The following is a 72,089-nucleotide window of genomic DNA, read 5'->3' as shown; positions in this document are numbered from 1 at the left end:
GCTTTTGCCCTGCTTCATTTTGTATTACAAGGCCAAACTTATCTGTTACTCCAGGTATATCTTGACTTTCTACTTTTGCATTCCTATTACCTATGATGAAAAGAACATCTTTTTTGATGTTAGTTCTAGAGATTCTTGTAGATCTTCAAGAATTGTTCAACTTCAGCTTGTTTGACATTACTGGTTTGGGCATAGACTTGGATTACTGTGATGTTGAATGGGTTGCCTTGGAAATGAACCAAGGTCATTCTATAGTTTTTGAGACTGCACCCAAGTACTGCATTTCAGAGCCTTTCATTGACAACGAGGGCTCCTCCACTTCTAAGGTGTTCTCCCCCACAACATTGGATATAATGGTCTTCTGAATTAAATTATTTCATTCTCATCCATTTTGGTCCACTGATTCCTGAGATGTTGATGTTCACTCATCATATTCTGCTTGGCCATATCCCATTTTCCTTGATTCATGAACTTGACATTCCAGGTTCCTGTGCTATATCGTTCTTTACAGCATCAGACTTTATTTTCAACACAAGATACATCCACAGCTGAGTATCATTTCCATTTCGGTTCTCTTTCCCAAGTAGCATATTGAACACCTACCGAACTTGAGGATTCATCTTCTGGTGCTATATATTTTTGCGTTTTCATGTTGCTCGTGCAGTTCTTGAGGCAAGGATACTGAAATGATTTGCCAGTCTTCTCCAGTAGAGTGTGTTCTGGCAGAACACTTCACCATGGCCCGTCCATCTTGGGTGGTCCTCATGGCATAGCTCATAGTTTCACTGAGTTACAAAAGGCTGTGATACATGCGATCATTTTCTTTAGCTTTCTGTGGTTGTGGTTTTCATTCTGGAGGCTGTGGGATTGTAGTTCTTGCTTCTTCTTTCTGCCCTCTGATGGATGAGCATAAGCGGCTTATAGCAGCAGCTGGCGGATTCTGGGAAAACCTGATCTTGCCCTAGTGGGCAGGGCTTTGATGGGTGGGTCTGTGTTCTTCTCTGTTAGCTGTTTGGACTGAAGAGACCAAGGGGCCCTCCAAAAGATCTCATGCCAATATGTACCTTCCAGGACTGCTCCTGCCAGCACCCTTGTCCCCACTGCAGGCCGCTGCCAACCCTCATATCCACAGGGCACCCACAAACTCACAGGCAGGCCTGGCTCAGTCTCCTGTGGGTCACATATCCTTTTCCCTGGGTCCTCGTGCACACACACAAGGTTTTGTTTGTGCCCTCCAAGTGTCTCTGTTTCATCATCTTGTAAAAGCTCTGTAATCAAATCCCGCTATCCTTCAAAGTCAGATCTCTGGGGATCCCCAGGCCCATTGCCAGATCCCTGGGTTGGGAAGTCTGATGTGGGGCCTAGAACATTCATGACAGTATGAGAGAGTCTTGGGTATTATTGTTCTCCGTTTTGTGAATTTTCCACCCCAACAAGTATGGGATTTGATTTTAACCTAATGGCACCTATTCTGCCATTTTGTTGAAGCTTTTCCTTCTTACTTGAATGTCTACCAATGCACCTTGGTAAGCAGATTCTTTACTACTAGTGCCACCTGGGAAACCCTAAATATATCAATAAATTATATATAAAAAAGAAGATATTGCTATAAAGTATAAATTAAATATGTGAGCAATTATATATTACATAAATAGATGTTTTTAACCAAAATAGACTTCAGTTTATCACAGTATCTTTTACTGATAGGACAGTATTCTCAAGCAGAGTAAACATTCAAAAGTATTTTGATAGAGAAATGAATCTATTCAGATAATTCAATTTAATCATACAATTTACTGTAAATTTACAATTTACTGTCAGAACCAAGTTCTATCATCTTGCCTGTGCTTTTCAAAACACTGGCTTAGAAAATTTGTTTTTATTAAGATATATTTTAAATTCCATAACTTTGTTAACAGTTTCCTCTTTCTTCAGGTCTGATTAAATTTCAGTTAGTTAATCTATCATGGAAGATGGAAAACCTCTCTTAGTTCAGTTCAGTTCAGTTCAGTCACTCAGTCGTGTCGGACTCTTTGTGACCCCAGAATTGCAGCACTCCAGGCCTCCCTGTCCATCACCAACTCCTGGAGTTCACTCAGACTTATGTCCATCGAGTCAGTGATGCCATCCAGCCATCTCATCCACGGTCGTCCCCTTCTCCTCCTGCCCCCAATCCCTCCCAGCATGAGTCTTTTCCAATGAGTCAACTCTTCGCATGAGGTGGCCAATGTACTGGAGTTTCAGCTTTAGCATCATTCCTTCCAAAGAAATCCCAGGGTTGATCTCCTTCAGAATGGACTGGTTGGATCTCCTTGCAGCCCAAGGGACTCTCAAAAGTCTTCTCCAACACCACAGTTCAAAAGCATCAATTCTTTGGCACTCAGCCTTCTTCACAGTCCAACTCTCACATCCACACATGACCACAGGAAAAACCATAGCCTTGACTAGAGGGACCTTAGTCGGCAAAGTAATGTCTCCGCTTTTGAATATGCTATCTAGGTTGGTCATAACTTTTCTTCCAAGGAGTAAGCGTCTTTTAATTTCATGGTTGCAGTCACCATCTGCAGTGATTTTGGAGCCCCCAAAATAAAGTCTGACTCTGGTTCCACTGCTTCCCCATCTATTTCCCATGAAGTGATGGGACCAGATGCCATGACCTTCATTTTCTGAATATTGAGGTTTAAGCCAACTTTTTCACTCTCCACTTTCACTTTCATCAAGAGCGAAACTTAGTTAAGTATCAACATGCTATTCTAAAAAGTTGAATTTTATTTTTAAACTTTTTTTTTTCCTATGGGGTTTCATAGCTACCTTCTTCGTAAGCTACTGTGAATATGAAATTATTAATTTCATTTCTAGATGAGGAAGAAAATCATTCTGAAAATAGAAAACATTATTGCTATAATTATGCAGTAAGTCAAAACTAAATTACTACTAAAATTGTTTTAATAGCATAATTTTAGTTTTTATTATTCCTAATTAAAAAGAGGAAAATATAGTGAAATAAAATAATTTCCTGTCTCCAAATTTTCACATTTTATATCGTTCTTGCTAATATTTGTGTATATATCCATCATAATTCAGTAGCTGAAAAAGATGAAGGAACATTCCCTTTCACACCAACAGAAACTGACTTCTGAATTAAAGCTACTTCATGTAGCTAGTCTCCCCACAATAGGAATTGATGATCTATTATTTCACAGGGTTTGGGACTTTTGACAAGAATATCTGGTAATTAAGAGAATTAAATTGTATGGATGAACAAGATTAGATTCTGTACAAAACCAAAAAGAAATGAGAAATTCCTTGTACTATGGAACAAACGTTTTAACAAAGCTTTAGAAAAAAAAAAAAAAAAAAGAATGGACACTAATCAAACGAAGTATTATTCAAGCACTATATACAATGTAACCAAGAACAGGTGTAAAGAGATGATATATTGGAGTAATAGTGAATAATAAAATCCTTCAATGCCAACTCCCATTTCATCAGATTACTAGTTCTTTGATTGGATTATATATGAGAAAAGTACACTGGTAAAGTACTAAATATATTCCAATTATTGAATTTATCATCAATATATCACCAAAAATGACCAACTGCCAATATTTTGAGTCACCTAGAAAGGGGCTGAATCAGAATGAAACTTTTTAGAAACATAAATCTAGCTAACAAAAGCTGCATTATTAAAAATCAAATATAATCACAGTAGTTGAGCACTTTTTATGGGACTGGTTCTGTCAAATGTTTTATTTTCAGTTTTTAAATTTAAATTCCCAGAAACCCTCAGGTAGGGTATCCTTCTCGTTTCCATGTTATAGGTAAGACAACTAACAAAAAAATTAATTGCTCAATCTCACATAATCAGTATGTGGAAGAGCCAGGATTGATATTTCCATAACCATCTGTCTATTATCATCTATATCTATCTACCATTTCATCCATCCATCTAATTAGCTATCTATCTAAGTCCTCTGAATTTAAACTCCTTTGCTGTATGTCCTACCTGGTCAACATGTAGTCATAACTTGAATCAATTTCTCTTCAGTTGTTGTTCAGTTGCTAAGCTGTGTCTGACTCTTTGCGACCCCCTGGACTGCAGCACACCAGGCTTCCATTTCCTTCACTATCTCCCAGAGCTTGCTCAAACTCATGTCCATTGAGTCAGTGATGCCATCCAACCTTCTCATCCTCTGTCACCCACTTCTGCTCCTGCCCTCAATCTTCCCCAGCATGAGGGTCTTTCCTGACGAGTTGGCTCTTCACATCAGGTGGCCAAAGTATTGGAGCTTCAGCTTCAGCAGTAGTCTTTCCAGTGAATATTCAGGAATGGTTTCCTTTAGGATTCACTGGTTTGATCTTGCAGTCTGAGAGAATCTCAAGAATTTCAGGAGTCTTCTCTAGCATCATAATTCAAAAGCATCAATTCTTCAGTGCTCAGCTTCCTTTATGGTCCAACTCTCACATCTGTACACGAGTACTGGAAAATCCATAGGTTTGACCATACAGCATTTGTTGGCAAAGTTATGTCTTTGCTTTTTGATACTCTGTCTAGGTTTGCCATAGCATTCCTTCCAAGGAGCAATTGTCTTTTAATTTCGTGGCTGCTGTCACCATCTAGAATAAAATAAATAGAGATACTTAGCCCTGAAAGTTGTTGTAGTACCAAGTGAAAAAACATTTGAAATCTGTAGAAATGGCAAAATCTAATACTATTACAGATATCTTTACTATTAATAAATAAAAAGTTCAGGCACTGGGCCTAATAAAGAGTAAAATATGGTCCAAATCTCATGATATGCACAGTACAGTTTGACTATTTCATATATAGTTGAAAATACAGGATGCATCAACATTTCATAAAGAGTTCAGAAGACAGAGAAATTTTATTTGATGGAGAATGGGCAGGAAGGTAAAAATAAAGCTCAAATATGTTAGCCAATTAATATGGGATATTTTAGGAAAATAGCCCAGGACTAAACAGAAGTATTCACGAGAAATATATAACTCAATTTATCTAAGTTTTGTGCAATATATACATATATGTATATGTCTATACATATATACAAATTTCTAATCCACCAAACACTGATCAACATGTTTTTATTTTTATCAATAAAATAAGGAAAAAATAATAGTAGTTTTAATGTGCATGGTATTTACTGTGATTTTTCGCATACTTTATAGGATCAAACCTGTGTAATTAATTTTATGTGATGATATTTGCCTATATTGGTAGTTCCCAAGTATTTCTTCTTCATTAATTAGACAAGTTTTTCATGTTAAGATATTAGTCCTCTGTGATATGAGTTGTGGATCTTTTTTCAGATTAATATTTATCCTTTGATTGCACTAGTATTGATTTTGTTATGGAATTTAAAAATACATACTGGTTTTATTTATTTATTTATTTATTTTTCTTTTATGAATTCTGAGTTTTGTGCCCTGGTGAAAAGAAGCCTTTTCTACCTGACATATTTTTCCTTTTTAAATATTCTTCCATGGTATCATCTAGGATTTTTGTGGGTTTTATTTTTATGTTTAAATAGTTAACTTATGTGGAATTCTCCCTGGAATAATAGTGTGAGACAGGATTCTAATTTCTGTATTTTCCATGGATCTACACAATTGTTGAAATATCATTTATTACAAAACTGAAACTCCAACTTTATCGTTCATTAAATTTCTATATGTATTTGGATGTATTTATATATTTTTCTCTTCTTCTTAAATAATCTGTTAATTTATGCACTGGCATTACAGAATTTTGAAAAGCATAATTTTATAATATGTGCTTAGAATTTCACTATTTTTCATTTTCAAGAATTTTACGAATAATCTTGCTTACTTATTTCTCCACATCAACTTTAGACTCAGGTTTTGAATTTCAAATTATCTTAATTTTATTTTGGATTTCTTTAAAATTGTTGATTAACTTAGGGGAAATTTTCAGCTTTATTGTATTGAGCCTCTTGCTTTTAAAATAGCAAATAGTGTAACCAAGATCTCTTCTCTTGACATTTTCTCCCTCAACAGCCCCGTCCAAACCGGGACATGAGTGAGTGAGTGAGTGAGTGAGTGAGTGAGTGAGTGAAGTCGCTCAGTCGTGTCTGACCCTTTGCGACCCCATGGACTGTAGCAGGCTCCTCTGTCCATGGGATTTTCCAAGCAAGAATACCTGAGTGGATTGCCATTTCCTTCTCCAGGAGATCTTCCCGACCCAGGGATTGAACCCAGGTCTCCCACATTGCAGGCAGACGCTTTACCCTCTGAGGCATTGACATTCTAGCCCGATGGCGGAGGCCCTGAAGTTTAGCCAAACTGTGCCATTCTCATACAGGTGACCTGTATGAAAAGTCACCTAAGTGAAACTGGCAGTCTGCTGGCGGTTCAGCATGGGATAGAGCACAACCCGCAGCAGAGGCTGGATTCCCCCAGGTCCCTGAGCAGGATGGACAGGAGGGATGGAGGCTGGGGTCCACAGCCCATGAGAACTGAGAGGAGCTAAGGTAGCTGAAGAAAACATCATCACCCCCCGGAAACCTTGCCTACACCCAGAGGGAAAGACCGAACTGAAAACCCGGCAACGCCCCTGAGTCCGGCAAGGAAGCAGTATGCAGCCGACCCTTAGGTGCAACACTGAGTTTTCCTTACAGTTTTCTCACAATGTGAGTTAAATGTACAGCCCATCATTCAAGCCCAATTGGGTTATTAATTTTCTATCTTTCCTTGTAGAATAAGGGGTTTCAGGAATGCGGAAATTTTTCTACTTTAATTACCTTTTATATCTCTAGCATTTAGGACACCTCTTAGCAGCTTTAAGGCACTCCAAAAATCTTTTAAAAAGAAAGCTCCACAAATATGTATTGGATAAATCAGAGCCATGAATAAATGGAGTGATATTCTGCCAAAGACATTACCTCTGATCACTACATTCCACTAGTGTATTAGTGAGATGGGTCATCAGGAAATAGGAAAGCCCCAAAGGTCGGAAGCCCGAGAAGAGGAATGTATCAAAGGTAAAGACAAACGCAATTATCATTCTGCTTGAATTGCCTTATGTTTATATGTTCTAGGTGAAGCCAAAATGATTACTTAAGAGATTTTTGAAATCTCAGTTTGTCTGTATGGCCTTGACTACGTTATTTGCCTGATTTTATTTGGAGTTTTATGATCATTCGAGACCTTGATCTTTCACTTTTCTTCCAAAAAGGAAATGGGGATAAGCATTGACTTTGCTTGTTATCCCTGAAAAAAAAATACATAACTCAGATGAAACTTTGCTTTCAGTGGCTAATGCAGTTTCTTATTCATGTGTTCATTATGAGTGAACTTGACCATTGCAATAGTTTCCATAATCGCTTCCCTACCGTTAGAACAATTTTTGATGATATCACCCTCATGCTTCACTTGCTTAATTAGACCCCAGTGCATCAATGAGTCATTTTAACTTTCTCCTGTGAAGGCTCTTCAAGCCAAGGGCTAACCCCTGTCTCTAAGTTTTATGTTGTTCTTCTTAGCCAGGGCAGTAAGATATTTTAGTGCAGTTGCTTTCTAGGCAATTCAAATAAGTTTTTATTAATAACAAAATAAATCTTCACTCTTTTCTTTGATGCTATTTGAGTACAAAGACATTTGGTATTTTTGAAATACCTACTATGTGTGAGATTGCTATGGATTGATGTCACATTTCATTTAAAATGAAGATAATATCTTCCTTATAGTAACTGAGTAGTAGCTCACTGTAAAAATTTGGAGAATATAAAAGTTTACAAAACAGAAAATAAAATTAACTGATCTTTCCTACCAGCCTAGAAATAACCGTTCTTAATAGTATATATAAGATTTAACAGGATTTTCCTATAGATATACGGAATATATGCATATGATTGTGCTGATCATATAGTTATCTACTTATTCAGCTTTGGACATTTCCTTATTTTATTAAAATATTTCAATTTTTAAAAACACTTTGTATAATGACTCTAAGTTTTTTTCCTAAATTTTTTATTTCATATTGGAGATTAACAGTGTTGTCTCAGTTCCCAGTATATAGCAGTTATTGAGTTATACATATACATGCAGCTATTGTTTTTCAAATTCTATTGTAAAGTGTTTATTCCATTTCCAATGAGCAATTGAAATCACAGTTAATGGAATTAAAAGCAAGAGCTGAAACAAGGAACAAATAACTTCAGGAATACAAACTAACATGGGTAATCTCATGATTGGGTACCCTTATTTTTATGATCGGTTTAATTTAGAAACTGATTTTAAAAAGTATGATTTCTGATGCTTAAGAGAATTATGTAACAGCTTCTATAATAAAGAGAATTGTGAACAAAGTTTTCTAATTTAAAGCACTGACTTATTAATCAACTTACATTCAATCTTCTCACATCTAACTTGTAACATCAGAGTATCATTATGTATTATTAAATATATATCTCCAACTCACACACATTAGAATTAAAATTTTGCCATATAAATATAATTTGTATTTTCAGTCATATATAATACATGAGGCCTGTAGAAGGCAATATACTTTCTGCCTTCTCCTGAAATGATATAAAGTTGCATTAAAGTGAATAAACCAGTTTCAGGTTCACAGTGCACACTAGATTAACGAGTTTTCAGCTAATTACTACTGCTAGCTTAAGAGGGAGAGGCAATGGTATCAGAGTGGGCATGTGAGGTGAGTTGGATTATGTGGTAGTAAAGAAACAAATTAGAAATATGTAGGTTCAAGAATGGTCTTGACCAGTATCAAGGCAATTATACCTTGAAGCTCAGTTTTGTAAAGTTATTGGAGAGGAAGAAGTGTAGAGCCAGAAATATACGTTTTATTAATATATCCAAGATTCTCAAAATTCTTGTGTCAATTCTTGCTCTGTTTGCTAAACTGCACTATTGGGAAACAAGATTTGTAAAAAATTAATATAATAACAGTCACCAAACAGAGATCTCTCCTCAGCAGGAGGATACACCCTCCTGTCCTGTCCACAGTGTCCTTAATATTCTGTCCTTAATATCCTGTCCTTAATGTTCCACCCCGTGGAAGAAAAGGATCAGGAGGAAGAATTAAGAGACTGTGATGGAGACATTGCCTTCATACCACCTGAGGGTTTTCATTTCAGATTAGCTTTTTTTTTTTTTCTTTTTAAATTAAGATTGAATTCATTGAAAACTAAGTTAAGGCATTATTTGAAATCAGCATAAAAAGTTGAAGAACTAAACGATGATAGATTAAAATGAGAAAGTTAGCAAAGGTGAAGTGGCAAAGCTATTCCATCAGAGAAGAACAACTCAAAATTTATTGGTAAAGGCACAGGGACCTCGAAGGAGAGGGAGCACTTGGTTTATGAGTTTATTTTCCGGACACTGTTTTGATGGTGGTAGTAAAACTTTCTTTGAGATAAATTGCTACAGCAGAAGGTTAACATCACGTAGGACTGAGTAGAAGTGTGTTCTTAGAGCAACTTCAGAATGTGACCATCATCTGTGTAATTGCAACCACTTCAAACAAGCCACTATTTTCTAGAGTCTATTCTGAAGTAACTGGAAATTCTAAATTGCCTAAGAATAAATTAAGAGCACAGAGCTCTCATCTGGATAACTACTCCAAAACACAAGTTTCATCTCTGTAAGAATCCTTTAAAGAAAAGTCTCTCTTCATCACTTTTTCTTAATTTTTATAAGATGCGTTAAAAACCACATAATTCTCAGTAATAGTCTAGCTGGTAAAAAAAGAACCCAGAATGAAGACATTACTTTTAAACTATTCTCCCTGATGGCTTATTAATAAGTATAAAATGACTGAAAATGTGAAAGAGTTCAATAAATGCTTCCCTTTAAATTAGCACATGCAGGGAAACACTTAAAGGGTTATTTGGCAGCATTTGGTAAATTTGACCCTGACAGTTGAGGATGTTTATTATTATTGTTTGTTTGCTTATATGGTTTTTGCTATATTTATTATTTAACTGAGTAAAAACAGAATTAAGAGAAAGCATCATGCAAAACAGAAGATGTTTGTTATGACAGATTTAATTAGCTGACACAAGTATTATTTGAGCACTTTTAACAACATGACCTTCAATGGCTTCTCAGGGGACACAACACAACAAGAGAAAGAGCTTCCTTTTCAAATGACAGCTGCTGGTAATTCTCTGTATTTACACATTTTGTTCCTTCTAAAAAGCACAATATGCCCTTAGTTTTTGATGCTCCTCTAAGGCTAATGGGTCTGAACTCATATTTTGTGAAAATCCAGCTCTTGCATAGTAGGCCAAGTTTAGTGCCAAGTCAGGGGAATAAGGATTATTTTACAGCCAGGATTTTGAAAGGACACAGAACAGGAGGAGAGTGAAAAGTATTGAATTAAAAGATTAGTATTGATCCTAGATTATCACCAAAGTCACCTAGATATTCTCATGGTGCCTATGATTCCTCCAGATGCTCAATCTTAACCTGACTGCAGATTTATTCTTTCTTACACACATTTTTGATTAGGCTGCAACCTTAAGGAATATGTTCAATGGCCTCTTAAATGTGAAGTGTCAATGTTACCCCCTAAACCCTCTGCCCAACACTTATCTTGCTGCACTTCTATACTCCTCAATTATGTAAAGTTTCCACTGGAACCAGGCTATTCCATTTTGCCCTAGCGTGAATTAAAACTTCACTGCCTCACACCCTCACCCATAAGACCACTCTCAGACACACGTGTTGCACGCCTAACTGCTTCTCTGGAAACCTCCTTTTCATTGATATAATTCCCAAATATTCTAAGAAAAAAAAGGTTAAACTCTCAACTCCAGTGATCAAAGCAAAGAAATAGAGGAAAACAGTAGAATGGGAAAGACTAGAGATCTCTTCAACAAAATTATAGACACCAAGGGAACATTTGATGCAAGTCAGTCAATCAGTTTAGTCACTCAGTTGTGTCTGACTCTTTGCAACCCCATGGACTACACACCAGGCCTCCCTATACATCACCAACTCCCGGAGTTTACACAAACTCACGTCTATTTAGTCGGTGATGCCATCCAGCCATCTCATCCTCTGCCATCCCCTTCTCCTCCTATCTTCAAACTTTTCCTAGCATCAGGGTCTTTTCAAATGAATCAGCCCTTCGCATCAGGTGGCCAAAGTATTGGAGCTTCAGCTTCAACATCAGTCCTTCCAAAAAATATTCAGGACTGATTTATTTTAGGATGGACTGGTTGGATCTCCTTGCAGTCCAAAGGACTCTCAAGAGTCTTCTCCAACACTACTTCAAAGATGAGCACAATAAAGAACATAAATGGTATGGACCTAACAGAAACAGAAGATATTAAGATGTGGCAAGAATACACAAAAGACCTATACAAAAAAAGGTCTTCATGACCCTGATAACTGCAATGATGTGATCACTCACCTAGAGCCAACACCCTGGAATGTGAAGTCAAATGGGCCTTAGGAAGCATCTCTACAAACAAAGCTAGTGGAGGTGATGGAATTCCAGTTGAGCTATTTCAAATCCTAAAAGATGATGCTGTGAAAGTGCTGCACTCAAAATGCCAGCAAATTTGGAAAACTCAGCAGTGACTGCAGGAATGGAAAAGGTCAGTTTTCATTTCAATCCCAAAGAAGAGCAATGCCAAAGAATGTTCAAACTACCACACAATTTCATTAATCTCACACACTAGAAAGTTCAATTCAGTTCAGTCGCTCAGTCGTGTCCGACTCTTTGCAACCCCATGAATCGCAGCACACCAGGCCTCCCTGTTCATCACCAAATCCCGGAGTTCACCCAAACTGATATCCATCAGTTGGTGATGCCATCCAGCCATCTCATCCTCTGTTGTCCCCTTCTCCTCCTACCCCCAATCCCTCCCAGCATCAGAGTCTTTTCCAATGAGTCAACTCTTCGCATGAGGTGGCCAAAGTATTGGAGTTTCAGCTTTAGCATCAGTCCTTCCAATGAACACCCAGGGCTGATCTCATTCAGAATGAACTGGTTGGATCTCCTTGCAGTCCAAGGGACTCTCAAGAGTCTTCTCCAACACCACAGTTCAAAAGCATCAATTCTTCAGTGCTCAGCTTTCTTCACAGTCCAACTCTCACATCCATAGTGCTCAAAATTCTCCAAGCCAGACTTCAACAGTATGTGAGCCATGAACTTCCAGATGTTCAAGCTGGATTTAGAAAAAGCAGAGGAACCATAGATCACATTGCCAGCATCCGTTGGATCATAGAAAAAGCAAGAGAGTTCCAGAAAAAAAAAAAAAATCTACTTCTGTTTTACTGATTATGCCTAAGCCCTTGATTGTGTGGATCAAAACAAAAAGTAGAAAATTCTTAAAGATATGGGAATACCAGACAACACTACCTGCCTCCTAAGAAATCTGTATGCAGGTTAAGAAGCAATGGTTAGAATAGGACATGGAACAACAGACTGGTTTCAAATAGGAAAAAGAGCACATCAAGGCTGTATATTGTCACCCTGCTTATTTAACTTATATAAAGAGTACATCATCGAAATGCTAGGCTGGATGAAACACAACCTGGAATCAAGATTGCAGGGAGAAGTATCAATAACCTCAGATACACAGGTGATATCACCTTTATGGCAGAAAGTGAAGAAGAACTAGAGAGTCTCTTGATGAAAGTGAAAGAGGAGAGTGAAAAAACTGGCTTAAAACTCAACATTCAAAACCTAAGATCATGACATCTGGCCTTATCATTTCATAGCAAATAGATGGGGAAACAATGGAAACAGTGACAGAATTTATTTTCTTGGGCTCCAAAATCACTGCAGATGGTGACTGCAGCCATGAAATTAAGAGATGCTTGCTCCTTGGAAGAAGAGCTAGGACAAACCTAGACAGCATATTAAAAAAGCACAGACATCTTTGCTGACAAAGGTCAGTCTAGTCAAAGCTATGGTTTTTCCAGTAGTTATGTATGTATGGATGTAACAGTTGGATCATAAAGAAATCTGAGCACTGAATAATTGATACTTTTGAACTGTAGTGTTGCAGAAGACTCTTGAGTCCCTTGAACTGCAAGGAGATCCAACTAGTTAATTCTAAAGATCAGTCCTGAATATTCCTTGGAAGGTCTGACACTGAAGCTGAAACTCCAAGAGTTTGCCCACTTGATGTGAAGAACTGACTCCTTGGAAAAGACCATGATCCTGAGAAAGATTGAGGGAAGGAGGAGAAGGGGACGACAGAGAATGAGATGGTTGGATGGCATCACTAACATGATGGACTTGAGTTTGAGCAATCTCCAGGAGTTGGTGATGGACAGGGAAGCCTGGCCGTGCTGCAGTCCATGGGGTCACAAATAGCTGGACACGATTGAGTGACTGAACTGAACTGATTAGTTAGTAGTGTGCTCATGATTTTCTCATAGCCGATTTCTTTGAGCTCAAAGTGAGGACATGCAGCTCATGATGGTCCCTCAGTTTGGACTAAAAAAAAAAAAAAAAACAACAACTCCCTAGTTACTCAATAATTAGCCAGTTGTGTTCAGTTTAGTTCAGTTGCTCAGCTGTGAGCAACCCCATGAATCACAGCATGCCACGCCTCCCTGTCCATCACCAACTCCCGGAGTTCACTCAGAGTCATGTCCATCGAGTCAGTGATGCCATCCAGCCATCTCATCCTCGGTCGTCCCTTTCTCCTTCTGCCCCCAATCCCTCCCAGCATCAGAGTCTTTTCCAATGAGTCAACACTTCGCATGAGGTGGCCAAAGTACTGGAGTTTCAGCTTTAGCATCATTCCTTCCAATGAAATCCCAGGGCTGATCTCCTTCAGAATGGACTGGTTGGATCTCCTTGCAGTCCAAGGGACTCTCAAGAGTCTTCTCCAACACCACAGGTCAAAAGCATCAATTCTTCGGCGCTCAGCCTTCTTCACAGTCCAACTCTCACATCCATTCGTGACCACTGGAAAAACCATAGCCTTGACTAGACGGATCTTTGTGGGCAAAGTAATGTCTCTGCTTTTGAATAAACTATGTAGGTTGGTCATAACTTTTCTTCTAAGGAGTAATTGTTTAATTTCATGGCTGCAATCACCATCTGCAGTGATTGGGGAGCCCCAAAAAATAAAGTCTGACACTGTTTCCACTCTTTTCCCATCTATTTCCCATGAAGTGATGGGACCAGATGCCATGATCTTCATTTTCTGAATGTTGAGCTTTAAACCAACTTTTTCACTCTCCTCTTTCACTTTCATCAAGAGGCTTTTTAGTTCCTCTTCACTTTCTGCCATAAGGGTGGTGTCATCTGCATATCTGAGGTTGTTGATATTTCTCCCAGCAATCTTGATTTCAGCTTGTGTTTCTTCCAGTTCAACGTTTCTCATGATGTATTCTGCATATAAGTTAAATAAGCAGGATGACAATATACAGCCTTGACGCACTCCTTTTCCTATTTGGAACCAGTCTGTTGTTCCATGTCCAGGTCTCACTGTTGCTTCCTGACCTGCATTCACTCTTGCCATCTCTTGTTTGACCACTTCCAATTTGCCTTGATTCATGGACCTGACATTCCAGGTTCCTATGCAATATTGCTCTTTACAGCATCGGACTTTGTTTCTATCACCAGTCACATCCACACCTGGGTATTGTTTTTGCTTTGGCTCCATCCCTTCTTTCTTTCTGAAGTTATTTCTCCACTAATCCTCAGTGGCATATTGGACACCTACTGACGTGGGGAGTTCCTCATTCAGTATTCTATTATTTTGCCCTTTCATACTGTTCATGGGGTTCTCAAGGCAAGAATACTGAAGTGGTTTGCCATGCCCTTCTCCAGTGGACCACATTCTGTCAGACCTCTCCACCATGACCCGCCCATCTTGGGTTGCCCCGCGGGCATGTCTTGGTTTCATTGAGTTAGACAACGCTGTGGTCCTAGTGTGATTAGATTGACTAGTTTTCTGTGAGTATGGCTTCAGTGTGTCTGCCCTCTGATGCCCTCTTGCAGCACTTGCAATCTTACTTCAGTTTCTCTTACCTTGGGCGTGGGGTATCTCTTCACAGCTGCTCCATCAAAGTGCAGCTGCTGCTCCTTACCTTGGAGGAAGGGTATCTCCTCACTGCTGCCCTTCCTGACCTTCAACATGGGATAGCTCCTCTAGGCCCTCCTGTGTCAGCTCAGCCACTGCTCCTTGGACGTGGATTGATCTTTCCAGCCACCGCCCCAGCCTCAGACATGGGGTGGCTCCTCCCAGCCCCTGACCCTGGCCTCCTATGCAGGGTGGCTCCTCCAGACCGTTGCCCCAGACCTCGGACGCAGGATGGCTCCTCTTGGCCTTTCCTGCACCATCGCAGCCTGGCACTCTTGGCCGCTGCCCCTGACCTCGGAAGTGGGGCAGCTCCTCTCAGCTGCGCTGAGTGCGAAGGCCGTCACAGCTGCTTGTGCTGAGTGCGCTGGACAGCCCCGTCGACATTCTAGGAATCAGAGAACTAAAATGGACTGGAGTGGGTGAATTTAACTCTGATGACCATTATATCTACTACTGTGGGCAGGAATCCCTCAGAAGAAATGGAGTAGCCACCATGGTCAGCAAAAGAGTCTGAAATGCAGTACTTGGATGCAATCTCAAAAACGACAGAATGATCTCTGTTCGTTTCCAAGGCAAACCATTCAATATCACTGTAATCCAAGTCTATGCCCCAACCAGTAATGCCAGTTGTGTTAGGGCTTCCCAAGTCGTGCTAGTAGTAAAGAACTCGTCTACCAATACAGGAGATGCAGGAGAATCAGATTTGACCCCCGGGTAGGGAACATCCCTTGAAGGAAGAAATGGCAACCCACTCCAGTATTCTTGCCTGGAGAATTCCATGGACAGAGGACCCTGGTGGGCTCCAGTCCATGGGGTTGCAAAGAGTTGGACATGACTGAGAATTCATGCAAATAAAAATTTACTGATATATTTACCAGCAATCAGAAGAGTTACAGAATTTTGAACATGGATAATGCTGCTGCTGCTGCTGCTGCTGCTGAGTCGCTTCAATCTGTGCGACCCCATAGGCAGCAACCCACCAGTCTCCCCCGACCCTGGGATTCTCCAGGCAAGAACACTAGAGTGGGTTGCCATTTCCTTCTCCAATGCATGAAAGTGTGACCTTTAGCAGTCCCATGGACTGCAGCCTACCAGGCTCCTCCGTCCATGGGAGTTTCCAGGCAAAAGTACTGGAGTGGGTTGCCATTTCCTTCTCCGTGAATAATGCTAATTATCTGCAAATAACAAAGATCACCACAAAGTTAATGAAGAAACTTCACAAGGTACATGGGTCCCCACTTGCCTGTGGTGTTCTTGCCTTCTTTCCAGTCCACCTTGTGTCTTGTGTCTGCAGGACAGTAGCAGACAACACTTTGTATGATGAACTTCTTTTCTGATCCTCCAGAATCTTTACTGTTTCCCAGGTTAGATACACTTGGCTGATATGTTTTCACTTAGGAATTCTTTTGGAGGTTTAAACTTTAGTAAATAATTTAGAAAGAATAAATACACTCTATGGGTTGAACATTGTAGAATCAAATAAACAATTAACATATGTAAGAAAATAACTATTATTTACTGAGTATTGATATATGTTAATACTTTTCAGTGGTTTTTGTGGATGTATCCTATTTGTTTTCAATTTTTAATAATGAACAATTGAAACTCAGGATGGTTAAACAACCTCCTCAGTGTCACATAGTCAGAATAACAGTGGTCAGATCTATGCTCAGTATGCTGCTTTTAAAACACATAAAACAGCAAAAAAAAAAAATTAAAAAATAAAATAAGATTCTATTTCTCTTTACTAAATAGCTGGGAGAGATAAAGCTGAGTTGTATGATAAATGTGTTTTTAATTATTTCAGGAACTTTTGATCAATTTTACAGGCTGTTTCAGAATTTTACATTCTTACCAGCAGTTTGTAAATATTCTAGCACCACAACATTTTACCAGACCTTGGTAAGTTTAACAATTTAAAATTGTAACCATTCTAATTGATATATATTGATATCTAACAGAGGATTTTTCTTGAATTCTCTTAGTGACAAATTATATTAAGCATCTTTTCTTGCTTGTATGACTATTCTGTGTAATGTCTGCCCAAAAATTTTGCTCATTTTTATTGGGCTGTCATATGTCTACACAAAAAAATGTGCATAAATGTTCATAATCATTTTATTTACAATAGCCAAAAATGGTAAATAACCCATATGTCCAACAATAGGTGAATGGTAAATAATAAATGTATCAATGCAATGATTACTAGACAATAACTAGAAACTACTGCTATATGCAGCAAACTGAATGAATCTAGAAATCACTGTGCAGAATGAAAGAAACCATGTCAAAATGAAAATTCTGTATGCTTATATATAGTATATACACACATACATGTATACATACATATATACATATCTATATAAATATACATAGAAATAAATGTGTGTATATATATAACATAATATATACAATAGATAGCCAAGTAAAGACACAGATACATAAATATTTGTGGCTTCATTTAAGTGATGATGTCATAGAGATATACATTTGTCAGATTCTTTAAATTGTACTCTTTAAATGGGAACAGAAATTATACCTCATGATGACAGCAGAGAAGGCAATGGTACCCCACTCCAGTACTCTTGCCTGGAAAATCCCATGGATGGAGGAGCCTGGCAGGCTGCAGTACCTGGGGTCGCTAAGAGTTGGACACCACTGAAGCGACTTAGTAGCAGCAGCAGCAGTGACAGTGAATGACGGTTGAAAGGTAGAGACATGGATACAGGTATATACATCCCAAGGAAGAGATCAAAGAAAATATCATCCCAGTATTATGCTCCTCACTAAGCTAATGAGAATAAAGGAAATGTAGTTATACGGAAATATCTCTAACATGGTTTTGATCTTATCTGTTGCTGCTTCTTGCTGTATCTTCTTTTTTAATATAATTTTATTGACGTATTATTATTTACAATATTTTGTTAATTTCAGGTGTATACAGCAAAAAGTGATTCAGTCATACACATTTATATGTATATGTATTTTCGTTCTTTTCCATCATAGGTTGTTGTACAAGATATTGAATATAGTTGCCTATATTATGTATCTTATTTCCACGTCATTTACTGATTTTGCAATAACCTCCATTTTAAAACCTCTGAAAGCTCTCAGTTTGTTCATAATTGCTTATACTGATGTCCTGGGTGTTCTTTGGAAGGACTGATGCTAAAACTGAAACTCCAATACTTTGGCCACTTCATGCGAAGAGTTGACTCATTGGAGAAGACCCTGATGCTGGAAGGGATTGGAAGCAGGAGCAGAAGGGGAAGACAGATAATGAGATGGCTTGATGGCATCACCAACTTGATGGACATGAGTTTGGGTGAATTCTGGGAGTTGGTGATGGACAGGGAGGCCTGGCATGCTGCAATTCATGGGGTCACAAAGAGTAGGACACGACTGAGCTACTGAACTGAACTGGAAGAATGCTTTTGGAGTCAACGTTGTTTCTAAAGTCATAAACTATTCTTCCCTTATTGTTCATATATACCACAAAATACCCCATTTTATGAATTTACCTTCTGCTATGAGCTTCTCTGGTGATTCAGATAGTAAAGAATCTTCCTGCAATACAGGAAGATATTGGTTCGATCCCTGGGTCTGGAATATCCTGGAGAAGAAATGCCAACCCATTCCAGTATTTTTGCCTGGAGAATCCATGAACAGAGGAGTCTGGCAGGCTACGGTCCACAGGGTTGCCAAGAGTTGGACATGAATGAGCGACTAGCGCTTTCTCCATTTTCACACTCTGCTAATGTGTACCCTTGCAGAACAATCATTACCCTTGTGAAATTATTGGAAATGAATTACCTTTTTGACATTTACACTTCCAGAATTAGCAGTTATGTATACACAATGACTTCAACAGGAAAAGGATGATTTCTAGGTACAGAATTGTCAAAAAAACTCTCCCATCATACAATCAATCTTGATAATCTGACACAGGGATCAAAAGGGTAAAACAACAGCTTATCAGCAGCTCCTAACATACATATATATATACATATTTTCACACACAAAATAAATGAACTCAGTAAATATTCACTGGCCTTCCCTCCTAACTCAATTGGTAAAGAATCTTCCTGCAACACAAGAGACCCGGGTTCAATTCCTGGACCATGAAGATCCTCTGGAGAAGGAACTGGCAAACCACCCCAGTATTCTTACCTGGAGAATCTCATGTACAGAGGAACCTGGCAGGCTGCAGTCCATGGAGTCATAAGAGTTGGACACAACTTAGCAACTAAACCACAAAATTTATTGAATGTTTGAATGAATTTCAGGTTAAGTCTGAAAAATAGTTCTCTTTAAAATTGTTTAACTTCCTTAAGAATCATAAATAAACTGCAGTACATTATGGAGACTAGTATTAACACTCTAGCACACAATACTTCACTCTCTAAACAGCTCTCTCAATTCTGTAAAGTTTTGACACCTGATGGGGAAATATAAACAAGAAGAAATTTAGCTATGAATTGAGTGGGAAATCTAGTGTAACCATGACATTTTGAAAGTGAGTACTTTACCTACTTTCTTCCTTCAAATTTAGGCTGGGTGATGTCCATGTAGGTATGGGTCAGTAAATCACTTGAAAGACTGCCTCTAATAAACTTGGTGCAAAGTAAATGTAGAGGTTTGTTCAAATTAAACCCAGTTTTTTTTAATTTTCTTATCCTAACTCTTCTCTGATACTATTTCTTCAAGTATCCTTATGCTTGTTTTCAAATTAGAAAAAAAAAAAATGCACCTATCTATACTCCCTCTGAACAGAGCTGGAGCATCCTCTTCAGAAATTTGTTTCCCTCATCAACTCACTCAAGATCGTCTCTCCCTAACTCAGCTGCCTCCCTTTTAATTGGCAACATGGGCTAGTTTTGCTTCAGATACTCATCAGGGAATGTTATGTATATGAATATCCACTGAGGAAAAGCATTTTTGGATAACTGTCTGATAGACATTCATCTGGCTGTTTTGAAATCTAATCCTGGATAAACCTAGGCTAAGCAAAAGTTCTACGTGCTCTGGCTTATATTACAGAAATCAGCAAAAAACCCTGGTTTTACTGATTTACTTTTTGACAGAATAAACCAGACATTTGTGAGCACAACCGTGATACTATATATATATATATATAGTTATATATGTTTTTTGAAATATTTACCAATTCTCAAGAATATTGAAAATATTCTTGTTTTACTTATTTTACTTTCAAAGCAAAAGTGATTTCTACAATTTTTAAATTAAATACAATGCAAAATTGTCAGTGGTTTGATTTAGGTGAAATTTTAAAAATTATATAAGTAGAATGGGTTTCATACATATTTAGGGTTTGTACAAATCTATACTATGTCTGTGTCCATGACAATAATATGTACACTTTGTGAAGAATTTATTTATAATATGACTTTTTAAGACTTTTCATAATCATTTTCAAAATTTCATGTTATAATTACTAAATTTGAAATGAATTACTCCAATTTGTGAATGATTCTTCTCTCTAGGACACATTATTTTTAATAGATAAAACTCTCTAAAAGTGTTGCGATACCTGGTAAGGTCAAGTCAAATTATTCCAAACAGGGAATGTTCTCAATTCTTTTAATTTTTAATATTTAAATGTGTAAATATTTCAGACCAAAGATTTTTCAAGAGAGTAACTCTTTGCTTCTATTTAGAATATCTTTCTTTTATAAGTATTGTATAAGAAAATGTAAGAAACGAATTGCCAGTCTAGGCTTGATACAGGATACAGGATGCTTGGGGCTGGTGCACTGGAATAACTCAGAGGCATGGTATGGGGAGGAGAAGGGAAGGGGGTTCAGGAGTGGGAACGTATGTACACCCGTGGCAGATTCATGTTGATGTATGGCAAAACAGATACAGTATTGTAAAGTAAAAAAAAAAAAAATTAAAAATAAATTTAAAAAAAGAAAATGTTCATAATTGTCTTAGCTTAATACCTTTGTTTCCCTAAATTTAAATAATACAAAAAACATAGACTTCAATTTCATTCCATTTTAGCAATGAATATAAATGCATCCAATTAAAAATAAGCTCCATGAAAAGATTTCTTCTACAAGTCAAGATATTGCAGGTGACACTCTAAACTTCAGAGTTGACTTTTACACTCCAATTGCAGTAGCAAAATTTAAAGAGTTTTCCTCCTTTATTTTATAGACATAAATTTCAGTGTCTTTCACTTTCAAACATATTTCAATATGTGAAATTTACTAAAGTTTCAAAAATAAATATTTTAGTGTCCCATTTATTGACTATTTTGATTAAATTTTATTTTTAACGAAATGAAACTAAAATATAGAATATTATACATTTTCACAACCTCAATTTTTATTTGACTAGTAGATTAGCACATTTCTTTTCAGATAATTGTCAGTCAGTCAGTCAGTTCAGTTGCTCAGTCTTTCCAACTCTTTGCGACCCCATGAATCACAGCACGCCAGGCCTCCCTGTCCATCACCATCTCCCGGAGTTCATTCAGACTCACGTCCATCGAGTCAGTGACGCCATCCAGCCATCTCATCCACGGTCGTCCCCTTCTCCTCCTGTCCCCAATCCCTCCCAGCATCAGAGTCTTTTCCAGTGAGTCAACACTTCACATGAGGTGGCCAAAGTACTGGAGTTTCAGCTTTAGCATCATTCCTTCCAAAGAAATCCCAGGGCTGATCTCCTTCGGAATGGACTGGTTGGATCTCCTTGCAGTTCAAGGGACTCTCAAGAGTCTTCTCCAACACCACAGTTCAAAAGCATCAATTCTTTGGCTCTCAGCCTTCTTCACAGTCCAACTCTCACATCCATACATGACCACAGGAAAAACCATAGCCTTGATTAGATGGACTTTAGTCGGCAAAGTAACGTTTCTGCTTTTGAATATGCTATCTAGGTTGGTCATAACGTTTCTTCCAAGGAGTAAGCGTCTTTTAATTTCATGGCTGCAGTCACCATCTGCAGCGATTTTGGAGCCCCCCAAAAATAAAGTCTGACACTGTTTCCACTGTTTCCCCATTTATTTCCCATGAAGTGATGGGACCGGATGCTATGATCTTCATTTTCTGAATGTTGAGCTTTAAGCCAACTTTTTCACTCTCCTCTTTTGCTTTCATTAAGAGGCTTTTTAGTTCCTCTTCACCTTCTGCCATAAGGGTGGTGTCATCTGCATATCTGAGGTTATTGATATTTCTCCCAGCAATCTTGATTCCAGCTTGTGTTTCTTCCAGTCCAGCATTTCCATGATGTATTCTGCATATAAGTTAAGTAAGCAGGGTGACAGTATACAGCCTTGATGTATTCCTTTTCCTTTTTGGAACCAGTCTGTTGGTCCATGTCCAGTTCTAACTGTTGCTTCCTGACCTGCATACAGATTTCTCAAGAGGCAGGTCAGGTGGTCTGGTATTCCCATCTCTTTCAGAATTTTCCACAGTTTGTGGTGATCCACACAGTCAAAGGCTTTGGCATAGTCAATAAAGCAGAAATAGATGTTTTTATGGCACTCTCTTGCTTTTTCCATGATCCAGTGGATGTTGGCAATTTGATCTCTGATTCCTCTGCCTTTTCTAAAACCAGCTTGAACATCAGGATGTTCACAGTTCACAAATTGTTGAAGCCTGGCTTGGAGAATTTTGATCATTACTTTACTAGCGTGTGAGATGAGTGCAGTTGTGCCATAGTTTCAACATTCTTTGGCATTGCCTTTCTTTGGGATTGAAATGAAAACTGACCTTTTCCAGTCCTGTGGCCACTGCTGAGTTTTCCAAGTTTGCTGGCATATTGAGTGCAGCACTTTCACAGCATCATCTTTCAGGATTTGAAATAGCTCACCTGGAATTCCATCACCTCCACTAGCTTTGTTTGTAGTGAGGCTTTCTAAGGCTCACTTGATTTCACATTCCAGGATGCCTGGCTCTATATGAGTGATCACACCATCGTGACTGACTGGGTCATGAAGATCTTTTTTGTACAGTTCTTCTGTGTATTCTTGCCACCTCTTCTTAATATCTTCTGTTTCTGTTAGGTCCATACCATTTCTTTCCTGTATCGGCCCCATCTTTGCATGAAATATTCCCTTGGTATCTCTAATTTTCTTGAAGAGATCTCTAGTCTTTCCCACTCTGTTGTTTTCCTCTATTTCTTTGCATTGAGCTCTGAAGAAGGCTTTCTTATCTCTCCTTGCTATTCTTTAGAACTCTGCATTTAGATGCTTATATCTTTCCTTTTCTCCTTTGTAGATAATTGTACCAAAGGTGATTCAAAGTACATTTATGCTTCAAAACTCTCTTAAATTATTAGGACAGTTTTATACCCTTCTGCTTCATTCTACCTAAATCGGTATTTGTATTTTTTATCTCAAAATGCATATATTTTCACTGATAAACTTTTAAAATTAATTATATTAATTCAAAAGTTTCACCTTTTAAGCAGAAGAAACATCAAAAAGTTGATCCCTTGAATTGCAAGAGACAAAAATGAATCATTACTGAAATTAATTTATTTTGCTCTTTGAGGTTCGGATGACACATATAAAACTGTCCATCATTTAATTGTCCATGAAAGTTTTCATGTTCTAATGTAGCTAACACATGAACAGCTATCGGTTCACTTTTTCTATGTACAGAAGAAAATTTGAGACAAAAGTAAAACATAAGTGAGTTTGTAAGTTCAGTTTCTGCATAGATATTGTTTGTGAAAAAAAAATACTTTCATTAAAAAAATAAGTGGAAATAATATAGAAAAAAACATTGCATCCAAATGTAAAGTTATCCTTCAGAATATGCTAATGCATCACTTAAGTGCATATATTAAACCATCATCAGTGATCAGTCTTTAAAGTAATGACAAACTATTGAAGCAGATATTGACTCTGATGCAGTAGGTCTGTGTCTCCTGGTTTTCGTGTTCAGGGACAAACAAATATTTTGTTCAAGTTATACATTAATCTTCAAATTTCTTTTGTGAATGAGATAATAGGGTGGAAATTATGATTTTAATATACATGCTTTCTTTCTGTGATCTAGTTTTTGCCAAAAGGATATCAGTTTAGTTCAGTTCAATTCAGTTCAGTACTCAGTGTGTCCGACTCTTTGCAATCCCATAAACTGCAGAACGCCAGGCCTCCCTGTCCATCACCAACTCCCGGAGTTCACTCAGACTCGCGTCCATCGAGTCAGTGATGCCATCCAGCCATCTCATCCTCTGTCGTCCCCATCTCTTCCTGCCCCCAATCCCTCCCAGTATCAGTCTTTTCAAATACGTCAACTCTTGGCATGAAGTGGCCAAAGTATTGGAGTTTCAGCTTTAGCATTAGTCCTTCCAGTGAACACCCAGGACTGATCTCCTTTAGATGGACTGGTTGGACCTCTTGTAGTCCAAGGGACTCGCAAAAGTCTTTTTCAACACCAAAGTTCAAAAGCATCAATTCTTCGGGCCTCAGCTTTCTTCACAGTCCAACTCTCACATCCTTACGTGACCACTGGAAAACCCATAGCCTTGACTAGATGGACCTTTGTTGGCAAAGTAATATCTCTGCTTTTTAAAATGCTGTCTAGGTTGGTCATAACTTTCTTTCCAAGGACTAAGCGCCTTTCAATTTCATGGCTGCAGTCATCATCTGCAGTGATTTTGGAGCCCCAAAAAATAAAGTCTGACACTGTTTCCATTCTTTTCCCATCTACTTGCCAGGAAGTGTTGGGACCAGATGCCATGATCTTCGTTTTCTGAATGTTGAGCTTTAAGACAACTTGTTCACTCTCCTCTTTCACTTTCATCAAGAGGCTATTTGTTCCTCTTCACTTTCTGCCATAAGGGTGGTGTCATCTGCATATCTAAGGTTCTTGATATTTCTCCTGGCAATCTTGATTCCAGCTTGTGCTTCTTCCACTCCAGCGTTTCTCATGATGTACTCTGCATATAAGTTAAATAAGCAGGGTGACAATATACAGCCTTGATGTACTCTTTTTCCTATTTGGAACCAGTCTGTTGGTCCATGTCCAGTTCTAACTGTTGCTTCCTGACCTGCATATAGGTTTCTCAAGAGGCAGGTCGTGTGGTCTGGTATTCCCTTCTCTTTCAGAATTTTCCACAGTTTATTTTGATCCACACTGTCAAAGGCTTTGGCATAGTCAATAAAGCAGAAACAGATGTTTTTTTGGAACTCTCTTGCTTTTTCAATCATCCAGCAGATGTTGGCAATTTGATCTCTGTTTCCTCTGCCTTTTCTAAAACCAGCTTGAACATCAGGATGTTCACAGTTCACATATTGCTGAAGCCTGGCTTGGAGAATTTTGATCATTACTTTACTAGTGTGTGAGATGAGTGCAATTGTGCCATAGTTTGAGCATTCTTTGGCATTGCCTTTCTTTGGGATTGAAATGAAAACTGACCTTTTCCAGTCCTGTGGCCACTGCTGAGTTTTCCAAGTTTGCTGGCATATTGAGTGCAGCACTTTCACAGCATCATCTTTCAGGATTTGAATTAGCTCAAATGGAATTCCATCACCTCCACTAGCTTTGTTCATAGTGATGCTATCTAAGGTCCACTTGATTTCACATCCAGGATGTCTGTCTCTAGGTGAGTGATCACACCATCGTGATTATTTTAGTTGTGAAGCTCTTTTTTGTACAGTTCTTTGTGTATTTTTGCCACCTCTTCTTAATATCTTATGCTTCTGTTAAGTCTGTACTATTTCTGTCCTTTATTGAGCCCATATTTGCATGAAATCTTCCCTTCATATCTCTAATTTTCTTGAAGAGATCTCTAGTCTTTCCCACTCTGTTGTTTTCCTCTATTTCTTTGCATTGATTGCTGAAGAAGGCTTTCTTATCTCTCCTTGCTATTCTATGGAACTCTGCTTTCAGATGCTTCTATCTTTCCTTTTCTCCTTTGATTTTCACTTCTCTTCTTTTCTCAGCTATTTGTAAGGCCTCCTCAGACAGTCATTTTGCTTTTTAGCATTTCTTTTCCATGGGGATGATCTTGATCCTTGTCTCCTCTACAATGTCATGAACCTCCACCCATAATCTTCAGGCACTCTATCTATCAGATCTAGTTCCTTAAATCTATTTCTCACTTCCACTGTATAATCATAAGGGATTTGATTTAGGTCATAACTGAATGGTCTAGTGATTTTCCCTACTTTCTTCAGTTTAAGTCTGAATTTGGCAATAAGGAGTTCATGATCTGAGCCACAGTCAGCTCCTGGTCTTGTTTTTGTTGACTGTATAGAGCTTCTCTATCTTTGGCTGCAAAGAATATAATCGATCTGATTTCAGTGTTGTCCATCTGGTGATGTCCATGTGTAGAGTCTTCTCTTTTATTGTTGGAAGAGAGTGTTTGCTGTTACTAGGGCATCCTCTTGGCAAAACTCTATTAGCATTTGCCCTGCTTCATTCTGTACTCCAAGGCCAAATTTGCCTGCTACTCTAGGTGTTTCTTGACGTCTTACTTTTGCATTCCAGTCCCCTATAATGAAAAGGACATCTTTTTGGGGTGTCAGTTCTAAAAGGTCTTGTAGGTCTTCATAGAACCATTCAACTTCAGTTTCTTCAGCATTACTGATTGGGGCATAGGCGTGGATTACCATGAAACAGAATGATTTGCCTTGGAAACAAACAGAGATTATTCTGTCATTTTTGAGATTGCATCCAAGTATTGCATTTCAAACTCTTTTGTGACCATGATGGCTACTCCATTTCTTCTAAGGGATTCCTGGCCACAGTAGTAGATATAATGGTCATCTGAGTTAAATTCACCCATTCCAGTCCATTTTAGTTTGCTGATTCCTAGAATGTCAATGTTCACTCTTGCTATCTCCTGTTTGACCACTTCCAGTTTGCCTTGATTCATAGACCTGGCATTCCAGGTTCATGGGGTCACAAAGAGTCGGACACGACTGAGTGACTGAACTGACTGACTGACTGATGGCTTGCCCCTGGTGAATAGATTACAGAAGGGCTGATGAGATTTTCTCCTTTCAGAGGTCCAACCAGTCCATTCTGAAGGAGATCAGTCCTGGGATTTCTTTGGAAGGAATGATGTTAAAGCTGAAGCTCCAGTACTTTGGCCACCTCATGCGAAGAGTTGACTCATTGGAAAAGACTCTGATCCTGGGAGGGATTGGGGGCAGGAGGAGAAGGGGACGACAGAGGATGAGATGGCTGAATGACATCACTGACTCGATGGACGTGAGTTTGAGTGAACTTCGGATGTTGATGATGGACATGGAGCCCTGGCGTGCTGTAATTCATGGGATTGCAAAGAGTCAGACACGACTGAGTGACTGAACTGAAGTGAACCCATGAAGAAAACAGATCTGTGCATTTTTCCTAGCAGCTAGCCACTATTATGTCAAGCTTCATGCCATGCTGGTGCAGACTAGTGGGAATACTTTATTCAGTTTCTCAAATTTCATCTGTATGGTGGATATTTGTTTATATCCTCAGCATTTATATCCTTGTTCTGAAAATATCTATGATTCCACTCTCAGTAAATGTGGTCTGAGACAAGATTAAAGCCCCAGAAAATATACTGTTCTGTTTTTCATGATAGGTTAGATAGATGATAGACAGATGAGAGATATAGATTAGACAGATAGGCTTCCTTCAATCAGTTTGCAATGGATTTTTTGTCACTTTTAAAATTTTAATGATAGGATGACTATTATAGAATAATAAATTGTGATAGAATAATTAATATTTGCCAGAAGGTCCTTATAGAATGTGACTCTGCCTTTGGGAGAAGTGCTTAATTACAGTGTAAAAAATAATAAACTTCATTATAAACTCATAATGCTTTATCTCAAATTAAGCACACTTGACTTGTATTTTGTCTTCATACACATTAATTCATTCCCCCATTAGGTAAATAGAAAGAGACAAAGTATTTTCATAATATACATCCAAACATTGGTATTCAAACACTTAAAGAATGTTTATCAGTAATTCAGTGTTGCCTTATAAACTAAGAGCTGACTACCAAAAAAGCAATTTGATCTATGTTATGAATGAACATCAAGATGTTAAGGTGGAAAAATAATCTGCTATTTATTTGTTGATTTATTTTTAATTTTACATGTCAGAGACCAAATAGTTCTCCCCCACACCCATACTTCCTTTCTTGGTAAATACTTGAGAATTTGACAGTCATATTTTTCTGAATGAACAGATAACATTTGCAGCTGGATTCGTGTGCATGCAAAAAGCAGCTGAGCAGCTGCAGGTCAAGTAGATTTTGCACAGAAAAATATTTTACAATGTGAGCTACAGCACATCCAGCATTTCTGTTATGAAATTGCCTTGATTTCTCACACCCCCTAAGGACTGTTAAATAATATTTTCCTACCTTGACATAAGCAGAATAAACCATCTGGTTGAGATGATGGATTGTGACTGAAGAAGCAACTACAGCTTTTGCTTCTACCGTAGACCTAGCAGAACTTAGAGGTTATAATTGTATAAATATTTTGTAAACATAATTTGGTTTATAAGATGCATTGATTGAACTGATTAAAAGATCCAGGAGGCATCTTATGCAAAGCTCAGGTGGAGAGATCCAGCAATATTGACTATGGAAGAGAAGATCAGAAATGAAAAAATGAAGGAAAGTTGTGGAATCTGAGAGAATAGTTCCAGAGAAAGAACTCCCTGTCTGTAGAGGTATAGTGGTGTTGAACATCTTCCTCCTGCTGTCAGTGTGCCTTCTACATGTCTGTTGATGATGCAGCCATTTTCTGTCTTACAATGCAAGCTCTAGAGCTTGGCAAGGAGCCATATAGACATAGACACGATATATACCTTTTGATAAAAAGAAGAGAAATGGAAGAAAATGGGAACAAAGAAGACTACATAAATAAAAAGAAAAAAATCATTTATTAGTGAGATCAAGGGAATGATAAATATACTATTGTTGTTTTTTTTTTCCATTTTATAACCTAACATTCAAATGATCCTGAAGTGTTGCATTCTTTATTTTGTATAAACAACTGACATCTTCAAAAATACTGTATCATCTGCCTAAGAACTATCTGGACTCAAAATGAATAACTACAGAGATTATTAACCCTGACAGAAATTGTCCCCTGTGTTGACCTTGAGAGTATTAGGGTGGCTTTATATATTGGAATATGTCTTCAACTGTTTCCTCAGTTTTGATAATTCAATATAATTTGGGCTCCTTTAATAAGCTTACCATTTAATATTTAGTTGCCAAAATAGTTGATCTGTACTCTAGACTTTTGTTAGGACGATTAACACTAAAATCATTACTGCCCCCAAATCTAAAGTTCATTTTAGAGAAAATAATATTTAGGCAAGATTGCCTGAAGGTGATATGATCTACCTAGTTCTCTAGATTCCATAATCCTACGACTTTATTCAGCTTATCAGATAGCTGTATATCCAAATTCTATTATATTGGTGCTCCATAAGACTAGTTTGATTAAACTGTGATTTGGTGTAATTTCATTAGCCCTATATTGAGTACATATAAGAAATAGTCCTGTGCAATTTAAATCTGGGTTTAACAGAAGATATGACTGAGACGTTTGTTCCATCGGTTTACAGTGTCCTCTGCGGAAGGAACTTGGGAAAACATGTTTGCTTTTATCTTACAGACATTATGAATGTAAGACTTATCCTATTTTTTTTCTTCTAATTTTCCAGAAGTTAGAAGTTAGAGTCAAATCTCCAAACTTTTTATGTTCTATCCTCATTTCTAGGTCTGTTTATACCTCTCTCCAGGTGACCTCTTTGCAACAAGTTTTACTTTTATTTTGCTGGCTGTTTGGTGCTTTATGAGCCTTCTTAATTGTCTCTGAAGTAATAAATTACAAATATAAATAACATTAATATAAATTCATTTAACACCAAATATAGTTATATCCTAAATTTTAAAACAAGCATTTAAAACTGAACTTCAAATATATATATTTAAGGTGTGACTATGTGTGTGTGTGTGTGTGTGTGTGTGTGTGTACGTGTGTTTGGGGAGAGATTGTAGTATAGAGAAAAAAATTAAATTGGGAATATAATACCCAAATTACTGAAGGCTTTGCAATGAATCATTAACAATATTATACTTACCATATATTGATTGAGTGCTTAGTTTTCCTGGCATGCTGCAATTCATCGGGTTGCAAAGAGTCAGACACGACTGAACAACTGAACTGAACTGAGGCTAGCTATACTTCAATCATTTCGCAATTGAGAAAACTGAAGCTAAAAAATAAACTTGACTGGGGTTATACAAAGATTATGTGTTAGAGCTGAAACTTAGACCCAGGTCTTTCTGACTCCAAATATAGTATCTATTTAAAAAGCTCACGTTAAGCCTTTCAACATATCGTGCAAGTTATGTGTTCTTTAATTAAAGCAGAAGCTGAAGAATAGCAGCTAATACCTTAGAGACACGGGTCAGCTTTTCTTTTTCCCTATGGAAATCTCACCAGCATAAAATTATTGCCAAATGGCTGAGCAAATCTTAAACGCATCAGTAGTAATATATTTATAGAAAGAGATTATTCTATTATACTCTGAAATGGTTGTACCACATCTTACATTCATTTGGAGAAATATAATTTAATAAGGAATCTGATACACCAAAGTGCCCACAGAAAATGGTAAACAAGTATTTCATGTGAAATACATTGCAAGAATAGTCTCTATAAAAAATAGCACATCATTAATTATCACAACTGTGTTTTTTAAAATATAAATTTATTTATTCATTTTAATTAGAGGTTAATTACTTTACAATATTGTATTGGTTTTGCCATACAGCAACATGAATCTGCCACAAGTATACACATGTTCCCCATCCTGAACCCCCCTCCTTCCTCCCTCCCCATACCATCCCTCTGGGTCGTCTCAGTGCACCAACTGTGTTGTTTAATGAGCATTCACGATGCTTAGTAGCAGACATTATTTTGGTCCTTAATCTGTGAATCAGCTGAATGGTTCTATTGCTCTGAACCGCTTGTTGAGGTGGACCTATGTGTCTGTGTTCAGTGGCAGGTTGACTCAGTAACTACGTTTATCTTGACTGGCATTCATCACATATCTTGTGCCTCCACTAGATCGCTGGGTTGAAAAGCCTGTTCTATACTTGTAATCTTCTAAGAGGTCAGAGAAACCTATTTTGGTAAAGGCACACAGACAAGAGACAAAATGAGAGGAGGCAAAGTTACTCAAGACCTAAGCTTAGACCTTGCACAATGCCATTTTTGCTACATTCTCTGGACTAATGCAAATCACAAGGACAGCTTAAATACAAAGAGCAGGATAGGAGGCACAACTTCTTGATGAAAGGTACGGTGAAGTCACATAGTAATGGACATATATAGATGGAGACATGGGGACTGGACCATTTTGCAAACGTTCTACCACAAATACTAAGTGACATGAGAGTGCAGCTCTTCTGTTACGTTTCTCACAACTATTAAACCTCTAATTTGATTTAAAAAACCCTATAATTTGATATTTTTCACTTCTACTTTTATTAGTACTTCCCTTTTTAAAATGTCTAGTCCCTTAGCATTCATGTGCTTCTCTAACTTGCTTGAACCTCATATTCAGCACGACCAACTCTGATGTCTCCAGAAAATTAGTCATTTTCTTTGAAACTCAAATGTTCTCCCAATACCAATATTAAATAATAGGCAATTTTCAACATTAGGTCTCCTGCTCCCACTCAAACAATACTTCCTAGAATAAAATCTTGAATTTGATTAAATGGATACACTGTCACTGATATATCAACTGCTGTATTCTGTTTGATGTTATTCAGTCACTAAGTCATAGCCAACTCTTTGCATCCCCATAGACTAGCACGCCAGGCTTCTCTGTCCTCTACTACCTTCTGGGGTTTGCTCAGACACATGTCCATTGAGCCTGTGATGCTATCCAACCATCTCAGCCTCTACCACCCCCTTCTCCTTTAATCATCTCCTGACAACACCATCACTTATTCCCAAAGCAACTCTTTCAAGATTTTTCTATAATTAAAAATGCACCATATACTCTAAGTTCAAACATAGGCCAAATGTTATAATGTATAGTGAAGATTAATATCATGAACTATGAACCCTATGGTCTCAGTTTATACCTGTCCCAAATCCTCTGATCTATTTGAAATGTTTCCCCTCCCCCATTATTTCTCTCTAAGTATATTTTCCTTTGCCTTTGTTGCTGATTTCAAATAATCATTTACATTCTATGGAAGTAAACTTAGCACTGACACATTTTTTAATTCTCTACTATGCACCTTCCTCTTCCCCTCTAAACTGAGAACTGAACCTTCAGCAGAAACGTTCTGTAAGTTTCTGATGAATTAGGAAGGACAATTACTCATCCTCTGCATTTTTTTATCCTTGACCTTTTCTGCAACTATCAATTTTCTACTACTCTGTGAAACCTACACCTTCTTTCATTGTGTACTTTTATTATCTCAATTTTCTTTTAACTATACTTCCTTTGTTTCTGCTCGTGCTTTTTACTAGTTCTTCTTTACTTCTCACTAAATAAATAACAATAAATTTAATCATGTTTGTTGGGCACCTCCTCTCTTCCAGACACTGAATTGCATGTTTAATAGTATATGCATCTATTCTAACCATACACAAACCTTGTGAAAGAGTTGTGATTAATATCCCCAAATTGAAGATTAAAGAAATATACCCTTGAAACTCAGGTGAATTAACTTGGCTAACTTTGCACAGGCATTACATGATAGAGTTTGGATTTAAAGTGTCTACATTCAGAGACATTGAATTAATTACTACTATATTTGGCCAATAAATATTTGTCTCTCAATATTTCCCTCTTTATTTTGATGTTAATATCACTATTTCTCTGGTTTTTCTACTATCATTTGTATTTAAATGCACATTTCAATCACTCCACTTCTAACCCTTCACCTATTCTTTAGTTTCCTAAGGTAAACTTTATTTACCTGTTCTGCAGTCCTGTATCCACTTGTCCCTTTGTCATATGGTGTGAAGTCGCTCAGTCGTGTCCGACTCTTTGCAACCCCATGGACTGTAGTCTACCAGGCTCCTCCCTCCATGGGATTCTCCAGGCAAGAGTACTGGAGTGGGTTGCCATTTCCTTCTCCAGGGGATCTTCCTGACCCAGGGATTGAACCCAGGTCTCCTGTATTCCAGGCAGATGCTTTAACCTCTGAGCCACCAGGGAAGCCCATATATATCTTTGTCATATATCTCTTATCAAAAAATTAAGAATACGAGAGGTGAGCTAAAATGTACCAAATATTGCACACCTTGCCATCATTCTCCTAAATAATGTTGCCATTTATTTATTGTTTGTGTCAATATGACATGGCAGCAGATGGTAAAGAATCTGCCTTCCAATGCAAGAGATGCAGGAGACGTGGGTTTGACACCTGATTTGAGAAGATCCCCTGGAGGAGAAAATGACAACCCACTCCAGTTGTCTTGCCTGGAATATCCCATTGACTGAGGAGCCTGGCAGACTACTGTCCATGGAGTTGCAAAGAATTGGATGTGACTGAATGATTGAGCATACATGAACACAGAGTAACTCTCCTGGTCATCCAGTGGTTGAAAGTCCTCTTGCCAATGCAGGGGACAGGGATTCAATCCCTGGTCAGGGAAGATCCCACACGCTGCAGAGCAATTAAGCCCACGTGCCACAACTACTGAGCATGTGTTTCACAAGAGACACCACCACAGTGAGAAGTCTGTACACCTCAAGGAAGAGTTGCCCCTGCTCACCACAATTAGAGAAAGTCTGCATGCAGCAGCAAAGACTCAGCGCAGTCAAGGAAAAAAAAAAAAAGACATGGTGAGAAGCATTTTTCATACAACATCTTATTTAATCTCCTAAAACTTTTGAAAATAGAATAATAGCACTGGACTTACATTAGCATGGCAAAAGTAAATAACAAGTAAAAATATTTTTATTGATGTTGTATTTTATTGTATCGATGAATACAATATTCATTTTGCCTGATTTGCTTCACTAGTGTAAATTTCCTGATTTGACCCTGAAGCATTTGAATTTGCAACCCTGAATTAACTAGCAAGAACTCTCATTTGATCTTTTTTTCCACTGCATTTCTTCAGTCTGAATTCATCTCTTTCAAGCACCCTTGTCTTTTGATGTTTTAGTGCAACTTGAAAAAATCTAACAAAAATAAGAATTTATTGATTTGTTTCTAAAATTCGATAGTAGGGTAGGGGCACATTTTTGTTTTCATTCTTTGGCTCTGGGTCTTTATGATTTTCAAGTCTCTGCCTTTCTTGTGTTTCAGCTTCAGTACTACACTGGCTTCACAAATAGCCACAAGCATCAATCAACCACAAGTGCATTCTTCATCATTCATATCCAGGGAGAAGGAGGATACTCCCTCCCCTTACAATCAAACTGCATCCTGAATTATACCTGAGTGGAACCACCCTAATGCCCTTGGGGATGTCATTTACTGATTGACTTGGGTCTGGGTTCCTGAAACAATTATCATAGTAAGAGAGTTAAATTTACTCTGACTCCTAGACAAATCAGGCCCACCCATGAAAATCAGAGCAGACAATTTAAATCCTCTTAATCTTTGCACAATGCATGAGGGTTTAATGCATGATGCAATATATGATGCTATTTTCTTTACCTTCCTGTATAAAAGACACTTCAGCTTTTATATATTTGAAACCTTAGATTACCTAGCACAGAGTATTAAATACGGTAAGTGTTCATCATATATTTGTGGGCAAACATTGAACAGCTTGACAGTCTGTGAAGCAAGAAATTTAAAACTCATGGATTGAATGAGCACTACCATAGTAAGCACAATTTAGGGTATAGACTCTTTGTATATGTGTGTATCTCTCATAGCTTATAAACTAATCCTATGTTTATTCTTTTAAAAAAGTACACATATCTCTATTGCATATAGAGGTGTATATTTGACTTGCTAAAGGAGGTTACATTTTCCCTAGGAATTCAAAAAACTGTAAATAAAATTCATAGTTTTATCTAAGTTATTTTTTTTCCTGTGGGACCATCCATAATTCTATTAATAAAATATTAAAATTTCCTATATAATTAAAGAAAGTTGATATTATTTAAATAGCAGATTTAAATTTTTTCATATGTGGTATTTTTAGATGTGTGAGACATAGTGCAAAATGTATTTTCCAACTATAATATTTATTTTTTTGATAGCAGAGTGTCGGCAATAAAGTTACTAAGTTGAGTTGAATAATTTAGCAGTTGACTCTCTGTATTTTGACATTCAAACTAAAACTTTGAATATCGTCTCTATTACCCATATCAGAAATTTGCGAAGAAATTTATAGAAGCAAAAATATTATTAGCTAGAGATATGCATTCATTTTATACATTACAGTACAATAAAGTCTTTTTAGAAATATGTTCTAAAGGATTAGATATTTGAGCACAACATATGAGAAAATAATTTATCAGGATGTACATGGATATTTCATTCTAAAGGATTATGTTCTGTATAATTCTTCAGCTAAAAGGGATATTTAAGCTTCACCATCCAACAACACCCTTGACAAAGCATGCAGTGATATGAAACTCCTTTTTGTGAAGTGGCAGTCTGTGTAATTTAACGGCAGGCTCAAACATCATGTAGCTCTTCCTTGAATTTCTGAAGTGGTGTGTGTCACAGCTCCTCACAGCCTACTCGCAAGCATGCTAACCAGGTTGTATTACTGGTATTTCTTTGGCAAAGGCAGATCTCAGAAGAGTTGAAGTTGAGTTTTCTCTGTGCTCTGAGTTTTAAAAACACTGCCTAATCATTTGCTAAATAAAATTCCAAAGTTCTATTCCAAAATGCAACATGTAAACCCCTAAAATTACCTCAGCTTATAGAAAAAGTTGACAGAACAGGAATCCCTCTTGAGTTAGGCCTTCTTACCAGCTGAACAAAGAGAAATTTTGCAGAAAGCAGTTGGAGAAAAACGTTCCAGATAGAGAATTATAATTCAAATAAGATAAGCTATTTACTTTGCTTAAGTTAGATATTATTATTTAAAAAGAATGTGCTGAAGTAAATCAGAAAAAGACAAATATCATATGCTATCACTAATATGTGGAATCTAAAGAGATGGTACAAATGAACCTATTAACAAAACAGAAATAGAGTCACAGATGTAAAAAAAAAATGTGCTTTTTAGTCTTCCTGGAAACTTCAAAATTTTTTTAGGATTGAGGGGTGTTTGGTATGTGTTGAAACTATTTTTATAATAGCACCAAGATATTTGCTATTTTCTCTGTGTAGATATTGCACTAATGGTGTAAAACCAACGAGGGGTAAAATTGCTGGTACCTTTGCATGAATCAAGGCAATGATATCAAAGTGCACTAGCAGTTGTAGTTTCTTCACTGCCACATATTCACAGTAAAACAATGAAGTAAAAAAGTCATTCATATTACTATATCTCAAATTAAATGTGTGACTAATTAATATTCCACTGACAAAATGAGGGATATCTCTAGAGCATTTCTGCTGCATACTCAGGTCCTGTGATTATCTGAAGATAAAGCACTCATGAGAATGTTTAAAATGAGAGCTGAACTAGCCAGTATTTATTTATTATTTTTTAAATAAAACACCAATTGTACTTACATGAACAACAGATGAAAAAACTATGTGGTTATCCTTAGGATATCAACAAATATTTTCTCAAAAATGAATAATGTAAGTCTGTCATTTTAATGGACAGTTTCTGTTTCAATGATGAATTTGAGATTAGAAGCACAAATTAGAATTTTGGAAACCTTATATGAATCATGCCATAAGATTTTGTTCTTTTAAAATAAACTTATAAATTAACCTTTAATATGGTTCCATTTTTATGAAATATCCTGAATATGCAAACCTATAGAGATAGAAAGATTAGTGGTTGCCAGTGGCTGTGGGGAGAGGGAATGGTGAGGGAAGCTAATGAGTCCAGAGTTTCATTAGGAAGTGATGAAAATGTTCTGGAATTAGACACTGTTGCTGGCAATGGCAACCCACTCCAGTACTCTTGCCTGGAAAATCCCATGGACAGAGGAGCCTGGTAGGCTGCAGTCCGTGGGGTCGCAAATAGTTGGACACGACTGAGTGATTTCACTTTCACCTTTCACTTTCACACATTGGAGAAGGAAATGGCAATCCACTCCAGTGTTCTTGCCTGGAGATTCCCAGGGATGGAGGACCCTGGTGGGCTTCCATCTATGGAGTCGCAGAGTCGGACACGACTGAGGTGACTTAGCAGCAGCATCTGGTTGCACAATCTTGTGAAGATATTAAATATAATTGAACTATAATCTTAAAGAGTGAATTTTATAGTATGTCAGTTACATCTCATTAAAATATTAGCATTTAAAATTTCCCCAGTTTGATTTTCTAATGCAGTAAACATTGATATAATCCCTACGACTAAAGGCCTTTGAATTAATAACCTGAGAGTATGAAGTTAATCTGAGGCTGAAAAGTGTGAGAACCACTGGTGTAGCCTAATCAGAGATCAGGAATTTTAACAATCAACTTCCCAGGTGGCACTAGTGGTAAAGAACCTGCCTACCGATGGAGGAGACATAAAAGACAGGGATCCCATCCCTGGGTCAGGAAGATCCCCTGGAAGAAGGCAAGGCAACCTTCTCCAGTATTCTTGCCTGGAGAATCCCATGGACACAGAAGCCTGGCAAGCTATGGCCCATTGGGTTGCAAAGAGTTGGACACTGCTGAAGCCACTTAACACGCATGCACCCAATAATAGTAATTATGAGGAACTAATGGAATTATCTGAAAATTGACAATTATCTCTCTCTCACTCATGACCGAACAATTTGTTTTACATTCACATTTGCATTGGCAATCTGCTGTAATATCTTTGCAACTGAGTGATCAACAGTCATTGCATTCTTGAAATCTGATTGCAGAAGGAATCAGACTGATTGGTATATTCATTACACTTGATCCTAAGGTTAAATCCTTTCACACAAGGCTACCTCATATATCATTCTTGCAACAGGTATCCTTTTCTGGATCATTATACAGTGATCATATGGTACAAAGAACAAATAGGTATCCTTTCCTTATACAGTGGCTATTCATGCACCAAATTAAACTAATAGGAGAAATCAACTGGGGCAGGTACAGAACAGACACAGCCTTTCCCCCCAGGCACAATGGTGAGGAAGATTTGAGGAGTTTTATCTAGTTCCATAAACCTGGAGTGCAGGGACAAAAGCAAAGTGATGTTAATGTGGTAGACAGATCAAGAGAGAGATTTTTCTCTGCCCTCCAATCTAAAAAATTTGTAATTTATTCTTTAGAGACTGAGCTGTCACTTATCAAACTTTCAGTTCAGTTCAGTTCAGTTCAGTAGCTCAGTCGTATCCGACTCCTTGCGACCCCATGAACTGCAGCACACCAGGCTTCTCTGTTTATCACCATCTCCCAGAGCTTGCTCAAGCTCATGTCTATCGAGTCGGTGATGCCACACAACTATCTCATTCTCCATTGTCCACTTCTCCTGACTTCAATCTTTCCCACCATCAGGGTCTTTTCCAAAGAGTCAGTTCTTTGCATCAGGTGACCAAAGTATTGGAGTTTCAGCTTCAGCATCAGTCCTTCCAATGAACACCCAGGACTGATTTCCTTTAGGATGGACTGGTTGGATCTCCTTGCAATCGAAGGGACTCTCAAGAGTCTTCTCCAACACCACATTTCAAAAGCATCAGTTGTTCGGCACTCAGCTTCCTTTATAGTCCAACTCTCACATCCATACACAACTACTGGAAATTTAACCAACACATTTTGTAAGAATATTTCCTAGTAAAAATCTAGTGATTATAACAAACACTTCTTACTTTCTCATTGCCTTTGTAGCCTCTGATAAGTAACTGTCCATGTTAAACTTGTCATTGATGAATAAATGTATTAATTGGAGATGAATTTGTGATTAAACAGCAAAAATAAAAAAGATTTGGCAAATGTGATTAAGCTAAAGGACTTTAGATGGGACTATTATTGTGGATTACCAAAGTGGGTCCCATCAGAGCAACCTTCGTGGTTGTGGTCAAAGTAGGGATGTGATAGTGAAGAGAGACACAAGGATGCTGAACTTGAGGACAGAGGAAGTGGGAGGAGGCTGGACGTGTAAGTGGCCTCTAGAACCCAGAGAAGGCAAGGAAATGCCTTCCCTTCTGAAGCTTCCAGAAAAGAATGCAGCCCTGACAATAATTTGATTTTCTCCCACCAAAACCATTGTTAGATTTCTAGCCTACAGAAATGTAAGGTAATAAATTTATGTTGCTTTTATAAGACACCAAGTTTGTGTCTTACCAGATTTGTTATGGCGACAACAGAAAACTAGTACTAGCCTTCATATAAACAGAGAGGTGGATGCAGGACCTGGAAAATTGGACCTGGGGATAGAGTCGGAACAAAACCACACATGAGAATTGCTTCATCATCATTACAGAATTACAGTAGTGTGGAAGAATGATATTTTTACATTATGTTCTAAAGTTTATTTTAATTGCAAAATGGATTTTGCAAAGAGTAATGATTTCAGATATATTTCTTTCTTCAGTAATCTGCACTCTGTTTTCACAACTAAATCAGTGTAACTATAATCAACAGGTTAATGACAAGCATAATTTATATGCTGAAATGAAGAAATGGTTTACTCAACAAGCATTCTAACAAGCATTCACTGAACAAGCAATTTCTTTTGACAAACATTCATATTCTCAAGATTACAAGTCAATAGTCCTCAGAGTTATTAAACCTGAACTTCCAGAATTACTGTAATTTTTTGGGTATCAAGGACAAAATATAAAGTTATATTTAGCTTTCACTTTATGGTAGCAATTATGTAAATATTTGTTAGTATTTTTCTTTAACATCTGTTAACCCAAGGGTTAACACTGTTTCAAATTTTTTAAAGCTAAATTTCCATCTGAAATTTCTTTCATAGTCTGTTTTATTTAACTTGTGTCCTTTGGCTTCAGCAGTAATTTATTTTAATGATTATATACATATATACACGTACATTTGTACCTGTGTGTGGATCACAATAAACTGTGGAAAATTCTGAGAGAGATGCGAACACCAGATCACCTAACCTGCCTCTTGAGAAATCTGTATGCCGGTCTGGAAGCAACAGTTAGAACTGGACATGGAACAACAGACTGGTTCCAAATAGGAAAAGGAGTACATCAAGGCTGTATATTGTCACCCTGCTTATTTAACTTCTATGCAGAGTACATCATGAGAAATGCTGGACTGGAAGAAACACAAGCTGGAATCAAGATTGCCGAGAGAAATATCAATAACCTCAGATATGCAGATGACACCACCCTTAGGGCAGAAAGTGAAAAGGAACTAAAAAGCCTCTTGATGAAAGTGAAAGAGGAGAGTGAAAAAGTTGGCTTAAAGCTCAACATTCAGAAAACGATGATCATGGCATCCAGTCCCATCACTTCATGGGAAATCGATGGGGAAACAGTGGAAACAGTGTCAGACTTTATTTTGGGGGCTCCAAAATCACTACAGATGGTGACTGCAGCCATGAAATTAAAAGACGCTTACTCCTTGAAAGAAAAGTTATGACCAACCTAGACAGCATATTCAAAAGCATAGATATTACTTTGTCGACTAAGGTCCGTCTAGTCAAGGCTATGGTTTTTCCAGTAGTCATGTATGGATGTGAGAGTTGGACTGTGAAGAAGGCTGAGCACCGAAAAATTGATGTTTTTGAACTGTGGTGTTGGAGAAGATTCTTGAGAGTCCCTTGGACTTCAAGGAGATCCATCCAGTCCATTCTGAAGGAGATCAGCTCTGGGATTTCTTTGGAAGGAATGATGCTAAAGCTGAAACTCCAGTACTTTGGCCACCTTATGCGAAGAGTTGACTCATTGGAAAAGACTCTGATGCTGGGAGGGATTGGGGACAGGAGGAGAAGGGGACGACAGAGGATGAGATGGCTAGATGGCATCACTGACTCGATGGATGTGAGTCTGAGTGAACTCCAGAAGTTGGTGATGGACAGGGAGACCTGACGTGCTGTGATTCATGGGGTTGCAAAGAGTCAGACACAGCTGAGCGACTGAACTGAACTTAACTGAACTGGTACATACATATATACACATGATAAAAGTTGTCATTAAACCTGGAGGAAATTAGTTTCAAGAATATTTTTAACCTTATGAGGCTTCCCAGGTGGTTCTAGTGGTAAAGAAACTGGCTGCCAATGCAGGGGATGCAAGAGACGTGGGTTCCATCCCTGAGTCAGGGAATGGCAACACAACCCAGTATTCTTGCCTGGAAAATCCCATGGAGAAGCTTGGTGGACTACAGTCTATGGGGCTGCAGAGAGTTGGAAACAACTGAGCAACTGAGCACAAGTGACACAACCAATAATACTAATAGGAAAATTAATAAACTATATATTAGCCACGCATATATCTCTTTGGAGAGAAAACATAACAATCCATATTTAAAAGAAGAAAATTCAAAGAAAAAATAATGCAATAGGACATGCAGAGATAATATAACAAAATATATAACAAAGAAAATATCAATAAATTATTAAAAGCAGAATTTATTTAAAAAATTTTCAGATACATGTGTTTCAACAGTAGGCATACATGAGAAAAATTTATTCACTGAAAGACTGACTTTCAAATTAGCACCAAATTAACACCCAAACATGTATGTAAAAGAGACATATATGAAGATGTTTCCCCTATTTCACAGATGTTCTTGAACTGATTTATGTATGAAAATGAAAATTCTTTAATTATCTTTAATAAATATTTAAGCAAAGTGAGAAATTGTTATTTCTTATCAAAACACAGCAGCATTTAAAAAATATATAAGCACATGGTACATTACAATCTATTTATGTTTGATGTGTAATAATAAAAATGTGAGCTCTTCCTCTGGATTTGAGCTTTCTGATAAGATAGGACAAAAGAGAATGGGTGATGAACAGTTCATGCTCACAAGGAAGCGTCATTTGGAGGCACCGTGAATTCTAAAGGCCATATGTCTGCACTGTCCCAAGATTCTTAATATAGTTGATGGCTATGGGAAGCATTAAATTTGGACCTTGTCACACACTCAATGGAATTTATAAAAAATAGATTATGAGATTTTAAATTATCATAAAAATGGAGGTTGTGACTTAAGGAAGTAATAAAGTAGTTTATTACCCATTGCCACCTTCTCAAGATATAAGTTCCCTAAGCTGCAAAAATGAAAGCTAAAATTACATAATGAGCTAAAATCCAGGATTGTGTTATGAGCTAATAGCATAATAACCGATAGCAGAATTATTTAAAAAATAACTTGAGGGCTATAGTTTCTCACTTCTCCTATCCAAGATGAGGAGAAACTGTGGACCTGCCTCTGTTGAGACATTTTCCAGGAAACTTCATTATAGGCTACATGGTAGGCTGTTCAGTGACTCCACAAAGATGTCCATTGCTGATCCCTTCAACCTGCATTTCCTTATGTGGCAAACAGAACTTTGTAGATCTGACAGAGTAATTTTGAGATGAGAAGATTATTCAGGATGGTAAAGAACCCACCCACAAGTGCAGAAGCTGCAAGAGACGTGGGTTCAATTCCTGGGTCAGAAATATCCCCTGGAGAAGACAATGGCAATCCACTCCAGTATATTCTTGCTTGGAAAATCCCATGGACAGAGGAGTCTCATGGGCTTCAATCTGTGGGGTAGCGAAGAGTCAGACACGACTGAGTGGCTGAACAACAACAACAAAAACAATCGACCCAGTGTAAACACAGGAGTTCTTATAAGAAAGATTCACAAAAAGTAAAAAATGTGAAGAGAGACATTAGAGGGAGATTGAGGAAACGATGTGAGAAAAGGGTCCAACTAGTGCAGGTGACTGTAGAACCCTACAAAGGTGGGCAACGATTTATCCCCCAAGAAACACCAAAAAGAACCAGCCCTGTCAAAGCATTGACTTCGAACCAATGAGACTGATTTTAGACTTCTGACCTTCAAACTGTAGGAAAATAAACTTGCTTTGGTTAAGTCTGTAAGTTTGTAGTCGTTTATTACAATGGCAGTTAGAAACAAATGCAATTACTTAAACAGGACTAAAGAGAGCTAAGTGACAGCCACAGAGATTCGGACATTCTCTCAAGAGCAATCTCAAGTTCATTTAATGCTTTATCAGTCTCCAAGAATGGTGGTGCTGGAGAAGACTCTTGAGAGTCCCTTGGACAATAAGGAGATCTAATTAGTCATTCGAAAAGGAAATCAATACTGAATGTTCATTGAAAGGACTGATGCTGAAGTTGAAACTCCAATACTTTGGCTATATGATGTGAAGAACTGATTCATTTGAAAAGACCCTGACGCTGGGAAAGATTGAATGTGGAAGGAGAAGGGGACGACAGAGGATGAGATGGTTGGATGGCATCACCGACTCAATGGACATGAGTTTGAGTAAACTCCAGGAGTGGTTTTGGACAGCGAGGCGTGCTGTTGCTGCTGCTGCTGCTGCTGCTGCTGCTGCTAAATCGCTTCAGTCGTGTCCGACTCTGTGTGACCCCAGAGACGGCAGCCCACTAGGCTCCTCCGTCCCTGAGATTCTCCAGGCAAGAATACTGGAGTGGGTTGCCATTTCCTTCTCCAGTGCATGAAAGTGAAAAGTGAAAGTGAAGTCGCTCAGTCGTGTCCGACTCTTCGGGACCCCATGGACTGCAGCCCACCAGGCTCCTCCACCCATGGGATTTTCCAGGCAAGAGTACTGGAGTGGGGTTGCCTTTGCCTTCTCCAGGACAGTGAGGCCTGGCATGCTGCAATCAATGGGGTCACAAAGAGTCATACACGTTTGAGTGACGGAACTGAACTGAATAATAAAATTAAGTTTTCAAATCTTTATTGTATTCTTCTTTCTGTAAACATTCTTCCTTCTGATGGAAGTCCAAAATGAAAAGTGACATCCTAGTTTCCATATTAAACACTAAGAGAAATTTGCCCTGAAATTGAATGAAAAAAAAAAAAAATGCCAAGAAGCGTTAGTAAAATTAAAATGATTCTTATAAGCTATGTTTTAAAATCATATTTTATTGCTATAATACTATTGCATGTTAACCTGACTCTCCATTGTAAAGCATGCTTAAATGAAAATATTATAAATAACTCAGAACTTAAAGGATTTTTAAAAATTGTATGTTTTGCTCTCATAGCATTTTCAGTTGCCATAATATCAGAAAACACTTAAGAACTTTGATAGCCACAAAACAAAGACATACTAGAAGAGCTTTTATAAGGATCATAAACAATCTGCCTTTTATTTTTTAATATAAATATATGTTCATGATATAAAGAATTCCAACAGCGCAAAGATCCTATAAAGAAAAATCAGAGACATCCCTGGTGGTCCAATGGCTAAGACTGCCTACTCCCAGTGCAGAGTCCTAGGTTCAATCCCTGATCAGAAAGCTAGATCCTACATGCTGCCATGAAAGAGCCTGCGTGCCACAACAGACCCAGTTCAGCCAAATAAATAAAGGAAAAAATCAGTTCATTTTTAACATCCTGGTCCCATCTTCTTTCCTCCCCAAGGACAGACACTACAATGGTCTCCTAAATATAATTTTAGACACTCTCCCCCAAAGACAGACACTATAGTGGTCTTCTAGATGTAATTTTAGAGACATGCAGTGTTCAAACATAGAGAATATATGCATGACTGCAGCCCTGCCATTTTAACACCTGTTGTACACTAGAACTCTCAACTGCTTTGCTTCTTTGTTTGAAATAATATTCTTTGCAGATCATTCTATTATCTATTTTATAGTTTTATTTGTTCTTTTCAATGAAAACATCATATTTTCAATTTATAATGTATCATCACTTGGTCATTCAGTCCTTTCTGTATATGTGTGTATGTGTGTGTGTGTAAAATATCATTAATTGCAGAGAAAAACTAGAAAGAGATTTAGATAATAGGTAAAAATTATTTACCACCAAAACTAGCTACCATAGAGAGTATAGCCTATTAAAGAAAGGATGAAAAGGACAGAATGTAATATTTGCTCAATATTTATTGAGCAATTGCAGTTTTGAGTCATTTCTCCTCTTTCACCTTTGCAGTAAATTACTTAGTATGGGGTTAAGCAGCAACTATTGGATGATTAATATGTTATTTCTCATATTAATATTGAACACTGATGTCTAGAACTCAGTTCCAATTGATTATATCTTTCTTCATCTAAAATTATTCATCTTTTGCAAAATGTGACTTTAATAAATGTCATAAAATGGATCCTATGTCTCTTTAATTCCATTATTTCTTCTGGCTGGTATCTAAATAAATGTTTTTATGTTATTCTGTGATGATAATGCTAAAAAAGACTAGAAAATCTAATCCAAAGATTATCAGATAATAAATTCTTTTGTATTAGATGACACATATTTCCATTCCAGACTAGCTTCCACAGATTGAATCAGCTATGATAAAATTCAAAGAATGAAATTTATTTTGAATATCATTCTATTTTACATTATGAAAAACACAGCTGTGATATTTTCAAATTCTGATCAAAAGTGTAACGATTCAGAAGCATCAGAAATATTCAGATTCAAAATCAGAGTTTTGTGATTAGCAGCTAAGTAAGCTTTGACAATTCATTTTCAGTCTTAGTTTTCTAATTCCTATTCCACAAAATATGACATATGGAAATATGGTTAATATGATATATGGAAACATTTTTGTTATTCAATTCAAAAGAAACTAATTGACAACTTTATATCAGTCATATGCAAACGCATGTTGCTGGCTATTACTAGTAATCATATATGCCAAACAAAAATATAAATATATCATTAAGCTTATTTGTAATTAAAAATTATTGAGTTAAAAGAATGATGAGCTGATTTCTACTTATGGTCTGCAAATTCTCCAGTTGCTTTCTTTGTGTAATCTCTGAATTTCCAAATATTAGTGAAAGAGAAATTTACGTCAGGTAATCTCTGAAATTCCTTCATTAATTATGCCATTGATAGCATTTTTTAAGGTAATAATATACAGGTACCTATATTAATTGTAGTAACAAGCTGAATTTTAAAGTGACTTTCCTTTGCCATGAATAGAGTAAGGATAGTGCATAGAGTTTATGGTTTATAAACACCACAATATTGCAATTTCTGATTGGCTAATTGTCACCAAGAAAAATAGTAAAATTTTATTTAAAATTTTTGTAAACTAATTTGGAGGGTCAACATACTATCTTTAATACCTGAACAACTATATCAAACTAGTAGCAGTAGGAAGAGCCAGCATGGGAGGGAAAAGTAAAAAAGGAAAGAAGGAAGGAGAGGGGAAGGAAAACTTTGGATGTATTATTGAATGTCAAAATGGATAGCAGACACGCCAAGTTTCCATGCAGGTAGTGCGGAGAGCAATCCTAAACAATAAAATTACTCTCCAAAAATAAGTCAAGGAGACCTCAGAATGTACATTGAGAAATTACCTCACAAAATGGGCAATGCTCCAGTCAAACATAATTCAGTCTGAGAGAAGAAAGGTTAAAAAACTAGATTTGCCACAAGATGGAGAAAAGAAATAACATGCTTCTTTTTCATTTTGAGAAGCAGACTGTGAAAGGTTATTTATTATTTAAATCATGTATATTCTAAGTTTGGTCAAACTATCTATACAATGATATCTGTATATTGATCAGCCTAGATCTTGTCTTAATTGCCAGAAATTGCAAATGTTCATTAGCTAGATATAAAAATTACTATTTTCTTATTGTTTTCCCAACCACCACTTTTCAAACACAGTTTCTCAGATTTTTGTCAGAATTTCTCTACTTGTTTCACATATTTGTTCTCTGAGGCATGAATCATAGTCTCCTTTATCTCCTTTGGACAAAACTAATGCATACTCATATAATTTCAGTTAGCCAATCTATCATTTACACCTATATAAATACGGATTTTATTCTAATCAGTTCAGTTCAGTCGCTCAGTCATTTTTTGAAGTCAGACTTTTTGTGACCTCATGGACTGCAGCACGCCAGGCCTCACTGTCCATCACCAACTCCCGGAGCCTAGCCAAACTCATGTCCATTGAGTTGGTGATGCCATCCAACCATCTCATCCTCTGTCGTCCCCTTCTGCTCCTGCCCTCAATCTTTCCCAGAATCAAGGTATTTTTTCCACTGAGTCAGTTCTTCGCATCAGGTGGCCAAAGTATTGGAGCTTCTGCTTCAGCATCAGTCCTTCAATGAATGTTCAGGGCTGATTTCCTAATATGTATATAAATATGAGCATTGATAGAGTCTTTGATTCTTTTTAAATTATTTGGTAAAAATGAATATAGCAGTCCAAAAGATAATTTTAACAGCAAATAAAAGTCAAACATATATAAAAGCTTATTTAAAATCACACTTCATTGAATCCAATAAAAAAAGAACCAGCAGAAACACTTCTTTGTATCTTTTGGTCATGTAACTCTATCCTGAACTAAATTATTTATTTATCCTATAAGATTTTAAAAACAAATACTGAAAGAATCTAGAAAGAAAATCTTACAAATAACTAAGAAGGAAGCTATATCATATCTATGGTAAATGAAAATTACAGGACTCAGAATCACAAGTATCATCTATAATAACTTTATGAGTTTGTCACTTTTGTTTATCCACAGGGCTAAGGATAATAATAATTATCTCCATTTTCACTTATTTTAAAATGTATTTTCTTGTCATTCTCTCCTGATTGACTATGAATCTACCTAGCATACTCATGTTGATAAATATAACTGATGAATTTTTTCTCATGTCACTGTTTTCTTTGTTGCCCTTTTTCTTTCTATACATTTGTGAGTGCCAAAGAATCACATCTACTCAACTTCTATTCTGTAACAGCCATCAGAAGTTTTCAATCAGATCTAAATATATAGCAGCACTAAATTTAAGAGGAAGAGAAGCTTAGAGCAATATAAACATCAATAATGATTTATTATATTGTATACAGTATGGTAATAAATATAATAATAAATGCCATCTATGTGGAAGTCTTAATAATACACAAGAAATGTGCATGTAGGAAGTGTTCAATAAATACTGCTGAAAGACTGAATGAAGCATAACATTTTTAATAGCAGCTAATTAAACAGAGTGATTTTGTGTGGAAAAATACAGACTTTCATATAGCCAATATAATTATGACTGTATTCAAATACTTTTTACCATGTGCTGTGCTATGAATTTTAGCGTAAAATTAGGGTGTTAATTTCAAAATATTATGGAATTCAGTGTATGATAGACAAAATAACTGGTTTTATTATTAATAATTGGAGTATTTAAGAAAGAGGAGAATCTGAAGTGTGCTGGTGAAAGAACCACATAAGTCTCCTTTATCAGGTTACAGATTTCACCATTGCATGACCTTAGCAGATATCTTCATCTGTACTTTTTCAGCTAGTTCATCCTAGAAATTGTGAAAGTCACACACATACACATGTATCCCATACATACACACATAGTAAATATGATAAAGGAGAATTGAAGCAAACAGTTTTGATTTGTTTTATTTTGCAAGGGCTACTTTAATAAACATTATAAGTTTGTTAAGAATGTGTGTGAATGCTAAGTCATGCCTGTTGCCCTCCAGGCTCCTGTGTCATGGGATTCTCCAGGCAAGAATACTGGAGTGGGTTCATGCCCTCCTCCAGGGGATCTTCCTGACCCAGGAATTGAACCCCTGTCTCCTGTCTCCTCCATTAGCAAGTGGGTTCATTACAACTAGTATCACCTGGAAAGTCCTTTATCAAGAATATAAAAAGCTTATTTAAGTAGGAATTAGTGAGATTGGATTAAGAAGTAGTGCTCAAAAAACACTTAGAACTCTGTCTTGGTAAATACGTTAGAAAGATTGAAACATTTTTTAAAAGTTGCTATTTGAAAGTAAATGAAGCTTTTAGAAACAAAAAAATTTGTAGATTAACTTGCACAGATTATCAAGAGAAAACCAGAGAAAAATATGTAGGAACTTCTTGCAAAGAGTCAGCTACTTCTAGGTTAAGAAACTGGAAAACACAGTACAATCAGTTACTGAAAAGGGCCCAACAGAACTGTATGAATTTGCTTGGGAAAGGAAACACAAATATTATTTATATAGCCAAATTTTAAGAAATAAAGATAGATTGCCTAAGAAGTGGATTTGTTTTGAGAGAAACAAACTCTACAGACATAGTATGGGCCGTCTCAGAAGACAAGAGACTCTGAAATATGGCATGGTCAGTGTCTTTGGGCTGGGTATTTCATAGGTTTATGAGTGGGAGGATTATTCTAATGATTTCAGGGAAGATGAAAGGATTTCCAGGAACGGGGCCACCACCAACTTTTTGATTGTTTATTATTAGCCTCAGAACTACCATGGTGCCGGTGGGTACATCAAGAGAGTATATTTTTAAAATAACCTCTAACCTATTTTTCCTGAAGAATAATGTCCAAGTAAAAAGACTTTCAACTTGCAAAAAATAACAATGTGGATATGTTCTTTTTTAATTTTTTTTAGTTTTTTTTTTCTTGCTCATACTCCCCCCTGGTTCTCCTGACTGTTCACTGTTTGTTCCTTTTTTATGTGATATTAGTGTCAATTTTAACAGTAGGTATCCCATGTAAAAATCTGTAAGAGATGCCACACTTCTAGTAAATCATGACATAAGTTGTCATATGATGAGAGCGTTATTTCTCCCATAACTAAAGGAGAACAGGGACAGCTGCTCTCTGGGTGGAGGTCATGATCACATACTTGCTGTTGCTGAACCGATTGTCATCCCAGGACAGAGCTTGACAAGGTTGTCCTAGAAGATGTCAGCTCCTCAGAGGAACTGGTGTCACTATCAGTCACAGGAGACCAGCCAGACCATACAATTCCCTAAGATGTCCATCAGTGTACAATTTATCCTTAAGAAGACACAAACATCTAATGGAAACATTAAAATTATTAATTAATTAATAATTGACCTTAACTTTTTTTATTGTTGATGAAAACATGAATCAGAGAAACTTCTGAGGTTTAAAAAGTCACTGACAATAATATTTGTAGTCTTGTGGCAGCAACATTGGAATAAATATATGAAACATCATAATAATTGGACTAAATAGCTAAAATGTCTGTATAAGGCAAAATTAAATCATTACAGACAAATTCATCTTAATTTTCAACAATTTATTTATATTTATTTAGTGTTTACTAGGAGAAGGCAATGGCACCCCACTCCAGTACTCTTGCCTGGAAAATTCTATGGACAGAGATGCCTGGTGGGCTGCAGTCCATGGGGTTGGGAAGAGTCAGACACAACTGAGCGACTTCACTTTCACTTTTCATTTTCATGCATTGAAGAAGGAAACAGCAACCCACTCCAGTGTTCTTGCCTGGAGAATCTCAGGGACGGGGGAGCCTGGTGGGCTGCCATCTATGGGGTCGCACAGAGTCGGACAGAACTGAAGCAACTTAGCAGCAGCAGCAGCAGTGTTTACTAGGTATAAAGACCCCTGCAAGGTAATGTCGACAAAAGAGATGAAAACTGGATTCTAGTTTAAAAGAGATTAATTTATTTTGGTGTAAATACACACTCAATAAAATACTACTAATAAAGCATTCTGAGTGTAAGATTCTTTACTCATCTTTGATTAATGACTAAGAAGTCTAGAAAGTTTCTAGTGTCTTGTATGACTAAATACTAAGGTAAATATTGAATAAGCTTGAAGGTTTATGGAAGCTATTTTTCCATACATTATCAGCATTTAAATAATGCAATTTTAAATACAATTGACAAATAAATCCCATAATTCTGAAAAATGGGTCATTCACACAACAGACTTAAAATCTTTTGAAATATTTTGCTAAGTACTATAATAAATCATACATTAATGCTAATGTCTAAATTTAAGAACAATGAAGTATATCATTGATTTACCTATTGTGTCAATGAGACATATTTTAACTACTACATAATTCATGTATCAGGTTTAACAAAATATCCCTAAGTCAAGTTTCAGCTATCTTATCCTTAAAATAATTTACAATTTCCACTTGTCTTCCAACTAAATGTTTTTGTAAATTTTTTAAAAGAAAAGTGGAGTGAAAGTTGCTCAGTCATGTGTGATTTTTTGCAATCCCAGGGACTATAGCTTACCAGGCTACTCCATCCATGGAATTTTCCAGGCAAGAATACTGGAGTGGGTTGTCATTTCCTTCTCCAGGGGAATCTTCCCAATCTGGGCATCGAGCTCAGGTCTCCCACACTGCAGCAGATGCTTTAACCTCTGAGTCAGGCTGTTTTTACTTAGTTTTTAATAGCTTTCCTGAAAGAGGATTGAATAAGAATTATTCCTTTTGTCTCTTTTTCCTTCTGATCTTTTTCTACTTAGCCTTCTCTCCAATCATTATTTGCTTCATTTTCTGATTATTTATACACAATTTTTCAGTGCTACTATCTTTGCTAAATTTAATTTTCATCGCTTATAAATCTTTTATTCACTTAATACAACCGGAACTTTTTAACCTTAATCATTTTCACCAGAATTCTTTCATTCTTTGCTCCTGGTTTGTTCTGCCGTCTCCTTTTCCTCTCCCTTTCTGCTGCTAATGGGAGGAAACACTGCGCATGGGGACGTCACCTTCCCCTCCTCACCACATTCTGAAGAACATCTGATAGTCACTGGCAGTAATAGAAAGAGCTTGAACAAAGAAGGGGGAAAGGCCTATAGCTGATGGCCTTCCAGCAGGCTTGTAAAAGCGTTGCGAGAGGGAGAAGCCAGCTGTTGCCATGGCATTTTGCCTAGCACAGTGGAATCAGGTCACTCCTTTCCTGAATGGAGAATACTGGCATCTTATTGTCATAGGTACGAGAGGCCACATATGTCCAATGAACTTATCATTTCTGTGAGTTACTTAAATGAAATCATTGCAACTCACCCAGTTGTTGTCATCTGACAACTGATTTCAGAATCAGACATCTGATTTCAGCCCTGTTTCTGTCAGTGAATAGCCACATAAATCAGGGCAGAAAGCAATTTGACTGTTTTGATTTAACCAGTTTTAATCAGGGTTAATGATACCTATTTAAATTGCTTATTGACGCACTTTATATTTTATTTAAATCAGAACCCTACGTCAACATCAGAGTGCACTGAAAATTATATTTGGAGTTTGTTATATAAGTAAAGAAAACGTATTCCAAGTTTGACATCTAAAATTCTTGAGAATATTCTAAGTAATCATTTTGCCATCAAGCTTCATAAAAGAGTCACTGAGTTAAGCAGAGTTCAAATCACTTATGTAATTTATTTTGGTGACAAAAATAAATAAGTATATGTTTAAGGTTATTAAGTGACATCTTGTTTATTGCCAAATATTTAATAGTTTAAGAAGGCGTTGATAATAATAAAGAGTTTAAGTTCAAAAGATTATATCACCATCTGAGCAATTGATGCCATGGGGAAAATGAGACAGGCTTATTCCTCATTACTTCTGAGCACTCAGAGGCACTTGAAATTTGATGGGAAAAATAAAAAGTCAACATATTCTACTGAAGATGCTGGGTTATGTGCACATTCCCTGGAGATCTAGAATCTCTGCTCTTTACCTGGCTTAAACCGTAATTTATTTTTTGTTAAGGATAAAAAGAAATGACAGTTAATTGTTTTAGTTGCTAGTGTGGTACAAGGCAGTAAGTCTTAAGAAAATATAATATCTGTTTTCTCATGAGTAAAATGGTATCTGCTAAACTCTAAAAGAAATTTTAGCAGAAAGACATTTACTGGGAAAATAGTGCTTAGCATTAGTATTCAGTAACAAAGTAGCTAATTTTATTTGTCCACCTAAGACATATTTCAGATGGCTGGGCACACTCATTGCATGGCTTCACATTCAAGCCATAAATTTGTTTAACATGTTCTGTTAGTTAAATTGACTAATACTAAAAAGAGAGAAATTCTTTATTTTTTATATTAATTAGTTTTAAAGATTTATTCTACTTCATCAGAGGATTTTTTTATCCATTCAGGGAACAGTTCATTCTCTTTGTCATTGAATAACTCATTTTGAAAATTCCCTACATTTTTCCTAAATGTTTGCAGTTTGGCAAGTTCAAGATTAATTACTTTTTTACATATATAAGAGTAGAGAAATGTGAAGGAATTTCTAAAAATGACCTTAGGAGATCACTTAATTATTGACTAGCTGGGACTTAAAGGAACTAATATTCCTCAGTAGCAAGAGTAACTTCTAAACTGGCTAAAGTTCGTATCTAAGAGGAGTGTAAGAGATCAAATAAGCTTTGTGTGAAGAGTGCACACATTATTAAGTATAAGAAGTGAGCTTTGCTATAGGGTAAAGTAGAAAACTGGAAAAATATATAGATTTGGCTGACCAGAGTAGGTTTAACTTGGAAATGGTGGGTACCACACTCTTTCAGACAGCCAGTTACCCAGAATTTCTTTTTATAGTAACCTTGTATATTTCCAATTGCAGAACAGGCATCCAATAGCCTGTTCATTCTCTATTAAGAAAGCTAATATTCCATAGATCTCCTACCTATAAAAAGGGAGATAAAAAATAAGAACTTCCATATTGGAATTCAGACACACATTAAGAATCCAAGTGTCCCAGGCTCTCACCGCTCATGAGACAATGGGGATCACATCTTATCCAATAAAGTCTTTTCCATAAACCCTTCTGTAGAAGTTAAGGAATTTATCTGAAGCCATTTTTCATGGCCAGGGTTAGAAACAGAAATTATTCCCATGAATAATATGAAATAATTATGAAAAAATCAACTATAGTTGACAATAAGAAAATTAAATTTAAATCTATTCTTATGATAATACTCTATTTTATTCACTTATGTCTTCCTTACTGAGGATGGGATAGTTTTTAAGGTTCTTTACTGTCCTTCCTATGAGTTGCCACCATGAATTTATCCAAGAAGTTCTAAATTTTATAGGTTTCCTTTGAAGTTTCTATTCAACATAGAAATTCATTTCACTAAATTTAAGTGATTCTAAAAATTAAGGGACAGTGTTGAAACACTTATATTCTGGAGAAATATAAGTGTTTCTTGGGGGAAATATACACACATGCGCATGCAGACACACACACACACACACACACACACACACACACACACACACACACATATATGTTTGTTTGTTTTTTTTTTTTTCCCCTAGGGGAAAGCCTTCTGCAGTGCTAAAAATGTAATGAATAGATAAATCATCAAATTTAAAAATGATAACAGTTTATTATAACTGAGCAAATTACTGAATGAAAAACAAATTTCAGTGAACACTAAGGACAAGCTCATATCTGCTGCCTAGTGTCAAACTTTTTGTATTTCTTCTTCTTTTGTCAACCAGCTATGCATTCCTAAAACAAACACAAGCAGCATCCACCAGGCTTTGGTGTTAACACATATCATAACTGCAGTGGGGCTGCCCAGAAGGTGCAGTGGTAAAGAACCCACCTGCCAGTGCAGAAGACATGGGTGTGATTGCTGGGCTGGGATGATCCCCTGGAGAAGGAAATGGCAATCCACTGCAGTATTCTGGCCTAGGGAATTCCATGGACACATGAGCCTGGTGGTCTGCAGTGCATGGGGTCTCAAGAGAGTTGAATGGGACTTAGCAACTAAACAACAACAACACAAATATATTAATTTTATGTAACACTTTATCTAATGCTTGTCTTTTCTCCTTGTCTATGTCCACTGCTAAATTCTCAGCATACAGTATAGCACGTGACAAATGGTAAACTCTCAAATAATTACTGAATGAATATGCTACCATGAAAATTCAATACATAGTAAAAATAAATGGAAAAAAATAAACTTGGTAATCCAGTTATTTGCATTACAATAATTTTTATTTAAAATTTTTCATTTCAAGAAATCAACTCTTACATGGAAAAAGGAAATGGTATATTTTAAGAGTAAGTTTCTCTATTCTTAGAATATGAAAACTCTTCTTCACCTCTTGTCTTGTTATATTTCTAAGTGAGAGTGACCTGGAAATTGCTGAAGCTTCATGAAGGTTAACATTGTTTTTAGATAGAAAGGGGGAGTGTGGAAATGTGGTTAAGCTGAGTACTGTAAACATTTCTTGGTAACTGTAATACAACAACAAAAGTCTTCAATTTTAGTAATGTGTAGCCTGCAAAGTAATGTACCAGTGCTGAAATAAAAATGTTGGAATCTAATATCCTAGCTTCCATAAAATCTGTAATACTGTCATCTATCTGTACTGCTTATTGAGTCTGGGTGTTAAAATAGTAGAGGCAAAAAGGTCAAAGAGTTTACCTTTCTCTTCTCAAGGAGTTCTTTTACTGTAGCCCCACAAACACATTTCAGAAACAAAGCTGGAGTAGTCAACACGTTCAAAGAGAGAGGTCATTTCAGAAGCTCATGAAAGGGAAACCTAACCTAAGATGAAGGCATAAAGGAAAGCTTCATGAAATAAGTAATGCTGGAGCTGAATACTTAAGAATTTGTAAGAAATATCAATGGGTAGAAGTGGGAATGTACATTCTAGAAAATAAACATAGACATACTGAGATATTTGATTAAATATGTTGTATTTGCCTTTGGGTAGCTGCAAGTCACTCAGTGTAGCCGTAGTTAAGGTGCCTGTGAGGAAAAAAAAAAAAAGAAAGACAGGGCTGGAAAGGTAGGCAAAAGTGATCAGTGAAACTCTTGTACTAATTAAAGAACTGTAGAAATATCAATCGCTAAGGTAGTGATGGTTCGAAATTTAGAAATACCTTTATATATTAGGAGTGGCAAACTTTTTGTCTGTAATATAGGGAGAGAGGTATTAACATCTTAAATGAAAGATGATTGAATATTAAGCACTCTTTTTTATTTAGAGTAGCTGCTTTACATTTTCCTCTAGGTTCCAGAGACTGTTTCCTTTGCCTGCTATTGATACAACCACTCTGTGTTTCTTAGAATGTTATAACTTTCTCCTGTAGACAGAACATGCATTATCATGTTTTAAATCCAATCTAACAATGCTTATCTATATGAATGCAGAGTTTCATAGAAAAGCAAGTAGAGAGGAAAACAATAGAATGGGAAAGACTAAAGATCTCTTCAAGAAAATTAGAGATACAAATGTAACATTTCATGCAAAGATGGACACTGTAAAGACCAGAAATGGTATGGACTGAACAGAAGCAGAAGATATTAAGAAGAGGTGGCAAGAATACACAGAAGAACTATACAAAAAAGATCTTTATGACCCTGATAACCACGATGGTGTGATCACCAGACATCCTGGAGGGCAAAGTCAAGCGGGCCTTAGGAAGCATCACTGAACAAAGTTAGTGGAGGGGATAGATTTCCAGTTGAGCTATTTCAAATCCTAAAGATGATGTTGTGAAAGTGCTACACTAAATATGCCAATGAATTTTGAAAACTCAGAAATGGCCACAGGACTGGAAAAGTTCAGCGCTCATTCCAATTACAAGAAAGGCAACGCCAAAAAATGCTCAAATTACCACACAATTGCACTCATGTCACACACTAGCAAAATAATGCTCAAAATTCTCCAACCAGGCTTCACCAATATGTGAACTGAGAACTTCCAAATGTTCAAGCTGGATTTAGAAAAGGCAGAAGAATCATAAATCAAATTGTCAATATCTGTTGGATCATAGAAAAAACAGAAAATTCCAGAAAAAAGTATCTACTTCTGCTTTATGGACTACAGTAAAGCCTTTGACTGTGTGGATCACAACAAACTGTGGAAAGCTCTTCAAGAGATGGGAATACTAGACCACCTGATCTGCCTTCTGAGAAACCTGTATGCAGGTCAGGAAGCAACACTAAGAACTGGACATGAAACAATGGACTGGTTTCAAACTAGAAAAGGAGTATGTCAAGGCTGTATATTACCACCCTGATTATTTAACTTATATGCAGAGCACATCATGAGAAATGCTGGGCTGGATAAAGCACAAGCTGGAATCAATATTTCTGGGAGGAATATCAATATCCTCAGATATGCAGATGACACCACCCTTATGACAGAAAGGGAAGAGGAACTAAAGAGCTTCTTGATGAAAGTGAAAGAGGAGAGTGAAAAATTGGCTTAAAACTCAACATTCAAAAAATGAAGATCATGGCATCTGGTCCCATCACTTCATGGCAAATAAAAAGGGAAATCATGGAAAGAGTGGTCGACTTTATTTTTTGGGGAGCTCCAAAATCAGTGCAGATGGTGACTGCAGCCATGAAATTAAAAGTCGCTTACTCCTTGGAAAGAAAGTTATTACCAACCTAGATTATTAAAAAGCAGAGACATAACTTTGCCAACAAAGGTCCATATAGTTAAAGCTATGGTTTTTCCAGAAGTCATGTATGGATGTGAGATTTTGACTATAAAGACAGCTGAACCCCAAAGAATTGATTCTTTTCAACTGTGGTGCTGGAGAAGACTCTTGATAGTCCCTTGGACGGCAAGGAGATCCAATCTGTCCATTCTAAAGGAGATCAGTCCTGAATATTCATTGGAAAGACTGATACTGAAGTTGAAACTCCAATATTTTGGCCACCTCACACAAAGAAATGGCTCATAAGAAAGACCCTGATGATTGGAGAGATTGAATGCAGGAGGAAAAGGGGGTGAAAGAGGATGATGTGTTTGAATGGCATCACTGACTCGATGGACATGAGCTTGAGTAAGCTCTGGGAGTTGCTGATGGACAGGGAGGCCTCTGTGCTGCATTCCATGGAGTCACAAAGAGTCGGAGATGATTGAGTGACTGACCTGAACTGAACAACCTCTGTCTTTTAATTGGAGTGTTGAATCAGTTGTAATTAGTGATATGATTTGCTTTAAATATGTCATCACACTAATTATTTTATTATACCTCCTGCTGCTGCTGCTGCTAAGTCGCTTCAGTCGTGTCCTACTCTGTGCAACCCCATAGACAGCAGCCCACCAGGCTCCCTGTCCCTGGGATTCTCCAGGCAAGAACACTGGAGTGAGTTGCCATTTCCTTCTCCAATGCATGAAAGTGAAAAGTGAAAGTGAAGTCGCTCAGTCATGTGTGACTCTTAGCGACCCCATGGACTGCAGCCCACCAGGCTCCTCCATCCATGGGATTTTCCAGGCAAGAGTACTGGAGTGGGGTGCCATTGCCTTCTCCGATTATACTTCCTAATATTCTTTATTACTTTTTCCATCCAATTTTGTTACATAAGAATTGTTTTAGTGTTCTATCTTATTTCTTCTATTGACTCATTAATATTTCTTTCCTTTGTCATTTTATTAATTTCTCTAGAACTTACAACATGTAACTGATACTCATTCTAATGTCAAATAATATTAATCTTTTTCATCTATAATGTGCATCTCCTAAAATTGCATGAATTCATTCCCCCTCCTGTCCTTTATAATTGTCATATATTTTCAATATATATTATAAACTCAGTATGTTATTATTTTTTCTTTAAGTTCTAAATTTTTAGAATGAATTTTAGAAATAAAAAAAAATCATGTTTCCTCTGCCTCTATGTTACTGGACTATTTTCTCTATGTCCACACCTTAGATTCCATTTCCAATTGTTTTCTTTCTGCTTGGAGAAAACTCTTTAGCAAATTTTGTAGTGTAGATATGCTGTCAACAGATTCTCTCAGGAATAGTGTATAATAAAAAAAAAATTGCTTAATTTTCCTTTAGTTTTAAAGTAAATTTAGTAAGATACAGAGCCTAGTTTAATATATTTTTCATTTAATACTTTGAGGAATGCTATTTCATTTTCATGTGCCTCACATTGCTTTTTAAAATCAAAAATAGAACATCCTTGTGATAGTTGTTCCTTTTTACACGAGTGTGGCTTTTAGTCCTCTTCCACCTTCTGATTGTTTTTTAAATAGGGTTTCTCTTTGTCATTTTTCAGAAATTTTTCTGTAGTGCATCTTGGTATTATTTTCTTTGTGCTTATCTCGGTTAAGTGGGGTTTCCCAGGTGGCTTGGCAATAAAGAAGCCACCTGCCAATGTGGGATACAATGCAGGAGACAAAAAATTGATCCCTAGATTGGGTAGATCCCCTGGAGGAGAAAATGGTAATCCACTCCAGTATTCTTGCCTGAAAAAAATCCCATGAACAAAGGAGCCTGGCAAGCTACAGTCTTCGGGTACGCAAAGAGTCAGACAGGACTGAGCTCACATGCATGCATATTGATTATTTTGAATATGCCCATTTCAGATTTTCATGAAGTCTGAAATATTTTTGTACATTCAAAAAATTTTCTGCTCCTTCCTCCGTATCCTGTCTTTCTGGTATTCTCACGAAATCAATCATGAATTATTTGATATTGATCTACAGACCACTAAGATTCTGGGCTTTCTGCCCTTTGCCATTTTGCAATCTATATTTTAATTTAGGATAGTTTCTGGTGCTCTTTGTTCAAATTCATTAGTTTGATAATTTTCTGTAGTGTCTAATTATTTTCAAGCAATAAAGTGGAGTTCTATTTCATATTTTGTGTTTTCAGACATGAAATTTCAATTTAGCTCTGTCTTATAGTCTTCATAAGATTCATATATAATTGAAACAAATGGACTAATCATATACATATATATACACATAACATATACATGTATATACATACATATATATACATACATATATATATACATATATATTTGTACATGTAATATAACTGTTTCTAAGTCAGAATCTCATTATTATATAACTCCTGTCATTTATGGGCTTTCATTCTACTGAATGACTTTTCCTTCTGGTTATGGGATATAAACTGCTACCTATTCACATGTCTAGAAATGTATATGATATAATAGAGGAATTATAAACATTGTTAAGTGTTTGGATTTTGTATCCTTCTTTATAAAAGAGTGTTGAATTTTGTTTTGGCAAACATTTAATATATTTAATCATTTGAACTTTGTGAGGATGAATATAAAGTATCTTTTGCTCTAGGACTTGTTTAGCCATACACCTACATTTTGGCCTTGCTGAACTTTCTATTGAATGTTATTTATATTCGATGGAGTCTTTAGACACTGATTATTCATGTCATGATTTCTTGTAATCCCATGAGATCTAAAAATTCTTCAGGTTATAGTTTCTTGGTAATTAATCCTTTCCTGGTAGTAGTTATTAGCCTGAACTCATTCCCTATCATTCTATGTATCTGTAGCTTAAAGAGTAAAAACTAGGATTCAAAAGATTCTCATACAGATTTAATTGCACTGCAACTCAAATTTCAACTACCTCAACTTTCCTGAATTGTTTCTCTGTCTGCTCAACAAGACTATAAAGCTCTCATTGGAGTCACTCTTTCTGGGTTGGGGATACAGTAAACACTTCCAGGTTAACAACAACAGCAACATATACAGAAACTTTTTTTTTTTTTCAGATAGGACACAGGATTATGCTGCTTTTTTTTTTTTTCAATATACGAAAATAGCTATTCCATATATATATATATATATATATATATATTTATTTAATTGTTCTCAGTTCAGTTCAGTTGCTCAGTCTCATCCGACTCCTCACAATCCCATGGACTGCAGCACAGCAGGCTTCCCTGTCCATCACCAACTCATGGAGATTGCTCACACTCATGTCCATTGAGTCGATGATGCCATCCAAACATCTTATCCTCTGTCATCCCCTTCTCTTCCTGCCTTCAATCTTTTCCAACATCAGGGTCTTTTCAAATGAGTCACAGTGCCAGGGTCTTTTCAAATGAGTCAGTTCTTCACATCAGGTAGCCAAAGTATTGGAGTTTCAGCTTTGGCGTCAGTCCTTCCAGTGAATATTCAGGACTGATTTCCTTTAGGATGGATTGGATGGATCTCCTTGCAGTCCAAGGGACTCTCAAGAGTCTTCTCCAACATAACATTTCAAAAGCATCAATTCTTCAGTGCTCAGCTTTCTTTATAGTCCAACTCTCACATCCATATATTATACTGGAAAAACCATAACTTTGACTAGATGGACCTTTGTCAGCAAAGTAAAGTCTCTGCTTTTTAATATGCTATCTAGATTGGTCATAACTTTCCTTCCAAGGAGTAAGCATCTTTTAATTTCATGCCTGCAGTCACCATCTCCAGTGATTTTGGAACCCCAAAAATAAAGTCTGCCACTGTTTCCACTATTTCCCCATCTATTTGCCATGAAGTGATGGGACTGGATGCTATGATCTTAGTTTTCTGAATCTTGAGTTTTAAGCCAACTTTTTCACTCTCTTCTTTCAGTTGCATCAAGAGACTCTTTAGTTCTTCTTCACTTTCTGCCATAAGGGTGGTGTCATCTGCATATCTGAGGTTATTGATATTTCTCCCAGCCATCTTGATTCCAGCTTGTTCTTCCTTCAGCCCAGCGTTTCTCATGATGTACTGTTTATATAAGTTAAATAAGCAGGGTGACAATATACAGCCTTGATGTACTCCTTTCCCTGTTTGGAACCAGTCTGTTATTCCATGTCCAGTTGTGACTGTTGCTTCCTGACCTGCATACAGATTTCTTAGGAGGCAGGTCAGGTGGTCTGGTATTCCCATCTCTTGAAGAATTTTCCACAGTTTATTGTGATAGACATAGTCAAAGGCTTTGGTATAGTTAATAAAATTTAGTTTAATACCAGCTACTTATCAAGGTCAGAAGCAGATGCCCTAGCCAACATACTTTAATTATCTCTCTTCTGCACTGTTTGAGGACCCAAGCTCAGCCTTTAGTTTCTAATTTATTTCCAATACCTAGCTGAATACTTGTCACATTTCCTGAGGCTATGCAAATGAAAATACTGGTTATTGCTGCTGTTCAGTTGTGAAGTCATGTCTGACTCTTTTGCCAACACCAAGGACTGTGGTTCCCCAGCTTTTTCTGTCTGTGGGATTTCCCAGCTAAGGATACCAGACTGGTTTGCCATTTCCTTCTCTGGGGATCATCCTGACCCAGGGATTGAACACGGCCCCTGTATTGGCAGGCTGATTCTTTACCACTGAGTCACTAGGGAAACCTGAAAATATCGAATTTAGCTCTAAAACTAGACTGAGTTAAAGGTATATTACCTTCCTATTGGTGCATCTGAAGATGCACTCAGTTTCATTACTAAGAAAATATTATTTACAACCATATGCTCAAAACATGTGCCAAACTATTAAGAAATGTAGTCTCTTTACTTAACAGTTGCTGGTGCATTTTTGTCCTTTTCTAACGTGTATTCTTTGTTCCCTGGCTACTTGCCTCTGCATCCTGCCTGATCAGCATTTTGCTCAATCACCACTGTGGTAATAAGAGGGCTGATGCATCCAGTTTGCTTTGAGGCTGTAGTAATGTATTCCAGATTGAGTCCTAACAGTAATTGGATTCCCCTGTTAGGCAGAAAATAAATGCCATGACATTCCATACAATTTTTAACAAACATTATCCACAATACAAATGCCCCAAATTATATCATTAAAAACGTTAACACTGACTTTTGTGTGGGCCACATCCTCTTTGCAGTTTTGTTTTTGCTTCCATTCCAAGTCCTCCATTCTTTCATAAAGCGGCTTCAAAGTTATGAATCTGTAATAAGCTAATTTTTTTCTTTCCTTAGCCTATTTGTGAATTCTGTATTTGATAGTTTCTGGGCATTCACCAGTAACTCTGTTTTCCTATATTTATCATTTAGATATATCTCTTTATAAAATCATTTTCATGTTTTCCAGTTACTTTGAAGAAAATTTAAACTTTAAGTCACATTTTCCCTGACCCATTTATTTTATTTATTTTTTATACCCTTGCAGTATTGAATTTCCTTCCTATACTTGTATACTTTCAATAGATTCTTAATTCTAGTAATAAACAAAGAATGAAATATACTATTTACAATATAGTTAATCATATATACCTTGTCTCAATTAACAGTTATGCAATTTTAGGTAAATTATTCCAACTTTCTATCCCTCATAATTCTTACCTGTTTGTAAGAATTTGCAAGAGTTTGTAAGGCTGCTAAGAGAATTGAAAGGCCTAAGCACACTTTTGATTGGTTTGGTATTTAGAGTAGTATCCACTTACAAATACTTTCAATAAATTCCATGTAATGTATAATGACCCTCTTCATAGTCTTTCTCATTAATCACTTACAAAACAAAATTTTAGACATGACTAGGGCTTCAAGGGAGAAGGCAATGACACCCCACTCCATTACTCTTGCCTGGAAAATCCTATGGGCGGAGGAGCCTGGTAGGCTGCAGTCCATGGGAACGCGAAGAGTCGGACATGACTGAGTGACTTCACTTTCACTTTTCACTTTCATGCATTGGAGAAGGAAGTGGCAACCCACTCCAATGTTCTTGCTTGGAGAATCCCAGGGACGGGGGAGCCTGATGGGCTGCTGTCTATGGGGTCTCACAGAGTCAGACACGACTGAAACAACTTAGCAGCAGCAGCAGCTGCAGCAGGGCTTCAAGAGATAAAAAATTATCTTTGCATGATCAAAACCTTGTTGGCTATATTTGTAGACATTTAACATTAGGTTGTCTACCAGAGATCCTTTGAAATCATAACACAGTCGTTTACAATCCATAGGTTAATGTTTGTCAAGCTTAGGAACAAATTGTTAGGTGAATTATTCATTTGTTCTATGTCAATACAATCATATTTGTATATTTCCCATCTCCTTGATTAAAATATAATCTCTATAAAGGATACCTGTTTTGTTTACTTTTGTATCCTCTATGCCTTGCACAGTCTGGCACATACTGAGCATCCAATAAATAAGTGTTTTGCCGCTAATAAATTTAAATAGTTTAACTGTAGAATTGATAGTACTAATGATTTATGAGATTTTTTTCACACAATATGGTATGTGCTCCTACTTTGTAATTATTAATTGAGAGAAGTTATATAAACACTACACTACTTATAAACCTGATCTAAATTATTGATAATGTGTGTGTGTTCACTAGCTGAGTTATGTCCAACTCTTTGCAACCCCGTGGACTGTAGCCTGCCAGGCTCCTCTGTCCATGAAATTTTCTGGGCAAGAATACTGGATTGAGTTGCCATTTCCTCCTCCAGGGGATCTTATTGACCCAGGGATCAAACCTGCTTCTCCTGAGTCTCCTGTGTTGACAGATGCATTCTTTACAACTGTGTCACCTGGGAAGTCCATTGATAATAAACAGGTTAATTAAACTATAACAATAGAATCAGTTTACTACAATTATTTTTATTATTCTAATGTGAAGATTGTGTCCCTGATTCACTAATATTTTTTTTTAATGAGTAAAGAGAAAAAAATCATGTTTTGAGTGTTTTCAAAGAGTCTAATTTTTGAGAATTATAGCGGAAATGAAGAGCAGTTATAAACCCAAGTTCTTTTTCTCTTAAGGTGTGCATTGATTAGTCAATTCAATTCAGACCATCAGAGAACGAGATGCATAATGAAATCCTCAACTTTTGATATTTTAAAGTCAAATCAGTAAATGATAATATAAAAGTCAAACTGATCTGAGACTATACACAGCCTAAGGTTGATACACACTTTGAAAATTTCTGAAAAGGCATTTTTTAGAGTGTCTCAAAATAGAGTAATTCTTTGGATATTCCATGATCTTTTACTCCATGGAATACAATCAAGGAATAGAAACAAAGTAAGAAGCAAATAAAATCTAAATTTGCTAAACAATTTGATGTTTTTGTTTTGTTGCTACAGCCTTAGAGACCATCTTGTGATTTTCTTCATGCAGGAACACTTGAGTTAATGGTTTGAAAATTGTTAGGCCCTTCGAGTGAATTTCAAGACAGCCAATCCCGTTCATAAGCATTTAGAATACATGTCAATTTCAGTTGTTGCCAGTCATTTGAATGATGTACCTGGCTTAATATCACAGTAGATTGGGAAAATATCCAACAAAACACAACTTTAAGATAGAATTGAATACCTGCGGCACAATCAGATATAAATGGACAAGAAATTGGCCGTGGTTTGGAGTGATGTGAATGACTGAAACATGGCTAAACATCTTGAAGCATTGATTCATATTATACAAACTGCAAATAACAAAAATACCTTAAAAATATATGCTTTAAATTTAAATTTTCTCCTAAGAAAATATAAAATTAATTTGCTGTCAAATTGCAAAGTCTCACTAAAATGAAAACATGATGTTTGTATTGGAATAACCATAATTACACATGATTTCAAATATTTGGTTCATCACCATATTTCTTAATGTGTCTTTAACTATGCCTATACCAAGTGATATTAGTTATGACCCTTCAAAATGCAGCTTTCTTTCACTTTAAAAATGCAACTTTTGTTCTGTTATTCTCTCTCTGGCACAATATTCTTAAGCAGATAATACAATGAACCATCATTTGGTTCAGTTCCATTAGTCCCTAACTGAATTGGTAATTTCCTTTTGATCTCCTATTTAGTTACAAATTGCACTACTATGTTTTTAGTCTAAAAGAACTTCCATTTCTTCTCATGGCCTTTATTTGATTTGATTTTGATGAGTTTGATTGTATCCATGTCTTTTTTATTTTTCCAATTTCAATTAAATTTGCTTTTCTAATGAGGAATAGTATATCTTGTCTGTAATTATAATCTAACTATAAAATGAAGATGACTTTTTAATCCTTTATTTTGTAAATACTTTTCTTAAACTTCACCATAGTTTTAAGTAAGCATTTTTTCCTCCTTTTCTCAAAATTTCCAAAATCTGAACTATGTTGAATAGAAAATGCATTGCAATTATTTGGAATATATTATTACTTGTAAGACTGAGTAGTTTTTCCTCAGAGTTTTCTTCTCATAATAAAAGAATGTCATTCACATTCGTAAGTAGTTATCTTCTCATAATCAAAATTCTGTTAATTATTCAGAAATGTTCAATCAAACTATCTTAACTAGTAGCTTCACTGCTATTTTGATTAAATATATATATATAGGATTAGGAAGCCATTTCTGAAGTTTTTCAAGTAGGTATATGGATTGTGTATATGATACACTTATAATTACTATGACAATTATAACTGTTACATCAGCAGTCAAACTTTCAAATACTATTTCCAAAATTAAAAATAACTGCTCTCTTCAGTATTCTAAAATAATTGCTATTTATTGGATTTTCTCTTTAATCTTGAAATTAGCAATGAATTTAGTTAGTGTACCTAATACTGAAAAATAAAAACATACCATAAAAGAAACTTAAACTGTACCCTTAGTGATTTTTAAAAATTTCATCACTTTCCAGTGTTTTAAACTTCACTCTACTTGTTTCATTCAAAAGAGTTTATTAAGCAGAAAAATGTGATTATGTATATGTATGGGTTTATTGTATATGTCACTAGGTGAAATCTAGTGAAATCAGATAACCATGATGGTTTGATCACTCACCTACAGCCAGACATCCTGGAATGCAAAGTCAAGAGGGCCTTAGGAAGCATCAATATGAACAAAGCTAGTGGAAATGATGAAATTCCAGTTGAGGTATTTCAGATCCTAAAAGATGATGCTGTGAAAGTGCTACACTCAATATGCCAGCAAATTTGGAAAACTCAGCAGTAGCTGAAGGACTGGAAAAAAAGGTCAGTTTTCATTCCAGTCCCAAACAAAGGCAATACCAAAGAATGTTCAAACTACCACACAATTACACTCATCTCACACGCTAGCAAAGTAGTGCTCAAAATTCTCCAAACCAGGCTTCATCAATATGTAAACCAAGAACTTCCCGATGTTCAAGATGGATTTAGAAAAGACAGAGGAACCAGAGATCAAATTGCTAACATCAGTTGAATCATAGAAAAAGCAACAGATTTCCAGAAAAACATATACTACTGCTGTATTTATTATGCCAAATCCTTTGACTGTGTGGATCACAATAAACTGTGGACAATTCTTCAAGAGATGGGAATACCAGACCACCTGAACTACCTCCTGAGAAAACTGTATGCAGGTCAGGAAGCAACAGTTAGAACTGGACATGGAACAACAGACTGGTTCCAAATAGGAAAAGGAGTATGTCAAGGATGTATATTGAAACCCTGCTTATTTAACTTATATGCAGACTACATCATGAGAAATGCTGGGCTGGAACAAGCACAAGCTGGAATCAAGATTGCCAGGAGAAATATCAATAACCTCAGATATGCAGATGACACCACACTTATGACAGAAAGCAAAAAAGAACTAAAGAGCCTCTTGATGAAGGTGAAAGAGGAGAGTAAAAATATTGGCTTAAAACTCAACATTCAGAAAACTAAGATCACAATATCTTATTCCATCATTTCATGGCAAATGAATGTTGAAACAATGGAAACAGTGGCAGAAACAGTGGCAGATTTTATTTTCTTGGGCTCCAAAATCACTGCAGATGGTAATTGCAAGCATGTAATTAAAGTGGCTTGCCTCTTGGAAGAGAAGATATGACCAACGTAGACAGCATATTAAAAAGCAGAGTCATTACTCTGCTGACAAAGGTCTGCCTAGTCACAGCTATGGTTTTTACAGTGGTCGTGTATGGATGTGAGAGTTGGACTATAAAGAAAGCTGAGCACCAAAGAATTTATGCTTTTGAACTGTGGCATTGGAGAAGACCCTTGAGAATCCCTTGGACTGCAGGGAGATCTAACCAGTCCATCCTAAAGGAAATCAGTCTTGAATATTCATTGGAAAGACGGATGCTGAAACTTCAATACTTTGGCCACTGATGCAAAGAACTGACTCATTGGAAACAACCCTGAATTTAGGAAAGATTGAAGGCAGGAGGAGAAGGGGTTGGCAGAGGATGAGATGGTTGGATGGCATCACCGACTCAATGGACATGAGTTTGAGAAGTTCCAGGAGTTGGTGGTGGACAGGGGAGCCTGAAGTGCTGTAGTTCATGGAAGCACACATAGTTGGATACAACTGAGTGACTGAACTGAGACTAAGATAAATCTATCAAAGCAGCATTTCCAAAATATGCTTCAAAGGTTTTGATTTTTCATTAGTATTAATATTAATGAATGTTTTTAGCAGCCAATTTAATACAATTACCTTTACTGTAGGAATTCAATTATGTCTAATGTACATAGGCTCAAGACTACTAGTCTCAAATTGTGTAAAATTCACAGATATATTCTGTGCCATATTTCCTCAATGTTTTCAACACAAATTACTTTATCTAGGTATGCCATTCAAATAAACTACCTCACGGAATGGTCTTCAGGAAAAACTAATATAAATAAACAGATTTCCTTTTGTATTTCATGCAACTGAAATAGTAAAACTGACAGTGTTGTGGTAATTAGCTAATAGTCAATGATTTCCTACTCCTGTTGTTAATATATTTTACTTTTTATTTCCAAATTTTCCATTTTCTAATGTGTTCAACTTTTATTTTTTTGTTCAGTCACTAAGTTTTGTCTGACTCTTTATGACCCCATGGGTTGCAGCACGTTAGGCTTCCCTGTCCTTCTATATCTTCTGGAGTTTGCACAGATTCATGTCCATTGGGTCAGTGATCCTATCTAACCATCTCATCCTCTATTGCCCTGATCTCGTTTTACCTTCTGTCTTTCCCAGCATCAGGGTCTTTTCCAGTGATTCTGCCCAAATATCATTAACTTTTTAGTTAGGCAATAATCCATAATTTTTCTAAAATATATACATTATGCGTACTATATATATATATATGTATACAAAAGTTGTTCTACTACACTTGATAAAGGCTTGAGAAAGAACATAAAAAAAAGGGTGGAGAAATTGGAAAGCATAAACTAAATGAACTGGGAACACTACATATGAATTTAAAAGTTAAAGTAGAATGAAGTTAATGATTATCATCTAGCCCAGTTGTTTTTAAACATGACTGCTCATTAGAAGCATATCTGGAGCTCTGGAGTTAAAAAAAAAAAAAATAGCTGGCTGTTTGTATTGTTTTTTAATATTCAAGCTAATTCTGATATTCATCTGGAATTTTAAAAGTGATTACAGGTTTTCTTATTAAATAGTAGTTTTAATGGTATGAAATTCTGTTATTTTTCTGTAAACCTATCATGATCCAATAGTATTATGCAATAGTTTCATAATCAAAATAGTGAAAGATGTTTATCAGTTTTCACAACCAATAGCCAGGAAAAAAATAAATATTATTAAAATTGCAAGCCATAATGGAAACATGATTAACTTAACAATATAAAACAGCTAAATACAATTTGGGGGTCAAACAGAGTGATGTGGTAAGTGGAAGTACATATATGCACATGTTTTCATCCACCCAGCCAGTCTGTGTCTATTGGTTGGTGTATTTAATCCATTTACATTTAAAATAATTATCGCTATGTATGATTCTATACATAACAACAGGGCTTCCCTGATGCCTCAGATAGTAAAGAATCTGCCTGCAATGTGGGAGACCTGGGTTCAGTCCTTGGGTTGGGAAGATCTTCTAGAAAAGGGAACGGTTACTCACTCCAGTATTCTTGCCTGGAGAATTCCATGGACAGAGGCGACCTGCAGGCATGACCGAGCGACTTTCACTTTCCTATTACCGTTTCTTAGTTGCTTTGGGTTTATTTTCTATAGGTCTTCTCCTTCTCTTCTGTTTCTTGCTTAGTTAGAGAAGTTCCTTTAGCTTTTGTTGTGAAGCTGGTTTGGTGGTGCTGAATTCTCTTAATTTTTGCTTGTCTGGAAAGCTCTCCTTCAAATCTGAAGGAGAGTCTCGCTGGGCAGTGTATTTTTGGTTGTAGGTTCTTCCCCTTCATAACTTAAAATTTATTGCGCTGTTCCATTTTCGTTTGTAGAGTTACTATTGAGAGATCAGCTGGTTGCCTGATAGGAGTTCTCTTGTATGTTATTTAATATTTTAAATTATTTTAAATGTGTTGTTTTTAATATTTTATCTCTGTGTTTAATTTTTGTCAGTTTGATTACTATGTGTCTCAGTGAGTTCCTGTTTGGGTTTATCCTTCCAGGGACTCTCTGTGCATCCTTAGCTGACTATTTACCTTCCTATTTTAGGGCAGTTTTCAGCTATTATCTCCTCAAATATTTTCTCAGGTCCTTTCTCTCTCTCTTCTCCTTCAGGCATCCCTATAGTGTGAATGTTGGTGCCTTTAATGTTGTTCCAGAGGTCCCCTAGACTGTCTTCATCTCTTCACATTCTTTTTTCTATATTCTGTACTGTGGTGGTGATTTCCACCAATCTGTCCTCAAGATCATTTATCTGTTCTTCTGACCCAATTATTCTGCTATTGATTCTTTCTAATGTATTATTCATCTCTGCTTGCTTGTTCATTAGTTCCTGTAGAGACCTAATGTTGGTAAATATTTCTTTCCCCCATCCATTGTTTTCCAGAGATCCTTGATCAACTTCAGTTGATCAGTTTTGAGTTCTTTTTCTGGAAGATTGCCTATCTTCCCTTGATTTCTGGGATTTTATCTTGTCCCTTATCTGAGACATAACTTTCTGCTTTTTCATGCTAATTAAATTTCTGTAATATGCTTTTAGTTTTAGCTGCTGTGGGACTGTGGTTCTTCTTGTTTCTTCTGTCTGCCCTCTGATGGAGGAGGCTAAGAGGCTTGTGTAAATTTCTTGATGGGAGGGGTTGATGATGGGTAACGCTGAATCTTCCTCTGGTAGCCAACCTTGCTCAATTCAGTTCAGTACAGTCACTCAGTCCTGTCCGACTCTTTGGGAAGCCATGAACTACAGCACACCAGGCCACCCTGTCCATCCCCAACTCCCAGAGTTTACTCAAACTCATGTCCATTGAGTCGGAGTTGCCATCCAACAATCTCATCCTCTGTCGTCCCCTTCTCCTCCTGCCTCCTATCCCTCCCAGCATCAGAGTTAGCTCCTCGCATCAGGTGGCCAAAGTATTGGAGTTTCAGCTTCAACATCAGTCCTTCCAATGAACACCCAGGATTGATCTCCTTTAGGATGGACTGATTGGACCTCTTTGCAGTGCAATGGACTCTCAAGAGTCTTCTCCAACACCACAATTAAAAAGCATCAATTCTTTGGCACTCAGCTTTCTTTATAGTCCAACTCTCACATCCATACATGACCACTGGAAAAACCATAACATTGACTAGACAGACGTTTGTTGATAAAGTAATGTCTCTGCTATTTAATATGCTGTCTAATTTGGTCATAACTTACTTTCAAAGAAGTAAGCATCTTTTCATTTCATGGCTGCAGTCACCATCTGCAGTGATTTTGGAGACCAGAAAAATAAAGTTAGCCACTGTTTCCATTGTTTCCCCATCTATTTGCCATGAATTGATGGGACCAGATGCCATGATCTTAGTTTTCTAAATGTTGAGCTTTAAGCCAACTTTTTCATTCTCCTCTTTCACTTTCATCAAGAAGCTTTTTCGTTCCTCTTCACTTTCTGCCATAAGGGTGGTGTCATCTGCACATATAAGGTTATTGATATTTCTCCTGGCAATCTTAATTCCAGCTTGAGCTTCTTCCAGTCCAACGTTTCTCATGATGTACTCTGTGTATAAGTTAAATAAGCAGGGTGACAATATATAGCCTTGACATACTCCTTTTCCTATTTGGAACCAGTCGGTTGTTCCATGTCCAGTTCTAACTGTTTGCTTCCTGACCTGCATACAAATTTCTCAAGAGGCAGGTTAGGTAGTCTGGTATTCCCATCTCTTTCAGAATTTTCCACAGTTTTTTTGTGATCCACACAGTCAAAGGCTTTGGGATAGTCAATAAAGCAGAAATAGATATTTTTCTGAAACACTCTTGTTTTTTTGATGATCCAGCATATGTTGGCAATTTGATCTCTGGTTCCTCTGTCTTTTCTAAATCCAGCTTGAACATCTGGAAGTTCATGGTTCATGTACTGCTGAAGCCTGACTTGGAGAATTTTAACCATCACTTTACTAGCATGTGAGATGAGTGCAATTGTGCCATAGTTTGAGCATTCTTTGGCATTGCCTTTCTTTGGGATTGGAATGAAAACTGACCTTTTCCAGTCCTGTGGCCA

This window comes from Capricornis sumatraensis, chromosome 12 (genome assembly GCF_032405125.1).
Source record: "Capricornis sumatraensis isolate serow.1 chromosome 12, serow.2, whole genome shotgun sequence".
NCBI lineage: Eukaryota > Metazoa > Chordata > Mammalia > Artiodactyla > Bovidae > Capricornis > Capricornis sumatraensis.
The sequence above is the reverse complement of the archived record's forward strand: the minus strand, read 5'-3'. Positions refer to the sequence as shown.